Below are 72,089 nucleotides of genomic sequence, written 5' to 3'. Positions count from 1 at the left end.
GGTGACAAGGCATCTTAGAAAGGAAGAGAAAAATCTCCATAAAATAAGCTTACAGACATAGAAATATACAACTTAAATGACAGAGAATTCAGGATGGTACTTCTGAAAATACTCAGTGAGTTCCAGAACAAATCATATCAACAATTTCAGGAATTGAAAAATCAAGGAGCAAGGAGATTGAAACTCTCAAGAATAATAGAATAGATCTTCTGGAGATAAAACACACACACACACACACACACACACACACACACACTCTGCAAGAGTTGGAAAATGAAATAGCAAGGGAAATAGAGTCGACCAAATGGAGGAAAGGATCAGTGATATCAAAGACAGAAATCTAGAAATAGAAGGAAGAAGAGAGAAACCGAAGAATAAAAAATAAAGAGAAATACAAGAACTAGTTGATACCATCAGGAAAGGAAACATAAGAATAATGGGCAGTACTGAAGGTGAGGAAAAGGAGCAGGGACTACAAAACATTTTCAAATAGTGGACGAGAATTTCCCAAATCTAAAGAATGAGCTGGAGCTTGGAATTCAAGAAGTCAACAGAACACCCAGTTATCTCAATCCTAAAAGGCTTTCACCAAGACACATTGTAGTAAAGTTACAAAAATCAACAACAAAGACAGAATTCCCAGGGAAGCCAGGGAGAGGAAAATGGTAACTTATAAAGGAAAACCCATTAGTTTATCATCAAACTTCTTAGCGCAGACCTTACAAGCCAGAAAGGAATGAAATCAAATATTTAAACTATTAAGTGTAAGGAACTGCCAACCTAGAATCATGTATCCAGCTATATTGTCCTTCAGATATGAAGGACAAATTAATACCTTTCCAGACATACAAAAATTGAAGGAATTCTCTACTATGAGGCCTGACTGCAGGAAATACTGAAAGAGGTCAGCTCACCTAAAACAAAATAAAAATAACAACAAAGACACATAATTAGGAGTAAAGTGACAATCAGGCAAATAGAAGCAGAGGAGTACAGCACTTAATAACAGGGCATTATAAGCTTAAATAATAAGAGAATTGCTATAGCAAGATAGTAATGAATGTTCAGGATATATAGTGACAAATTGAGATAACAATGACTGAAAAGGAGAGGATTCAAAGATCCAAATTTACACAGGGGAAAGGAGTTAAGGCACGCGCAGAAGAAAATGGACGAATATATCTATATATCTATATCTATATCTATATATCTATATCTATATCTATATCTAGTCAGGGAGTCCCGAAATGTGTAAAGCAATTACTAACAGAACTAAAAGGAGAAACAGACCAAAACACTATCATAGTAGGGTACCTAAATACCCCACTGTTGGAAATGTACAGAACATCCAAACAGAAAATCAGTGAAGAAATAACATCCTTAAATGGCACATTAGACCAGCTGGACATAATCGACATGTACAGAGCCTTCCATCCCAAAACAGCTGCTTATACATTCTTCTCTAGTGCACATGGAACATTCTCAAGAATCAATCACATACTGAGACACAGAAATAGCCTCAACAAATATAAGAGGGTTGAAATCATACCAACCATATTCTCTGATCATAATGCTTTGAAACTAGAGCTCACCCGCAGAAAGAAAACAGGAAGAACCACAAATACATGGAGATTACATAATATGCCACTGAAGAATAACTGGGTCAGAAATAAGAGAGATCCAGAGAAACATAGAAACGAATGATAATGATAGTACAACATATCAAAACTTTTGGGACATGGCAAAAGCAGTCAAAAGAGGAAAGTTCATATCATTACAGGCCTATCTCCAAAAACAAGAACAAGCCCAAATGAACTAACACTTCATCTTTAAAAAAAAAAAAGAAAAGAAAAAGAAATGAGAAAAGGAATAACAAATGAGGCGTAAATTAAGCAGAAGGAAAGAAATTGTCAAAATAAGAGTAGAAATAAGTGAAATAGAAAACAAACAAGAAAAAAAAAGCAATAGAAAAAATAAATATAACTAAGAGCTCGTTCTTTGCGAAGGTTAATAAAATTGACAAACCCTGGCTAGACTCACTAAAGAAAAAAGAGAAAGGACACACATAAAATCAAGGATGAAAGAGGGGAAATTATTACCTCTCAAAAATACAAAGGATCATGCAAGAATACTATGAAAAACCATATAATAACAAATTTAATAGCCAAGAAGAAATGGACCAGTACATAGAAAAGTACAATCTTCCTAGACGGAATCAAGAAGATCTGGAAAATCTAAATAGACTGATCAGCAGTATGAAAATTGAAGCAATCATCAAAAACCTACCAAAAAGTAAAAGTGCAGCACCAGATGGCTTCACCAGTGAATTCCACCAAACATTCAAAGATACCAAAGAAGAGGCAATACTTCCCAATTCATTTTATGAGGCCAATATTACCCTGACACTAAAATCTCGTAAAGATAACATAAAAAAAGAAAACTACAGACCAATATCTCTCATGAACATGGAAGCAAAAATCCTAAATAAGATACTAGCAAACTGAACAAGCAATATATTAAAAAGATTATACACCACAATCAAGTGGTCCTCATCCTAGGGGCACAGGGATGGTTCAACATATGCAAATCAATTAATGTGATGCACCACATAAACAAATTAAAAAATAAGCATCATATTATCATATCAATAGAGGCAGAAAAAGCCTTCAACAAGATACCCATTTATGATCAAAACACTTAACAAAATTGGTATAGAAGGAAAGTGCCTTAACGTAATAAAGGAACAAGGCAAGTCTGTATATTATCGCCACTGTTATTCAATGTATCCTTGGAGGTCCTAGCAAGTGCAGTCAGGTAAGAGAAAGATATAAAAGGCATCCAAATAGGAAATGAAGAAGTCAAACTGTCACTATTTGCAGATGACATGATTCTCTATATAGAAAACCCTAAAGAATCCACAAGAACACTACTAGAAACAATAAGGAAATACAGTAAAGTCACTGGATACAAAATCAATGTTCAAAAATCCACAGCATTCCTATACTCTAATAATGAAGTGTCAGAAAAAGAAGTGGAAAAAATAATTCTTTTTGCAGTTGCAACAGAGTAAAATACCTAGGAATAAATTTATTGAAACATATGAAGGACCTATATAATGAAAACTACAAGACCATATTAAAAAAAATTGAAGAATATACAAAGAAATAGGAAGATATTCCATGTTCTTGGGTTGGAAGAATCAACATAGTTCAAATGACCACAGTACCTAAAGCATCATACAGATTTAATACAATCTCCAACAAAATCTCATTAGCATTTTTTTAAAGAAATAGAACAAAAGAATCATCAGATTTATATGGAAGCACAAAAATCCCCACATTGCCAAAGCCATCTTGAGAAAAAAGAATGAGGCATCACTGTGCTCGACTACAAAGTGACAGTAATCAAAACGGCATGGTATTGGTAGGAAAACAGACACACAAACCAGTGGAACAGAATCGAGAGTCCAGAAGTAAACCCAGATTTATATGGACACATAATTTTTGACAGAAAAGCCAAAAACATACAGTGGAGAAAGGAAAGCCTCTTCAATAAATTGTGCTGGGAAAATGGGAAAGCCACCTGCAAAAGAATGAAACTAGGCTGTTGTCTATCACCACACACCAAAATTAACTCAAAATGGATTAAGGACCTGAATAGAACACCTGAAACAATAAAGTGCATAGAAGGAAACATAGGAACTAAACTCAAGGACTTTGGGCTTAAAAAGGATTTTATGAATTTGACCTCAAAGGCAAGGGAAGTAAAAGCAATAATAAATGAATGAGACTACATCAAACTAAAAAGCTTCTGCTCAGCAAAAGAAATTGTCAACAAGGTAAAGAGACAACCATCTGAATGGGAAAAAGTATTTATAGGCAATGCCTCCAATAAGGGCCTAATATATAAAATATACAAAGAAATACAACTCATTAGCAACAACAACAACAAAAATGGTCCAATCAAAAAATGGACAGAAGACCTGAATAGACACTTCTCCCTAGAGGACATACAAATTGCCAACAAATATATGAAAAGATGCTCATCATCACTAGCTATTAGGGAAATGCAAATTAAAATCACAATGAGACACCATCTCACACCTGTTAGAAGAGCTATAATCAACAGGACAAGTAATAACGAAAGTTGGCGTGCATGCAGAGAAAAAGGAACCCTCAGAAACTGCTCGTGGGGCTGCAAATTGGTACAGCCACTATGGAAAACAGTATGGAGTTTCCTCAGAAAACTGATAATTGATCTACCATGTGATTCAGAAATCCCTCTACTGGGTATTTACCCCAAAGACTTGAAAACCCATATCTGTAAAGATATTTTCACACCGATGTTCATAGCAGCACTATTCACAGTGGCCAGGACATGGAAACAACCGAAGTGTCCTACCTTAGATTACTAAAGAAGCTGTGGTACATATATACAATGGAATATTACTCAGCAATAAGAAGAGATGAAATACTACCATTTGCAATAACATAGGTAGACCTCGAGATATTCATGCTAAGAGAAATAAGCAAGACAGAAAAAATTGAAAATCACGATATCACTTATTTGTGGGATATAAACCTAAAAGCAACAAATGAATAGGACAAAGAGAAACTCAGGGACATGGACAATGTACTAGTGATTACCAGAGGGTAGGTAGAGAGGGAGAAGGAGGGAGGTAGACAATGTGAAGGGGGTCAAATATAGGGGGGTTGGGAGAGGATGAAGTGGGTAAGGGGGATCAAATATATGGTAACTAAAGGAAACTGGACTCCTGGTGGTAATCACACAATAGACTATATAGATGTCAAATTTTAATGTACTCCTGAAAATTATATAATTATATATATGAACCAATGTTATCTCAGTAAACTTAATTTAAAAATTAAATAAAATAAATACATACATTCATACATACATATAAAAGTATACTAGAATTGTTTTCCATTTGTCAGGAATAGGACAAATGAAGATTGATAAAAAATACATGGTACTTTAAAAAAAGAGATTATATGGGAATGTCAAGTAGGTGTGCCATGTTCTGAATATCTATTTTCAAACAATACCTATAGTGACAGCATTCAGTCATATCAATCAGAATATAGGTTTTGTGCTTTCTAGAATCTCTAATATCTATAATACTCCAAGAAGAAAGAAGTTGAGCTATTTATAGATAATAGATATATCTAAAATGAAAGAATTACCTTAGGAAATGTTTTCAATATTTAGAATGAATGAGAACCTATATTAGTTTCTTACAGCTCTTTGGCAGTTGAGATAATTAAACAGTGAGCAATAAGAAATATATCTTCTCAACATTTCTAAACAGTGAATTATAATAAAGTAATTACTTTTCATTATAATCTCCAGGTATACATCTCAGGCACTGAGGACTCGAAGGCAGAAAACTGGTCCCCCACCCCTTGGGCCCCTGCCTTCATTTCTGGACTTTCTCAAGTGAAGTTGCTTTTTGTTAGCAGTGACTTTGGAGAGAGTTTGTTTATCCCATGTAGATTGGAACATGGGACCAAAAAAGCAAAACTCTTAATAAACCAGTAATTTATTAATAGTTTACCTCTTCTAGGATTCCTTTAAGGTCTATAAATTTATTTATAATAGTATAAATAAGGCAAAAGTTTGAAAGATATATTCTAGGTTGGTATCTGGAAATATGTGAAGGATTCCTACCATCCCAGGTAGGTATTACAGTCAGGGAAAGAGTAGCGTATTGATTTTCTATACTAATTTTTGGACGTGTTGACTACACATAATGATAAATAATATATTTTCAGGAAAAGCATTAAAAATATTTAAAAATCATCCAAAGTCCTAACCTAGTGGTTTTTAACCATTTTAAGAGCAGAGTTCCTTTTTTACTCCTTTCTCTGTCTTCTGCTTATCTATTTTTTGTCTTTTCTTTTTCCTCCTCTTTGTATAATTTCTCCTTTATTCTTTTGTCAACAGTTAAATGGACCCTTTTGTGAAACATTACTATATAAAGCAGGAAAAAAAAAAGAAGAAATAAAAAAAGCTTGCAAGATGGAAACACAGATGGGGCCGGAAACTAAAGCCTACATAACGTTTAATAACCAGTGCTTCTATTCCCATCTATAGGGTATATACCCAGGCAATGGAGAACTGTAGAATTTTGCAGAATTCAGTTTGAAAACTGTATCCTTAACTAAAAGAAAAATTTATAGTAATGGTAGAATTTCACTAACTGCTTTAGAATTTCACTTACTTTAGACATATAGTTATTTTAGCAGTGAAGTTGCCTCCCTACAAATTTAAATAATTCTGCGAATGCAATAATGACTTCTTCCATTTTTATCTCTCTTTACTGTTGAAACTAAATGTTCCATATTAGTTTCTTGGTGAACATAAGATGTAACTTGAATTCCTAAACAGTGTTGTTCAAAATCTTATAGTAATCATATTACCTTCCCCAGTTAATAATAACTTTTTAAAAATCCACAAAGGATTTTCTCATGTTTCAGAAAGCAGATTTATTTCATGGCCTATCAGATAATTTGCTTACTTTTAGAAACAAATACACTGCCTGACCTGATCCAGCAGACATTGAAATGGTGATAATATGTCCATCCATACCTTTTGTTATTCTCCTTGGAAATTAGTGGTCTTGTTCATAGGTGCAGCTGAGTAGATCAGTTCCAAGTTATAAATAATCAGTATAAAATTGATGCCCATGACTCTGGTGGGCATAACCACCTAATATTGAGTGCAACGGAGAGTCTATTTGGAGAAAAGAAAGGGACCCAATGTACACTCCTAGTGATAACATTTCATGTACTGACTTATTCAAAAATAAAAATAAAAAAGAATTCCTGAGCTACCTTCTTTTTTCCTGTAAGAAGCAGTTTATCTTCATCAATTTTTTTTTTTATCAAAACAAGATATTTTTACATACCTTCCTCAAAATTTTTGACTTTCAGAGTGGAGGATTTATCTGACACCCTCCACTACATTTTAACCATCAATGTCATTAGAAAGAGACTTATTAAAAGACATAGTGAAGAAATACTACCTAGAGATGGTTTAGAGCAAACCAATGCATTCCATCCAATGGTGATTTTGATTACCAAATTTTTATTGATTTTAAAAAATATTTGACAATATTGTTGACATCTGGCATCTTGAATAATAAAAATTTAAAATTAATTGAAACAAGTATACATATTCTAATAATACATGTAAATAAATTCATGAAGCTATTACATTCAGAGTAGAAATATAAGAAGCTATGAAAAAGGTAAAAAGCAATAAAAAATCTTAGGTATTATAAAAATTTTATATAATTGCTTTTTTTTTTAATGGGTCTGGAAAGAATGGAAGGAGTCTCTTGGAAAATAATTCAAAAATGCAAAGATAAAATACACCTCACCAAAATAAGATGCATAACCAGTATGAGAGATTAAGTAGCTAATGAATAAAAGTCCTGACAATAGAAGAGTAAAATTGGACCAAGGTAAATCAAAGAAATATTAAAAAGAATTTTCTCAGAGTTGAAGACATCTTCAAAATGAAAGATTATAGCAAAGGCCGCCCAAAATGAGAAAAGATAGTTTTATAGTTAGATTCCTTATTATAAAACTTCAGACTACCATAAATAATGAAATCTGAAAGCTTTCAGTGAGAAACAAAAAGCAACAAAGAAGGTTCATATTCTGTTTAATAGCTGTACAGTGTAGGGACAACAATGCAGTAATTTCACTCAATTTGTGAAAGAAAAACCATTTTCAATCTAGAATTTTATTATTCGTTCCTCATAATTAAATAGATGATAGATGATAGAAAGAGACAGACAGATGATAGAGGTAGATTTATCTGTGTATGGTTCGATAAGTTTAGTTTCTATACCCTATTACTAAATTATGTAAAGAATTGCTCCAACAAAATGAAATACAAGGAAAAGCAAGATTTATCTTTAAGAAGACAGTGGTTTCAGCTCTGACAAACAATGAAGGAAAGTTCCACTATGATTTATGTCGTCTTAAGTATAAAAAAACAGATTCACATGGAGCTAGAGAAATCTAATCTGTGAAAGAGAAATTTTCAAGACTAGATTAGAAAATAGAAAAGTTTTGAGAACAGGGGAAGATATAGGCAAAGGTTGGAGTACTGAGTCTTATGTTACAAAATAGTGGTTTATTATTGAAAAGTTGAGGTAGAAATAAATCTGTGCTCAAGCATATTAAACTCATACAGAGGAAGCAGGAGAAGACCTAAATAAGGGTAATATTAATATGAATATAATTGTCAGGTATTTGGCAGAGACACTATTATCAGTTAGTTAAATATTTGTTTTAGAAAGTCAAAAAGTAACATCTAAGTTTAAAGCACCAATTACCTTTTTACTAAAACATATTTGAAGAGTTACATGTGTGTATATATAGATTAGGTTTCTTTGACTCTATAGTGAATATACGCTGATGCAGATGCAAAGAAAAAATGCTAAAGATACATGGTGAATGCAAAAAGTACTTAGCAAAATAAAATAAACACTATATATATATATAAAATATATATATATTTTATATATATATATATATATATATTTTTAAAGAGGTTATTGACCAAACGAAGAGTCCTAAATGAAGTTTAGTGACAGGAGAAAGAAAATGGAGACTGCAGTTACTGCTGCTGTCTGGTGATATGTGACAGTGAGAAGGGTACATTAACGAATACATTTCTAAGATTTGCTCAGGAGAACATGGTCTTTTGGAAAAACAGCTAAAATACAACGTCTTGACTGTATATGCTCTTACCAAAAATGAACCACTTAAACACTTTTCACTGGCACATTCAAGCCAATTCATTATAGGTTTATATTCACATAGTGAGTTTCGAGTAAAATATTTGTGAATTGTCCTAGTGAATATTAAGATAGTGAGAATTCAAATAACAAGGCATATCTGCATTAATTTAAAAATATATATGAAGTCACATGCATTTTTTTAACTCTAATAGAAAAACTTATTTTCCTCTAGTATGTGAATTATAGGTCTACATTTCATTAATATTAATTATTAAATGTAAAAGTATTTCTGGAACAGATTTTTTTGTGTATTCCATCTAGATGTGGTCTACACCTACCATTTTAATTATTGTTCCTTTAGGTCATAAATATTGTATGATTGGCAGATGTCGATGTTCCTTTCTTCATTTATTACCGTTTTAACTATTATTTAATGTTCTCACTTAAATAGAATTTGAAATCACTTCATCAGATTCTATGAAATGTCTTCTAACGTTTATTTATTTGCATATCAAATATCTCTTCACATTTTAAACACCCAAATAAATCAATAAGCATGCCTTGTATTTCCCCACCCATATTGCTAATGATTGTGTTTCTATTTGTATGAGAAAAGCTATCACCAAAAAAATTGTTTATTTTTTATAAATTACTAGTGTATAAAATATTTATTAGTTTTTATTTCATTTAAAAATAACAAGTAATTTGCATAGGGAAGAAAAAAAATATATAGGGACCAGACAGCCAATGCTGTAAGGATAAATCATTCTAAGAATAGATGATGAAAATGGTGGACCAAGAACAGATCATTACGATTTCAAGGGAAGACAATAATAGAAATTGATTCAACCAAAGATGGTTGGACAGAAGCCATGAGAGGAGGCTACAGGACAAAATTCAATTAGGCAGATGTGTGAACCCAGAGGGACAATTATCATTTAGAACTTAATAATGTTTCTGAAGTTTCTTCAAAATTGTCAACCTAAATAAAGAAGTAAACTGAAGCAAGCTCAAAATTTGTCAAAAAGATGAGTTTATTGGGGAATAGCAGAGAATTGCGATTTGGGAAATGTAAACTTTAGTAAGCTACAGAAAAGTCAGTTGAGAGTTTGGGGTAGGTTGAGCAGGGGATGTAAAGAGAAGTTTAGTTAGATGTTGCAAATATCTTCTTCCATTCAGTTGGTTGCTTCTTTGATTTGTTGTTGGTTTCTTCTGTTGCGCAGAGCTTTTTAGTTTGTCATAGTCCCATCCATTTATTTTTGCTTTTACTTCTCTTGCCTTCAAGGTCAAATCAACAAGGCAAGAAATAAAGTGTTAGAAGGGTTATGGGGAAAAAGGAACCGTTATACACTGCTGGTTAGAATATAAATTTGATACATCCACTATGGAAAATGTGAGGAGGTTCCTCAAAAAATTAAGAATTGAACTATTTTATTACCCAGGAATCCCTCTTCTGGTGTTTACTCCCAAAATTTGAAAAAAAAATCTGTAAATATATATGCACTTGATGTGCATTGCAGCATTATTCATGGTAGCCAGGACATGGAAACAACTGAAGTGCTCTCTGATATATGATTGGATAAACAGGATGTGGTACATATAAACATTAAAATATTAGCCATAAGATGAAATACTACCATTTGCAACAATATGGATGGCTCTTGAGATTATCATACTAAATGAAATAAGTCAGACAGAAAAAAACTTGAGAACCATAGGATTTCACTTATATGTGGTATGTAAAACTAAAAGCAACAAATAAACAAGACAAACAAAAACTCATAGACATAGACATAGTTTAGTGGTTACCAGAGGGAAAGTGGGGAGAAGGGGTAGTAAGGATAAAGGGGGTCAAATATATGGTGACGAAGGGAGATTTGACTTTGGGTGGTGAACCCACAATGCAATATACATATGACATATTATCAAATTGTACATTGGAAACCTATATAATTTTATTAACCAGTGTTCCCACAATAAATTCAATTTTTTAAAAGAGCATTTCACTTTCTTTTTTAACAATAAATGTTTCTTCAGATATTTAACTCTAAGGCAAAAGATTTGAAAACTGAAAAATCACATGATTTAAATGGTGTGCCATATCAGTTCATTCGGAAAGTACAGTTCTCTATCATATGCTGAAAATTCTTCTTAGTGTAGTAAACTGTTTGAACTTTATTAATAATACTTTTTTTAAGTAAACTTGAACAAATGAACAAAGAGAATGATCAGTAGGAGAGCAAAACTTAATTTTATCTCAAGGGCCAATTCTAAAAAGAAGAATCCTCTTAAATAAACCTTCACTGTGGTAGAAGTAAATTTTTAAAAGTTTTTCCAGCATTTGATCACAGAGAAAAGTTGATTTTAAGATTTAATGAATATGATAGAATGGATGAATTAGGTATATGATAAAAACTTAAGTGTCCAATTGTCCTACAGACATATTTGTGACTGTAGGTAAAGATTTCCTTTTAAATATATTGCTGTGCCCTCTTTACTCAAAATGACCATTCCATTCTAGTTTACATTTTGTCTGACTGGTATGTTTGCCATTAGGACATAGTTATCCAGTATATATTTATGTCATAGATTAATTTTTTAATGCTAACTAAATTTTCTCTGTGATTATGAAAGTCTTTTTGATTCCTGGAACCTATTCCAAAGTGTGAGAGAAGGGGATTTCCCCCACACCAACAAGCAATGCTGCTGACACCAGCTGGATGTTCTACAATTCAGCTCAATTCAGGCACTACTCAGAAATAGAATCAGATTTCACAGGTTAAGGGTTAAGTACTACAAGTCTACCCCCAGACACAAGTAAAGATGTAACTTAGGAACAGCCAGATGGAAGAGATGAATAGGGCAAAGTATAGGGAATGGGCGAGGAGCGGTCATGCCCTCTCAGGCACCACTCTCTCAGCACCTCCACATTTCCACTAACCTGGAAGTGCTCTGAACCCCATCTTTTGGGTTCTTATGGAGGCTTCGTTACATAGGAATGAGTGATGACTTCATTGGTCATTGATGATGGATTCAACCTCCAACTCCTCTCTCCTTCTTGAAGTCAGGGGGTGGTAAGGTTGAAAGTTCCAACCCTCTAATTATGAGATTTCTTCCACTGGCTACCAGCACCACATCCTAAAATATTTTCCCAAAGTCACCTTATTATTTAACAAACGATATCTTAATCTCATCACTTAGGAAATTACAAAGATTTTAAGAGCTCTGTGCCAGAATGGGGAGAAAGACCAAATATATATTTCTTATTTTAAATCACAATATCATAAGAAGTATTACTTATGTAAGATGTAGAAAATACTAAAAAGTATACAAAATAAAATTTAAAATTATCATAACCTCCACTACATTGGTGAATATATATATATATATATTTCTAGATAGCCTCGATAAAATTACCCATGAAACTGCTTCATGTTCATAAAATATAAACTATTAGTATGATTAGCCATAATAATTAATATTAAGAAAATTATAATAACTTGATCAAACTTTTAGTGAAAAAATTTCTTTAAACCAAATACTTATAATTTAAAAAGATGCATATACATGGGTGCATATTGTATAAATTATACATTTCAGAAGTACGTCATATTGTTGGTATGATGATTAGTAGAGATCATATATGTCAAATAGCTCAATAGTTGACACAGCAAAAGTTCTAGATATGTTTGTTTTCTATTGCTATATTATTATTATTAGGGCCATGATGGGCTGTTCTTTATTATTATTTATATGTTGCTAAGTAATGTATTTATGTAAATAGGATCTTAGAAGAATCTTCAACAAGCAAATAAAAGATTTTTGGGGGGCGGAGGGAACTATGTTGGCAAAATTCACATTATCCGTAAATGTTTAAGACCTTCCATTAGGCAATATAGTTAGATGGTCTCATTTGAAATACCACAGATTCCTAAAAGTATTATGTATATACTTGTGGCAAAATTCTGTTTTGTTATTTTTGTTTTTCTTTGCTCTAATTGTTTCATATCTGTGAGCTATTATAGCATTTGTAGTTTGTGCATTGCCTTTAATATGCAAATGGTATTGTTAATTAAGATAATTCATTAATTTTCAGGAAGATTAAACATTAATTTGCTGTGCATAAAAATTTTTATAATTTCAAGTATTAATTGTTTTATATATCTTGTAATATATCTCTATCTTAAATTAAGAAAATTGTCCAGTTGAATCACTTTTAATTAATATGGTGTGAATTAATTGTATCTTGAAGCTTCCTTCATCGCCCTGATGACCTAACTTTTAAGTAATATTACTTGCACTTCTTACATGATTATACCTACTCTTTGTACTTCTTTGGTATCTGAAACTGTTTTCTTTATGATCATTTGTTTAACAAATGTTCACCTTCCAGAATAGTTGTTTTTCAGTAGCCTTTTCAACAAACATTCTAAAGAGTTCCCTAATTCAATTGAAATATATGTTTCTAGTTTCCTTTCTTTTCATTGCCAACATCATTTCCCTTCTGATAATTTAAATGGTGTCTATTTATGATTTGGGTTCTCTTTGAAAAAACAATTAATTCCTCCCTAAATTTTTATTTTTTTCTGTTAAAACCTGTTAGCAATGGTCTATACCAGTTTCTTTGACAACGTATGCTTTACTGCATTGATTGTCCATGATTATTCAGGTAGTCACTTTTGAATTCTCTCTGGCATCTCTGATAAGCCTCCTGCTGAACACAATGTTTTCTTTATCCTACTTTGAGACTTATAGTTAGGGCTTATTGTTTATTTGTCTGTTCAAATTAACTTTAAGGTTATTTGAGGAAACATGGAGGTTATCATTTTGGCATATCCTTAAAGTAAAATTTAAAGTACTTGCAAAACACTACCTTTGCTGCTACTGATTTAGGAAAGTCTTGATAATTTTTTCATAGGTGTAATCCTCCTGTAGGCAGGGGCTAAATGATTCCTCTTTTTCATGTATAGTCTTTTCAGGATGTTAAAATATTATTTAGTGTGCTGAGATAGTAGTTTGCTGAATGACACCCTGGTGGCCTAGAAATGTTAATGCAGATTCCAAAAGTGAAATAATATATTTTACTAACATTTTTAATTTTCTTTTTTTCTAAAATTTTATCCAAACCCTAAAGCTCCTTGAAAGCAATTTGGCCAAGTTTGATATGTACATTATAAGATAATACTTAAAATCTTTCAAAATATATATCATTTCTTGTTAAGTCAATTCAAGTTGATTTTGAAGTGAGCTACGTACATAGATAAGTTGAAGGTCTTGGCAAAGAAGGTCATTTATTAATATTAATGAAATATTCCCCAAAATAATCACCATAGGCTCATACCTGGTTCAGTATCTATATTATAAATCTAGAGAGTGAAAACCCATAATGTCATAAGAAGTGATTAAACTTTTGTTGAATCACCAATGAGGTTGAAATCAAAATACTTGAAGAGTCCAAAGAAAAATGATGAAATTTAGAAGCTGATTATTTTTGTGTGCTATAATGTATTAATTGTAGTGGAAGAAGCAGAAAGTCCTAGGTTCAAATGTGAGATAAGCTTCTAATTAGTTACGTTACCTTGGATTATAAATTTTATAATAACGTTCTGTTGCTAATATTAATAATTATAGTAAAAATAATAGTTAACAGTTATTGAGTATTTTCTGCTGGTCAGCATTATATTAATGGTGTCTATGAATTATCCCATAATCATCCAAACAGCTTATTTATAATGTTATCATTATTTATGGAAGAGGAAATCATTTTATTGAAAGTTAAAGTAACTTGCCCAAATCCATTCAGCTACACACTGCTAAAACAAGAATTTTAATTCAGATTGTATGACTCCAGGAACTACACTCTTAACTTCTAGATCATGCTACCTCCTAGTTATATAACTTCTCTAAATAACAATTTCTTCACTTACAAGGAGAAATTATTAATTAAAATTGTAAGACTGTTCTGAGGTTTGGTTTGCTAATTTTTAAATATTTGAAGAATGCCTACTATGTGCGGGTGATATGCTATGTCTGGGGATATCAGTGTTCCTTACTATTATTTCATTTGTGGTATGTGAGCAATAATGATAAGCAGATAATTAAGATATGGTATAATAAGTCATTTTTCATAGAGCTTTCTTCATACCCTTATCCAACTATCAGCAATTTTTATTTGGCTCTACTTCCTAATATACATATTAAGTCTAATCACTTATCACCTCTATTGCTAAAATCCTAGATCAAGACAAAATCAATGAATTCTCTCCAGGAGACAAAAAAAAAGACTGCTCTCCCAGGCTCTTTGGGACAGGACAGATTGATATAGAAATGAGTGGAAGGAGGAAGCTAGTCCAGAGTTGGAGGGTCAAATCCTAAAGAAGGAAGAGTCTATAGTGACATCCTCCACCTGTGTAAGATTTAACTATGCCAAAGAGTTCAGAATAGTGACTCTTTAAGGAAAGGTAAACCTTAAAGAGAGAGAGAAAATGTAGTATCTTAGTAAAACTTAAGAATTTCAGTTTATTGGAAGAAAACATCACAGGAGATATACACAAAATGAGAAAGATTGGGTCAAATCAAATAGAGTCTTATAGGAGATATGAGTTTTTTACAAATTATTCTTAAAGTTATGGAATTTAGGGAATCAAATATATAGTAGTTGAAGGAAACTGGATTCTGGGTTGTAATCACACAATAGAATATATAGATATCAAATTATAATGTGCACTTGAAAATTATATAATTATATTAACCAATATTACCCCAATAAACTTAATTTAAAAAATAAAGCTAAAAAAAGGGGGGAAAAAGCATAATTCAATCTTTAAAAAATAGTTATGGAATTTATTTAAAAGTTTTAAGCAAGAAGGAGTGTGGTAAATGTCAAATATTTTATTGTATTAATTTCATAATATTAGGAGTATTCTAATCATTTGCATTGAAAGTGAGTTTTGATATTGTTAGCTTTACATCTATTCTGTACTATTTGTTTTTTTATTTTTCTAATCCTACCTTTGTTACTGTCAATCTTATCAAGAATTTAGCTACACTACTGTGAAGTATTGCTGCCTCCATATCCATTTAGTTTGACCAAAGGATCTTTGGGGGCCTTAAATTGATTATAACCCCTCATGCAAACATATGACCTAGAGTCACAAGTAAATAAAAATTCTCAATATAACTTCTCCAATAGCCTTGTGATTAACAATCTCCTGTGCCTCTGAGGGCCTTCCCCTTTTTGCATCCCTTTGCTGAGAATCTTCTGCTATTTTTGGTTTTAAGTGACCAATCTGGTCTTAGTCACAGAACTCCAAAGCACTTCACACACACACCCTAATGAAGTCATGCACCCTAGGTCCTGCTCTTCTCTGCCTGCATCTACCTTTACCAGCCCCTCCTTTGGCCTCTCAAGGGATGCTATATATTTACTGTAGGACCTCTAAGTAATAATCTTCTTTATTTCAGTTTTCCTGTGGTCTTTGTTGAACCCAGGATCATCTGACACTCTAAGGCTCTACTTAACAAGTGTTAATTTAACAAACTCTCAACAATACTCTTTTTCTCCCTTCTTGTGGATTAACTCAATTACTTTATGAACTAATTTTACCTCCCTTGTTGACTTTCTAGCTATAACTCATGGTGTTGTCATTTTATGCTTGCTTTAGATTTATAGTACTTATCTTCATATTATCACAATCTACCTTCAAGTGTTACTGTGGCATGTTCTCATCTCTCTTCTCCTGGATTTTTACTATTATTGTCATGCCTTTTACTTGTATATATGTTTTAAATCCCACAATACATTATTATAATTTTTTAAGCATCCATTTATCTTTTAGATAGTAAGAAAAAATATGTATGTTTGCCCATGAAACTACCATTTCTACTACTCACATCATTCCATATTTTTATCTACTTGTCATCTTTTCTTTCGACCTGAAGAGAATGCTGTTGTTGTAATGCCAGCCCACTGGTGGTGTCTGAAAAAAGTCTTTATTTCACATTTTTTGAGAGATATTTTAACCAGGTAAATAATCCTAAGTTGACAGCATTTTCTTTCAGTATTTTAAAGATGTTACTCTGTTGTCTTGCATATTTTTTTATGAGAAAGAAATTATCCTTATCTTTGTTCTTGTATATAACATATATTATGTTAAATATATAATTAAGTAAAAGAAGTGTCTTTTCCACTGGCCATTTTAAAGATATTTTATTACTACCTTTGAGAAATCTGATTATGTTATGCCTTAGAGTACTTTCCTTGATGTCTCTTGTGCTTGACAGTTATTGAGACTTGCGTACTATGGGTTTCTAATTTTCATCAATTTCAGAAAAAATTTAATCATCATTTCTGAAATTTTTTTTCTGTCCTCTCTTCTCCCATCTGATATCTCCTAACTTTTCAAGACTCCAGTTGTATATACATAAGGCCACTTGAGTTGTCTCACAGCTCACTTACACTCTTAACTATTTTATTCTCCTTTGCTCTTTGTTTTATTTTGTATAGTTTCTTTTATTATGTCTCAGAGTTCACTAATCATCTTTTCTGCAATGTCTAATCTGCTGTTAATTACATTCAGTGTATTTTTCATGTCACACTTTGTAGTTTTCATCTTTAGAAGTTAAATTTGGTTCTTTTTTTAAAAATGTATTCCATGTCTCTACATAACTTTTTGAATATATGGAATGTAGTTATAATAACTTTTTGTATGTATTTGACTGCCAATTCTATCATTTATGTCAGTTAAGGGTCACTTTCGATTGACTTTTTTTCCCCCCTCATAATGAGTTATTTTTTTCTTCTTTCATGCATTATCCTTTTTTACTGGATTTGAGAAATCGAGGCTTTCAACTAGCTGTGTGTCAGACCTTTTTTTCTACCTAACATATTTTTTAGCTTTGTTCTGGGATGCAGCTAAATTACTTATGTTGGATGGCTAGATGCTTTTCCAAAACTGTGGATTTATTCAAGAACAGTTTGAGACATGCCACCTAATGGCAAACCACATGCGCTATGCACAAATCCCAAGAAACAAAGGAGAAGAAGCTTTACATGTAGTGTAGAAGAGGAAATTGTGGGAGCTATTATAAACTAAGAGTTTTGGGCACCGTGATTGTTGCAGGGCCTGACAACTTCCCTTTCTGGCTTCCTGAATTCATTTTAGATGAGGTTTCTGTTTATTAATTTTTATACATGAAAACATTTTTATCCCTCGAGATCCGGTTTTTAAGATTTTTAAAGCTGTAATAAATATCATTAATGGCTAAAGAGAGTTAATTATTCTCCATTTCTGAGGCAAGACCCTCTGTATCCATTGCTCTGTGACTCATGAGATTTTCTAGTCCAGCTGGTGGGAGAACACAATTCCTGAGTCCCATGAACACCAGCTGCTTTTACCTTTAATCCTTTAACTTGATTCATTCACCCCTGAGCCATTTATACACATATGCACTAATTACTTGTATGTTAAATACTACAAGGGTTTCTTCTCCAGACCTGTGGAGTTCTCTATTTGTGCCACTCTATATTGTCTGATAGTTTTCCCTACAGGATCTAGCTACCTAGATATTTCTAGTCTGCCATCACACTCAGGTCCATCTTTTCAACTTAGAATGCTTCTGGGTCTGGATAAATTCACCCTCCCTGCACCATGAACTAGAATCTCTTTCAAGGCATTAAGCTAGGAAATTGTCTGTTTTTCACTTGATTTGCATCTCTTAGTTTTACCGAACTCAAGTTTGGCTGCTCGCAGTTCGTGAACCAACAATAATAGGGATACAAGGGTTGGTTAGAGGAAAGCAAGTTTATTCAAGAGCCAGCACCCTGAGAAGATGACAGACTGCTGTTGCAAAGACCGTCTTGCCTCTTTGGTGCAGACAAGCGTTACTATAGGAAGAGGACTGAGAAAGAGACAAGGGAGAAATTCCAGAGCTGCATCCTGGAGGGAAAGGGAATGTCTCTGGGTCAGTTGTCTTGTCTCTTGACCTTGGCTTGTTTCTCATGCCTGAGTCTTCCTTAGGTGCAGAATCATCCTATGCAGCATACTCTGATAAACATCCTTGAGCTAGTCAAGCGAAGGTCTATTTTGCTTCATCTAGGAGGGGGAGGGGATTTTGTGGTCAATATCCTGGCACCAAAAGGTCTGGGAACCAAATCAGTTTCCTTTAAAGTCTGTTTCTAGAGTTCACAAGCAAGCAAGCTGTTTATCTACAATTTATACATTAGTTAACAAGGCATTTTAATGTACATTAAAATGAGGATGAGACTGTAAGGACAAAAGAATAATTACATTATGAGATTACAATCATAAAGCTGAAATAATCACAGCTACAAACTCCACTGTCATTTTGTTATTTCAATTTTTATGGAAGTTTTGCTGATCTACCTGTAATGGACCCTTGGGACAACAATTTATCATGAAATTCTAGAACCTGCAATGAGACATGTTTATTGCTTCTAGTTGAAGGAAGAGTCATAAGGTTCATTTGCATTATACTTGTCGAGGCCTGTCTACATAATTTAATATTACTTACTATGATTATTTTAAAAATTCCATAAAAGGCTAATGTTAACATTAATACAATTAAGGCTAACTTTACAATTCATCATAGGATGGATTTTATTCTGAATGATAATCAGAAATCAGAAAACCAATCTCCCATAACTTGTAATAAGAGAGTAGGCATACAAAGGTGGAAGGGTAAGGGTGGAAAAAAGCAATTCAGTCACATTGCTGTTATACTAGGCAAAGCCTGCCTGAATCAGAGAAAAAGGCTATATCAAAGAAATGAAACCTGTGTGTGGTTAGTTAGATCCTTCTGGTTCACGTTAAACATCTTAAAACTATTGTCTCATATATTTCATCAGTTTGTTATTGTTGCCAATTTAGGCAGGAGGGTAATTTGGGCAATTTACTCCTTCTTATCCAGAGTTAGAAGTTCGTTCCTCTTGGTTTCAGCCAGGTACTTGCTGTCTAGCTAAAGACTACACATCTATCTGCTCTTGTAGGCAATTGTAACCATATTAATAATACATGACAGATGGGATAAAAACAGAAATAATATGTGCACATTCTGACACTCACTGCCCCTTAAAGGGATATACCTAGATTCCCCTCATCCTTCCCTACAGCTGGCTGTTGAGAATGAGAAATAATAATGAGAACAAGAAAAGACGCGAAGAGTAGAGCTTCTCATTCTCAAGACTTAGAGAAAATCTCATATTTTGATAGAAACACTGAAGTAATGAGTCTTATTTCTGCAGCAGAATAGTCTACACTGTAAATAAGAGAAAAGAGATATTTTGAGGGAAAACTATAAATTCAGTCTATGAATTATTCAGTTTAAAGATGGATTTCAGTGTAGAAGCTTTTGAAGCACAAGATAGCTCCAGGTAGAGATGAGGACTTGAGCAAAGTCAGCATGCAACTACAAAATGAAATTATAGTACATATTTATGAAATCACAATGTACGATTGGATGTACTGTGGTAAGAGAATGCCTAGAATAGAAATCTAAGATAATAGTTCTCAAACTTGGCTGCACTTTGGAATCAACTGGAGAGCTTAAGGAAAATTTATTGAACATGGGTCTGTCCTTCAGATATTGTTGTTTAATTATTATAGGGTATGAGTCGGGCATCATGATATCTAAGAATCTAAGAATCTCGTAGATGATTCAAATATGCAGCCAAAATTGGTAACATCTGCTCTAAACATACTGAAATTCAAAGAAAAATAGAAGATATGCAAACAGTGGAGACTGAAAAGGAATGGAAAATGTGACTAGAGGAAATCTAGGAAAGTGTAGCATTTCGAACCAATTTTGCATGTAATATGCCCAAACAAATAAATTCCTGTGCCCAAATTCTGGATTTTATCATATATTATCTAAAAGACTGAGTTTGAGAACATGTTTGAGTAACTTAAAGCAACTCACTAGATCAGAACCTCAATGCAATCATGTATAGAATGTGAATGATGACCCATTTTTTTACCTTATCATCATAAGGATAATAAGATATTTTACGGTCCCTTGCAAATAATATTTTACTATTGCCAAGTGAGATATTTAAAGTCAAATTATTTTTCACTCCTGACTTCCTACATTTCTAACTTTCATAGGAAAATTAGGCATATGTTTAAGGAAAGTGATTCAGGAAGGGGAACTTCCTCTGTGAACATAAATAACAAACAGATAATTGTTCAGGTTTCCTTTCCTCCTAGTGGCACAGCTTCATCACCACTATAATTGCTTTAACAGATCTGTTAATCATATTTCTGATAAAATTGGCAGTCAGTAGCAAAGGAAGGCAATTTGGGCAGAAGCAGTAGGTTTCCTCTCTCATCACTGAACTTGCAACCTGGAACTAAGAAAACTTTACTGACTCATGTCAAAAAGAACCATTACAGTTCATGCCTAGAAGATACTAGATACTGGTAATAATGTATGATTTCCATTCCTTCTGCAGATTCAGCTAGGTTCAGGATTAGAGTAAAAAGCGTTAGGAGACACTCTTATTGAACTTCTTTAAAGTTCAGATTGGAATAAAGAAAGAAAGAAAGAAAAAATATATATGCTAGGGGGAATAACATGCCCAGAGAAAAGATTAAAAGGGTGGCTTAACAGGTTATTTGCATCTCTAATTTCTTTGTCTCCACTGGAATTGAGAGTAGTGAAGTGATCTTGGCTGTTCTGATTAGAACACTTACTGAGAGCAAGCAGTTAAATCCCAAGTGAATCAATAAATGGCTAACAGTTAAAAGTCAGTAAAACAAGGGCTTGCATCACCATCTAAATATTAGATACCGAATGAAGAGAAGGTAATACATCTATAAAGCCATATCTGGAGGATACATATAGATTCCATGTCTTTATCTTCCAAGCGAGGCGAAAAAACAAATCCTGAATGTAAGTTAGAAAAACTCATACCGGGATAAACTAAGGAATTGCATCATGCAAAGACATATAATCAAAGACAGCACTTTTTTGTAGAATAAGAAAAAAGCTTCAATTTAAAGAAAGTCATATTGCATAGAATATAGGAGATCTAAAAGTCAACTATTAAAATAAGATATTTAGTTACTTGGAAAGTATATTATCCTATTTTATATTAATATAACAGTCTTGTGAGGTGGTTTGTTATTGAAATGCTTAATTTAATAGATTTTTTTATTTGTTCACCACACCATCAATAATGTGTTATTAGGTGTCTCTATGCAATAAACACCTTTTGAGAGATATGTATGAGTTATTTAGCTCTGGTTCAACTTGTCAAGAGCTTTCACTCTAATAGGATAGAAACAAAAATATATATTTGATATTAAAATATAAGAAAGTAATGTAGATCGCACAACATATGAATAAAATTATGTAGGCAGAATATACTATTTATAAACTATGTATCTAACAAATATTTCGTTAATATCTAGACTATATAAAGAACTCTCAAACTTGGCAGGAAAAATCACACAATTCAATTATAAACTGGGCAAAAGTCATGAAGAAATATTTCAATGAAGAGGATGTATAGATGGTAAATAAGCACAGGAAATGATGTTCAATATCATCAGCCATTAGAGAATTAGAAATTAAAACTACTATGTGATATCACTACAGACTTACCAGAATGTCTAAAATAGAAATAACAATAACACCAAATGCTAGTGAAGATAGAGAAAAACTAGTTTACTCATACATTGCTGGTTAGAATGGAAAATGTACAGCTCACTGGAAAACAGCTTATCAGTATATTACAAATCTAAATACGCAGTTATCATATGACCCAGCAATCACACTCCTGTGCATCTTTTCCAAAGAAATCAATGTATGATCACACAAAAACTAATTCACAAATGTTCATACCAGCTCATGCAAAAATGATTAAACAAACTATAAAACATCATTGAATATGTCACTAAGCCATAAAAAGGAGTGAACTATTGATGCACACAACTGGGAATGATCTCAAAGGAATTAAACTGAGTGAAAAAAAAAGCCAATGTCAAAAGGTTACATACAATATGTTTTCATCTATGTGTTATTAAGTAACAAAATTATTGAGATGGTGAATAGATTAGTGTTTGTCAGGTGCTAGGATGAGTAGGGTATGTAATATGAAGAGATAATATGAGAGAAACTTATGGTTGGTGATGGAACAATCCTGTATCTTGATTGTGGTTATGGTTGCATAAATCTGCAGCACGTGATAAAATTGTGTTGATGTAAGAAACACCCAAACCTGAAGAGAATTGTTGTAATAGTTTATTTGAGCCAAACCGATGACATAGACCAAAGAGTAAGATCTTAAATGCTTCCTAGAATAACAATTTTGCATCTTCTTTTATGCATTTTAAATTAAGGAGGAACATAAGGAAGATTATATAGATGTGGGAAAAAGTAAACTGGGATTGAATTACAGGATAGTTATCAAAATTATGTGCTCTCTTTAAGATTAATACTCATTTCAATGGAGTATTACTTCTGGTGTTTCTAAGGTATGTTAAGTTAAATTAGTAGTTGATATTTGGCCACAGGAATGGGGAGCACGGCAGAAGGAATGCAGTTAGTATTAATATGATGGCTAAGTAGAGGGCCAGAGTAGGGAGAGAGCAATTGGCGGGGGCGGGGGGAGGATCGTTTTATGAACAGTACAGATGTCTAACCAATGTACTGTATAGTTGAAACTAATTTAAAGAAATAGATTTATTTTTCTAGAAAAAGGGTATGTTAACTTACCCTATGCACAAGAACAATGGACAGGGCTGGCTTGAAACTTTTTATTAAGAACAATGGACAAGGCTGGCTTAAAACTTTTTATTAAGGATGTTATAAGCCTGGGGCATGACTATTCACCATGACCTGCTCAGTTAAAATTTATGAGCGAGTGTGTAAAACTGGTGAAATCTTAAGCTCTGCAAATTATACTGTTGTGGTGCATTCAAATCTAAGACTCACAGAGCCAATTGAGATGAATTATGAGTCTTTATTAGCCAGCCAGCCCCTGACCCTCTACCATGCATGTTTAAAGGAGATCAGCCCTGAGCTCCCAAAAGAGGCAGTTTAAAAAGCCTAGAACCACACCCTGGTTAACATCAAACACACAAGGAGATTACAGAAGCAGAAGTTGGCCATTAGCATATCTTTGCCTAGAACCACACCCTTAACATTCCCCACTAGTTTTTAGGGGAATTCAAATCATTGATTCATCTACCTGAAGCCTTGAGTAGTGAGTTCTGAGAACCATGAGTTTCACTGCCTGCACCCTTTTTTTGAGATACGTAGTTAACAGTAGGTCTAATCCTCTCCTATTCTGTCAGGCTTCACCTAAAGCCATACAAAGACCCCCTTACTTAAGGACAGAGAGAATTAAGATGGTCCAGACTGGACCCTTGATAGTCTTTAGTGGGTCTCCTGTCCGACGTGGGGCCCATTGTTCTGATGTCTGTGGTGGATACGCAGCCTTGATCCTGATATGGTGAATCCAATGACAGCGTCCGGCTACCTTGACCGCGGTGGGTGTTGTGAGGATGACAGGGAAAGGTCCGTCCCAGAGGGGCTCAAGAGAAGCAGGGTGTACCTTTTTCACCCAGATCCAATTGCCTGGAGCTTGGTTGTGTGGCTGGACTGGATGCTGAGCGGTTGTTCTGGTGGCAGAGACTAGTTGGTGGGTCTCCTGCTGTGTGAGATAGAGGGCCTGCAAAGACCAGTTTTCGCCAGTTTCCAGCTTGAACTTAGTTAAGGTTTCTCTCAAGGTTCTATTCATTCTTTCTACTTGCTCTGAACTCTGAGGCCTGCTGAGTGGTCTCCTGCTTGATGGGGAAGGCTTCAGTCCATCCTGAAAAAGTGTCAGTGAACACAAGCAAGTACTTGAATCTGAAGGTTCTCGGGCTGACCTCAGTGAAATCCAACTCCCAATGTTCCCCTGGTGTTCGTCCATGAAGTCTCGCCCCTTCTTGTATTTCCTTGAAGGGCCCTGGATTCACTTGTGTGCAGATGTGGCACCGGGCTGATACCTGCTTGGTCATTCGTTGCAGCCCCGGAATGTAATAGTCTCTTTTCAATAGTTCAGTTAACTTGGTTCCTCCCAAGTGAGTGCTCTGGTGAACTTGGGTTGTAAGGTCTTGCCTCAAGGCCTCAGGTACTACGATATGGCTGTCCAGGAGCCTAACCCACCCAGTAGATTCCTCTTTGCCTCTCCGCTTGTTGCATAGTTCAACTTCCCCTGAAGTCTAGGGAAGGGTGTCCATTAGCACCCTCGGCAGTAGGGCTGGCAGAATGTCAATTGGCCCCACTGGTTTTCTGGCAGCCTCCTTTGCTGTCTGATCAGCGAAGGAGTTGCCTTGTGCCACTCAGAGCCTGAGTTCTGGTGCCCTGGGCAGTGGATGATTGCCACTTTCTTTGACAGCCAAATTGCCTCTAGAAGGGCTAGTGTTTCTTCCTTATTCTTAATTTCTTTTCCTCCCGAGGTTAGTAGCGCTCTTTCCTTATATAACACCCCGTGTACATGTGCCGTGGCAAAGGCTTACCTGCTGTCCGTGTAGATTTTAATAGTCTTGTTTTCACCCCACTGTAGAGCTTGAGTCACTGCTGCTAGTTCAGCCCTCTGAGCTGAAGTTCCATGGCTTAGGGTTTGTGCCCAGATAACAGTTTCAATGGTAACCACTGCAGCCCCGGTATACCTGACTCCTTCTGAGACAAAGCTACTTCCATCCATAAATAGAGTAGCATCTGGATTCAGCCAAGGGCTATCTGTCAGGTCCAGTCTGGTGCAGGTGACGTTCTCTCGGACCTCAAGGCAGTCATGCAGGGGTTGGCGAGGGTCATCATCAGGCAGTAGGGTAGCTGGGTTGAATGTGGCAGTTTTTAGGAACTGTATGTGAGGTGGGTTGAGAAGCAGGACCTGATACTGGGTGATTTGAGCATTGGAAATCCACCGATCTGGTGGGCTGCGAAGCATTGACTCAGCTGCGTGTGGGGTGATGATCTGGAGGATCTGCCCTAGTGTCAGTTTTAAGGCTTCCTCAGTGAGGATTGCAGTGGCAGTGATTGCCCTAACAGTTGGGCCATCCTGCTGCCACATAGTCCAATCTTTTGGAGAGGTATGCAACTGGTTGCTTCCAGGGTCCTAGGGTCTGTGTCAGGACACCTTTCATTGATTCCCCACACCTTGGTAACAAAGAACTGGAATGGCTTTTCCCGGTTGGGCAGGGATAATGCAGGGGCTGTGGTTAGTGCTACCTTTCAGGCCTTCGAATGCCTTCCTTTCTTCTTTTTCCCAGGCTAAGCCCTCTCCTTTCCCTCCGGTACTAGTGTACAGAAGCTTAGCTATTTCTGCGAACCCCGGAATCCAAAGCCTGCAGTAACCTACTGTTCTCAGGAACTCTCAAACCTGTTGCTTCATCTGAGGCTGGGATATCCTCAGGGTGGCTTCAATCCAGCAAGAGGACAGGGTCTTTTTCCCGTTCTGTAGGTTATGCCTAGTTAGGCTGCATTGTTTGGTGTTGGGGTCCTAGGGTGGACGGGTATTTGGGAGGACATGATGAACATGAGTAGGATCAGTGGTGGTCTGCCCATTTGGTTTGAACACAGCTTTGGCAGTTTCTTGGAAAATCCGCTCTTGTTCCTCCAAGGTAAAAAGGACCTGGAGGAGCTGCTGGCAGTCATACTAGGTTGGCTGACGAGTAAAGAAGATAGTCTCCAGGAGAGAGATTAGTCCCTGTGGTTTCTCTGAGAAGGAAGAATTCTGATGTTTCTAGTTATACAGATAACTAGTAGGGAAAGAAACATAGACTATGAAAGGCCTCTGAGGTTCAGTCCCCACAGGGGGGTAGGATGATTCGAGGAAGAAGCCTGACCCATGTTAGTAAAAACAGGCAAGAAAAGAGAGAATCCCCACAAAAGCCAAATAAACCAGGGCTAGGATCAGCCTCTGACCCAGAGTCTAGTCGGACTGGGCCACAGAGGCCAGACCTAAGAAAAGAATCAAAATAAGTAAACTTATGAAGACCAAGGCAATAGGAAGGTAACAGTACGTATGACCAGTCTGGACAGACAGACACAATATACACAGACAAGACAAACTACAGGTAACACAAAACTCTAGCATACCCAAAAACATGAATACCTGAAGTCAAGTCTGACATCTCAGATCTTGACTGAATTAGGGAAGTATTGCTGCATCCAGTCTTCCACTAGTTCCCTTTAGGGCCCACCGACACCGACAGACGAACTCAAGTGCAGTCTTACTCACCAGTGAAGCTGCTCCAGATAACTTGTGCCCAATTGTTACAGAATTGAACTTTTTTGTCCACCTACCCTCCTGGGCGAGCCCACTTGGCGTCCGGCGCTGAGGAACATCTCTCAGCACCCGTCCCCTGGATGGGGCAGGTCCTCGCCCAAGGTGGCTGGGGTTGCGGGTCTTAGGAGGTCTCCCCCTCTGGAGAGATCTTGCTGGGGACTCCAAATGTTGTGGTGTGTTCAAATCTATGACTCACAGAGCAAATTGAGATGAGTTATGAGCCTTCATTAGCCGGCCAGCAACTGACTTTATTTACCACGTAGGGTTAGAGGAGATCAACCCTGAGCTCCCAAAAGAAGCAGTTTATAAAGCCTAGAACCACACCATGGTTACTATCAAACAAGCAAGCAGATTAACCACACCCTGGTTAACATCAAACAAGCAAACAGATTACAGAAGCAGAAGTTGGCTGTTAGCATATCTTTGCCTAGAATCACAACCTTAACAATACCAAATTGCTAGTTTTTATAGTGTACTATAGTTTTGGAAGATGCTACATTGGGGGAAAACTGGATAAAGAGAACATGGGACTTTTTTTTTTTTCCTGCTTCTTGTGAATCTAATAAAAAAGAAATGACATAGTATTCAGATGTAATTTTATTTAAAAATAATGGAAAAGAATTTCAAGAATAAGAAGGATTTGGCTTGTTCAAAGTTAAGAAGGCTCTGTATTTAAGACAGAGGGACCTTAATAAAGAATGTATGTAGGTATAAGTGTTTAAAACACAGAGATTACATGGAGTAGTGATTTAATTGCAAGACATTTCAGATATTTGAAGTACTGAGAGATAACTTTTGGGATCTAGGTCTGACTTAGGTATTACAGATGTTAAGATAAGGAGTCTGATATCAGCTGAAAGCTGATAAGTCATGGAAGGTTTGTGAGATGTTAAGTGAAATAATTAAAGCTGCCCTAAGTGGATTCAGGATAAAATAAATAAGGATAATTGTGTGAAGCCTATCTCAATAGCACAGATGACAGATAATGAGGTTACACTGAATCAGGATAGATTTGGTGAAAAGGAAATCTATTATTTATAAGAATTGATTGGCTATAAAGTGGATGCAAAAAAGGGATTGAGCTTATGATTCTCAACTAGTGTCTGTAAGAAGATGAGGACATTGATGAGCATAAAGGCTTCTTTGTATTGTAAATACAGTTGGTATTTGGTCTCCCGGAAATAATTTCTCAAGGTTTGTATCATTTCACCTTTGGGCTGGGGTGGGAGAGGGGGTGTTGTCATCTACAGAACCAACGTATACAAATACATATCGGTATAACCTTGAATGAAAGTGTCATTATTTTATAAAGGAACAGAAATAGAGAAAAACTACTTTTTTTTATCTTATACTCTGTACATATATCACTGATCATTGACTGTTTCACTCACTTTATAGTCAGCTGTAATCTATTCAAAATTGTGTCATGATACCTTTATTAATGTTATGAATTTTTAATAATATGTATATCTTGTTATATTTAAATACTGATTTGATAGCCTTTTAAATCAGTGTGACAACCATCAGAATGTGTTATTCTAAAATGCCATTTCTGTCCCTTTACTGGGGATAGAGGGAAAGGAATAGCACAGGTTTTGAGAAACAGATAATATCCTATTCATTTTTAGGTTTTTTTAGAACACACTCTATTTTCACAATGCTATGTAAAATAAATGCTAGTAAAGCATTTTGAAGAACGTCATATCTTCCTCCATAGCTCTTAAACAGAGCTTCTCCTTACTGCAAATCAATATTGGATGTGACCATTGTGTTTTACATATTTTTTTACCTTTATTGCATTTAGGATAATTCATTCTTTTTTCCTAAATCTTAAGGTCTCTATGCAGGTTCCTGCAGACCACTGAACATAATCTATATATTCTTTCCAAAAACAACTATTAGAGGAGAAATTGTAAAAATCAAAGCAAAACATAATCCTTAGTCATAATTGAAAGCACAGTTGAAATAAATGAAAATCTTTCATAGAATTAATGCTGCCTAACAAGTATATAAAGGTCTGCTATAAAATTTTTTCATGGATAATCTGCCAGTTCTCAGGCATTCAAACTATAGGTAAACAACTATGGCTCAGAAAGATCATATTCAGTAGTCCCCCCTTATCCATGGGGGATACATTCCAAGACCTCCAGTGATCACCTGAAACCTTGGATAGTACCGAACTGTGTATATACTGTGTTTTTTTTCTTGTACATACGTACATACACATGATAAAGTTTAATTTATAAATTTAGCACAGTAAGAGATTAACAACAATAACTAATAATAAAATAGAACATTTATAAAAATGTACTGTCATAAAAGTTATGCAAATGGCTTTGGGGCCCTTATTAAGTAAATTAATTACTTGATAAAAAGCACTACAGTACTGAGACAATCAATCTGATAACCAAGACAGCTACTAAGTGACTAATGGCAGGTAGCATTTATGATGTGGATATGCTGGATAAAGGGATGATTTACATCCTGGGAAGGACATGACTGGATGGAGTGGGGTGACACAAGATATCTTCATTCTATTCAGAATGGCATAGCAAATGAAAACTTAGGAATTATTTATTTATGGAATTTTCCATTTAATATTTTTGGACCACAGTTGACAACTTGCAACTGAAACCATGGAAAGCAAAACCATGGATAAGGGGTGCTATTGTATACAGTTGTCCAGAACATTGAATAAATCTCACTCCCTGGTTTATGACATATCATCTTAATCAGTCTACATAAGTTCCTCCTCTTACCTTTTAAGTTATTTGTTTTGTTTTCTTTCCATATCTCATTGTCCTTACTTTGTGAACACCATTTTAATATATCTAATGTATATCCTTTGATCTGTGTATGTTCTTATAAAATGTGTATGTTAGTATGTGTAGTTTATATAATAACATTGTAAATTTTGTTCTGTGCATTACTGTGTCCTTTCTTACCACCGTGTTTAAGATCTGCCTTATTTGCTATGACTATCTGGTCTGTTACATCTAATCCCTCTACCTGGCATGGTGTACATGTACACTATCTAGCGTGCTATTTTGATCAGGCCCTAAAATCCCTGTTGGGATATAATTTTAGAGCAAATTTTTAAAAAAACAAATTTTAGTTGTTTATAATACACTTTTTAAAGAACTATAATTTACAAATAGAAAAATATGCATAGATCATAATAATGCACTTTGAATAATAACCACAAAAATGAGCACACACGTAACCTTCACCAGATTAGGAAATAGAATATTAGTAGCACTCAAGAAACTCACATGCTACCAGTCGTTAGATTCTCCAAAAGTAACCATACTTTTGACTTCATCATCTTAATATTGGTTTTATATATTTTTAATTTTTGAATATAATTGTAATATGTGTTCATGTCTGGTTTCTTTTCTTAGCAGAACATCTGTGAAATCCAGCCTTATCATCACATATAAGGTAGCTCATTGGATTTTGTTGCATATCAACATATAATTTTTGTCTTGAGAAAAACACTTATGCAAGTGAATTATTATGAGTATACATTTGATATTACTGAACCCCTGAAAGAGCCTTGAATACCACAAAATGTCTCCAGATCTGATTCCAGTGAGCATGGTCTTACACCAATTCCTAAAGTAAAACAAACCAATAGGTATAGGTAGGGCAAATAACATTTTAAAATTAAATCAACCTCTTGGAAACCAGGAAAAGACAAAAAAAAAAAAGTAAAAAAGTGAGATGATAGGATGATAGGTTAAGCCCAGCATTATCAAAAATTAAATTAATTGTAAATGTGCTAAAAACTCCAAATAAAAGGCAGAGGTGGACAGACTGAGTAGAGAACCAAGAGTAACTTATATATCAACTTCATGAAAGACACTTTAATTATAATAGGTCAAATGTTAAAGGGTTGTTTCACTGCAGTTTAAAAAAGGATAGACAATACTATACCTTAAAATCATTTCTAAAAATTATATAGCTATATAAAGTATATTAAATGAAAAAAGGGGCATTTTTTAATGACAAATAGGTTGACTCTCCACGATATAACAAAAACTGAGAAAGAAGAAAGAGATAAATCCACAATCTGAGATTGAGATTTCAACAAATACCTCTTACCAATTGAGAGAACATTTATAGAGAAAAAAAAAATATGAATATAGAACTTAATATTACATGATTAACCAATTTTTCTAATTGATTTTTACAGAACATATTACCCCCAAACAGAAGAGTACATAGTCTTTTGAAATGCATATGGACTCTTTATCAAGATACAACATATGCTGTATATGGTTTAATTCATTTAAAAAAATAAAATCATCTATAGTATACTCTCTGACTACAATGGAATTAAGATAGAGATCAGTAAATTAGGCATTGCTAAAATCTTCTAATATTTATGAATTCAAAAACATACTTCTAGGAGAGACTTCCACTTTAGTAAAGATGACTTCATACTTTTCCTATTCCTCCCACTACGTACAACTAAAACTGGGAGATTATATACAAAACAAACATAAGAAGGCTATTCAAGGTAAAAAATAAGAAAGTAGACCAGGTGGGGACCTCAGAAACAAAGAATAGCAGGATGAGGAGTATCCTGGATTTTGTTTTTGTCTTATAGATACCAGTCTTGCAACTGAAGAAGTCAGCAAACTGAAAATGTCAAAAAGTACAGACAAAAAAATAAAAAGCTCCAACAGATAATTTTCTCTATCCAAAAGACTAGGAAAGGGACAGCCTCCCCAAAAAGAAAACTTTTATACAATAATCATTCTGCTCCGGCCAAATACCAAAACAGAAAAAAAAACAAACAAAACCATCCAAAAACCACCCAAACAAAACAAACAAAAACACTCCCACATATGCCAGGAAAAAGTGGGAAATTTTGACTTTCATCCTCACAAAGATGTTACAAGAGACACCATAAATCCTAGTCCTGGTAGCACCAGGGAAGGGCAAAACTAGGAAGCAAAGACTTGTATTACCATCAGCTGATAATAAGTCTTCCCATCCAGCAATGTCAGTAAAAACTACACAGACAATATAGACTTCCAACTCATCAGGAGTAATGAGGTACTTCTCTCCCACTCTGCTAAGGTGGAATTAGAGGAGACCTGCTAGAGAATCAGGAATTTCACCATCAGCCAGTGATAACAAAGCAACTTGCACCACAATGTCAGTGGAGTCTATATGGGGAGCCAGAACTGCCAGCCTTGCCTAGTAGTAACAAAGTGTCCACTCTCTTTGGCTAAATGTCAGGTTTTCAATAATACATTACTGATCATACCAAGAACTAGGAAGGTGTCAACTTTAATGGGAAAAAGATTAATGGATGCCAACACTGTTGAGATGACAGAGATAAGCAAATTACATGAAAAATACTTGAAGTCATCATAATAAACATGCTTCAACACACAATGACAAACACACTTGAAATAAATAATAAAAGTAGAATGCCTTAGCAAAGAAAACATCTTGCCAGAGAAATAGAAAATATAAAGAACAATCGAATGGAAATTTTAGAAATAAACCATTTAATTACCAAAATAAAAAGATCGGGGGATGAAAAGGTCAGTGAATGGGCTCAGTAGTAGAATGAAGTGATAAGAAAAATAGATCAGGGTCTTGAGGTTTAACAATAGAAGTTATACAATCATTGTGAGACTACAGTAAATTTTCTATAATTAGATTCCGGAGAACAAGAAAAAAGACTAAGGCAGAAGAATATTTACTTGAAGTTACAATAAAGGAAAACTCAAATTTGGCAAGAGACATAAATATACAGATTTCAGAAGCTGAATAAACATCAAACCTAAAGATTAATGCTGCCAAGACATATCATCATTAAACATCTGAAATGACATTGTAAATGGCACAGAGGAAATCAATTAGAATGAGAGCTTTTTTTCTTCAGAAATAATGGATGCCAGAAGGAATGACACAGTATTTTTTAAGTACTGGAAAAAAAGAATTGTCAACAAGAATCCTGTACCCAGTAAAAATATTCTTCTGGAATGGAAGAAAAATCAAGGCATCCTCATATAATTGAAAACTAAGGGACTTTGTTGCCAGGCTACATGTTAAAAAAAAAAATTCTCTAAAAAGAAATGAAGCAAAAAATGAAGAAAATATGTGGAAGGAAGAAGAAAGAAAAGGGTCAGCAAAAATATCAGCAAATACATTATAACTTTTTTCTCCTGAGTTCTCTAAATTATTGTTGACATTGAATCAAAAACTGTAATACTGATTGATTTTGTTCTAAATGTATGTCAAAAAAAAGTTAAGAAAATTATAAATGGGGAAGGGTAAAGATGTAAACAAACAAAATTTCTGTACTTGAAAATGTAAAATAATGACACCCATACACTGTAATAAGTTATGTACATATGCTGTAATACGTGGAGCAACCAAATAAAAACACAAATACACATGGAAGGATATAAATTTGTGAAAATATAGAGAAATAGAAATTAAGTTCTAAAAAAAGATAAAAGTAGGAAAAAAATAGAAATGTAAAAGAACAGAAAAAATAGTATGAGTGATGACTAAACTTATCAATAATTACATTAAATGTAAATGGTCTAAATTCGCCAAATAAAAGATTAGCAGAGTCTATTAAAAAACAATGTCGACCAAGGATATAAGAACCACTGATCCTGCAGTTTCGAGGTCCCTTTTAACTTTGTGGTATGAAAACACTGTAAGTCACCTACATTTTGAGACTAAGAGGGTTGAGGCACTGTATCCTTCACTAGTAGAGACACTGAAGTGTCATGCAAAAGAGATTGTTTCAATTAGTTGTGATAGGAAGTTGTATTAGTATCCCATAGCTGTTGAAACAACTTACCAAAACTTATTGGTTGAAAACAACACAGTTTTGTTACCTTACAGTTCTGGAGGTCAGAAATTCAACATGAGTCTTACAAGACTAAAATCAAGGCATTGGTGGAACAATGCCTGATGACTACAAGAGAGAATTTTCTCTTGCCTTTTTCAGCTTCTTGAGTCTATCTTTATTTGTTGGCTAATGGCCCCTTCTCCCATCTTAAAAGGCAATAGCATAAAACTCCAAATCTCTCTCTCTCATTTTAACCCTTCTGCCTCCCTTTTATAAGGATCCCTGTGATTTCATTGAGTCCACTAGATAATCCAGGATAATTTCTCCCTGGTAAAACATTTAATAACATATGTGAAGTCCCTTTTGCTATGCAAAGTAACATAATAACAGGTTGTGAGAATTCAGACAGGAGGACATTATAATGCCTACCACAAAAGCCGAAGTCGAAATAAAACATACACACAAAAAAAATAGAATTTATCACATGGACCAATTTAACATTGCTGTTGTTTATTTTCTGTCTTATCAAAAAGGAGACAGATCTTTTAGAGAAACTACATACTTCTCAGCATATTTGAGAATGTAAATTTTTTTCTATTATATATGTACTAAAACACAAAAGAAAAACAAAATAACAGCAACAAAGTGCCACAGTTTCTTTTGTATTTCGCAATGTGCCTGGCTTATAAACCATCATTAAAATGTGAAAATAATGTACACACTCAAACATACACACATACACACCATGAGAAAAAAGATTAGTCTATATGCAGTTTAGTATTGAAATTATGTTTCAGACAAATTCACTAAATATTACAAGTTTACAGAATAATGAAGCCATTGATATTCATCAGATTCATATATTCTGCAAGTAGATGTTAAGAATTTACTTTACTGAAATTGAAAAGATGATAAGGGGATACATGAATACATGTTTGAGATTATAGTGTAGTTAAATGAACAAGAAATCTTCTCAATAAATATATCACCAAATAACAATACTTCAATGCAACAAGGGAAGTTACAAAATTTCAGGCAAAGGAGAGATTATTTTGCTGAAATAGTAATCACCAAAATTGTATAAGAAGATAATATACATAAATATTCTGTGATCACTGCAAGGGGTGTGAGAGATTTATTAAAACCCCAGGCTCTTTTCACGTTTCCTGAAAGTTATTATGTATGCACAGTGTTGTGAAATAAAGACATCACAAAATTTTCTCCTAGTATTGTTTGCTAAAATTTCTTGGAAAAAATACTGTGCAATTGATTTTTTTTTAACAAACTTTTCATTTATGAGGTGGCAGTTTAACAACCATATACTCTAAAGAAACACATAGTTGTTGTCATATTAATTTAAAATAAATAGATAAAGAAGAGAAACCAAGTTTAATAGATGTTCTTTGGTGTGATATTGCAAATATTCAACTGCTCTATAGATAAATTTATGAGTTATTTCTTCAGCAATCACTCTTAATTGTCAATAAATATGTTCTCTTTTTTTCTCACTAAAAAGATCGCAGTTGAAGTAGCTAGATATCCAGCACAAAATACACACTTTTTAAACTTTTTCCAGCAGCAAAGTTTGATTATGTAATAGAGTTGTAGCTGATGATATAGAAGTGGAATTCTATAAAAGGATTAAGGGAGATAAAAAGTTTACCAAAAATTCTCTTATTTTCTTTCTTCTGTCTACTTGGAATTCAAGTTACTAGCTGAGGGAGGATTTTTTGACTGTGAGAAAACAGGACGCCTTTTTTTTTATGTTTATACCACCATATTTGGACTTCTTTGTTATTTACAACAAAGATTTTCTTGATGCAATAACTTTTAGGTTATGTTTTCTGTTGTGAACTTTTTCGTATATTAAAAAAAAAAATCTAGCCTGGTGTATTATTCAATTCTTGAACTAAGTTCAACACTCCTGTTGAGTAGAGTAGATAATCTCCAGCTGTTTTTTAAAAATTATTATTATTATTGATTCTCTATATTTAAAATTATTGATTTTTCTGAACTGCTGCTCTGGTTGCTTTTTAGGCATCTTATTTTTACCTGGGGGCTATCATTCTATCTAGATAATCTTCTGACGGTGCGAAAAGTTCGAGAAAACCATTCTTAAACATATCAGACATTATTTCTTGATTTTTTATTACAATTTAGTACTAATGAAGGAAGACTAATAGAAGAATTACCTTATGGTGTGTGTAATTCTAGGTTTGTTTCTCAGCGAAGTAGAATAATTATCGAGATAATTTATTGACCATTTTACCACCCAGTCTTGATCCCCAAGTTTCTTTTTCATTCTCAGAAATGTCATCTTGCCTTCTTCCACATTCTCCAAGATTTTGCTTGTTACTGTCTCTTCTACTACAAGGTATTTTTGGCTTCTCTTCCTGAATGCTGTTTAACATCTCTTATTAATACAAAAAAAAAAAAAAAAAAAACAAAGCAAACTAAAAAACTACAACGACAACAACAAAACACAGTGGTTTGTTTTAAAAAGATGGCACAAGGATAGAATTCGTAGGTTCTCAGTATGTTTTAAAATTGAAAATGTTGAGTCAAGTCTTATGATTCTAAAGTCCTTATGAAAACAAAGATAGGACTGATGGTATGCAGACGTAAGAACAAAAATAGAGTAATACATCAGTTTTCATAGTTGCACATGTTAGGTAACAAAAAGGTCCATTTACTAATAAAACATACATGACTTTGAGATCTCATTTAATGTCAGATCTTACTAATAATTTCAAAGACATGGGTAGGTTTGAAGCACAGGAGAAGCGTGGAGAAATCTAAGCCTGTCAACACTCCTCATATCCTTTTTATTTTGTAGTGTGTCTGACATAGATTTAAGATATGTATTCTCAGCTATTCTTGAGAGGCATCACTTACACAAAAGGGAGCTATCAGAGTTATGAAATATTTCCACTTATATCCTGAAAATTATCTAGCTTATGTGACAGTTTCTAGAGAGAGATGCTATGTGTTAGCAATTAAGATGAGCTAAAGTGTTCCCCAAAATTCATATGTCGAAATCTTAACCCTTAGTGTCTCAGAATTTGATTATATTTGGAGATAGTGCCTTTAAAGTGCTAATTAAGTCAAAATGAAATTAAGCAAATTAAGTTAAAATTAGAGCCATTGGGGAGGTTTTAATTCATTTGGATGTGTCCTCATAAAGGGAAGAAATTTGGACACACAAAGAGACAACATGCATGCAGGCAACCCAAGAAATGACCATGTGAGGATACAGCAAGAAGGCTGTAAGCTGAGGACACAGGCCTCAGAAGAAACTAGATCTGCAAAACCTCGATCTTAGTCTCCAGAACTGAAAAATAAATTTTTGTTTAGCCACCCAGTTCATGGTATTTTGTTATGGCAGCCCTAGAAAACTGATAAAGCCTTCTAAAATATTCTAAACATAAGGGCTTACCCACTAGAAAATATCCGTATGTATTTTGTAGAGGGCCATACATTAAGATGTATACAAGATGATTTAACTAGAGTATCTTTCTGTGTTAAGACATCCAGATAGATGGAAAAAATAGATCACAGGCCTGTGGTTAACCCTATCCTTCCATAAACCATGACACTGAAATTCTACTTTGTATATATCCAAAGACATCATCATATAGGTACATATGAGGGAATATATTAGAGTAAGTTTTCTGAAGTGAGATTTGTGTAGATCATAAGGCCAGCGTACATTAGCTTTGATGGACATGCACCATGGAACACTAGGCAGCAGTTAAAATAACAGTCTAAATATGGGTAAGGCAACATGTATATTATCTTTAAAACCTAATGTAAAGTGGAAAAAAAATTATTTTGAAATTGATTAAATGTTTCCATTATATAAATTAGAATGCAAGCACTGAATATAAATGCCTGTTTTAAAAGGCCACATATCCAAAAATGGCTTCCATATTCAACATTATAGAATTGCTTTCTAGGCAGTATGTGGGAGAGGGAAACGCAAGTGGGGAATACAGAATAAAGATAACAATAATAAAAAACAACCATGAGAATTTTGTGGCATAGACCAGTGACAATGATGATGATGATGAACTGAGAACTATTATCTATTTAATACACTGCATCTGTTTTCTAACTTTAAAAGCATATTTTAATGATAATAAAATTTAAACAGAAAATAATTAAAAAACATTTTTAGGTAGTCACAAATATAAAGACATACAATACTAAGAGAAGCAGGCTAAAAATAAGAACAGAAGATGTAGCTCATTTAGAAAGTTAATTACATAAAAAAATCCAAGAAAATATTATGAGTAAACATAAAATACAAAATAATATGAATAAAGACTTTATAGCCTATTTTCATTAAAAATATGTATTAAACATGAGTTTTGTGGTTGAAAATCTCAGGAATGGAAAGGAAGGGGGCAATAACAATGAGGAAATTGCCTCAAATTTTATGTATTAAATCTAAAATTTCAGTGACTTACCTGCTAATTATACAAGGATGTAGGAGAATTCAGAGATGACTCTAAGGTAGAAAGAATAAAAGCATTAAAGGTATTACCAGTAAAAAGAAAGAATAAGCAATTTTTTCATTACCTTATTTATATGCTTATCTTGCCCACAAGACTGTATACACTATTGAGGGTGGAGATCTTGTCTGTCTCATTTATCTCAGTACCCAAGCATCTAGCCCAGTGTGGAGTTGTGCCTGAAACAATGGATATGTAATCATTGTAATAATTGAGGCATGTATTTGGGATGGAAAGTAATGAAAGAGGACAGTTTTACAAACGAATGGAAATTTTCTGCAGGCAGGTAGAACTATGGGTTATTAGAGGAGCTAGGGCTCCTTTCTAACCCATTTAGTTAACTTACTCTTTTATTATTATTTTTAATTTTATTAAATTTATTAGGATGCAATTGGTTAATAAAGTTATGTAGGTTTCAGGTGTACAATTCTATAATTATCTGTATCGTGCATTGTGTGTTCACCACTCAAAGTCACTCCCTTTACCTTATCTATCACTTCTCTATCCATTTTACCTCTGGTAACCACCATACTGTTATGTGTCTTTGAGTTTCTGTTTGCCTTGTTCGTTGCTTTCAGTTTTATATCCCACATATGAGTATATCATATGGTTTTGACTTTTTCCATCTAACTTATTTTACTTAGCATGATCTTCTCAAGATTCATCTGTGTTGTCGAAAATAACAGTATTTCAACTTTTTTTATGGCTGAGTAGTATTCCATTGTATGTGTGTACCACAGCATCTTTAACTTACTATTTTAAATGTGAACTAAGGCACCAGAGAAAGAATCTGAAGAACAGATAGACCCTTGTTCCTTATCTTCTCTGATTAATAGGAAGCCTGGTCTTCATTCTTGTGTTCTCCTCATGCCAAAGAATAATATGTATAAAATTAGACATTATTTTATCATTTTAAAATGACCTTAACTGTATAACCTTAACTGGTGGATTCAGATTGCATGCCTTTTTAAATCCTAAATTTTCTGTTGAAATACTTATAATCTGAGTGCTGGTGATACACATACATGTTTGCAATCCTTCCAGTTACTTAGAATTGAAGTTCTTTCACAAGCAGAGTGTTCCTCCCTGTCTGTTAGGACTGACAGTGACATTTATCTTCACTCATGTGGAGATGACTGATAACTCACTTCTGTCACACACTCTACAGTCAGGAAGTTTTAACACAATAGATCATATCTATCTTGGATTTCTTTTCGATTTCCCCTATGATTGCTGCTTGGAGAGAAGAGGGAGAATTGGAGAGTAGGATTAATTCAAAACATAAAATGAATGATAATTATTCTGTTTTAGAATATAAAAAAGCCTCCAAGTTACAGTGACAAATTTAATACACAGTTATAAGCCTCTGGCCATTGCATAGTTTCGTTACCACAACTGTGGTTTTCTCTGGTGTATTCCAGATGCACGCATGCACACGCAGAAGTATTACAAGACAACACATCTATGCTTATAGACTGGGTATTGAGGCCAGAGTTTTTGTATTTGAATCTGAGCACTGTTATTCACCTTTTAACTATAGGTATGATACTTAACTCGTCTATGCCTTATTTTTTTCAGCTTTAAATATTAATAAAACATGTATAGAACCAAGATATATTTGTAAAGATTAATAGATTTTATATATGTAAAGTCCTGAGACAAGTTCTTGGCATAGTGTAAGAACTGAGTAAATTTATGCTAATATCATATGCTTGTGTGTTTTTTTGTGTATACATATATATGTATACTTACATATATACATGTACGTATACAGATAAATATATATATATATACATGATATAATACCACATTGTGCAACTTTGAATTTGGCAAAATTAAGTGGAAGCCTTGAGTTAAATTTCACTGAGGTTATAATGGTAACATTTCCTTCATTCTATTTAACTACACATATCAGCTTCTCTTCAGGAATTTTCTTTGAAGATATGAAAGTGAACAAATACCCATATATCATAAGCAAATAAAATATTTAGGTAAAAGATTGCTTTACCCACTGAAATAAAATGCTTCAGGCTCCATATGCCTTATAACTAGGGTGACCTTATCATCAAACTAGGGCAATTTAAAAGTAAAATGTGTATGCTTTTAATAATCATGCAGGCAAACCAGGAAGAATTATCACCCTACTCAAAACCTAAGAAAACGCAGTCAATGAGAAGCATACTTACTTTTTACATGTTCCAAGGACAAAAGCATTAAAATAAAAGTGGTACCAACTTTTCTTGCTATGTGTACAGCTCACGTTGAATTTGTAACTCGAATTGTCAATTTTTTATTTTCAGATTTTTATTATTATACATAATGCTTTGTATCTCAGAGTTAAAAACAATTGTTCTAAACTTCCAATTGCTGCTACAGTACAGCTGCCAGGATTTAGTGTGGATCACATTGTTTGAGGCATTTGTTCAGCTGTCTGTTGAGTCCCCTGAAACTAATGCTCAGTCTATATTAATGTCTCAGTCCCGTGAAACCTGAGCCTGTTCTCTCCTATAATTAATCTTGCAGGTACTGCCTTGACATTATTGGTTCACCAACAGAGCAGAACTGCCTCAGCCATCAATAATAATTCAACACATTAGGATGAGGCCTACATAGGGGCCACAGAGGTAGCCAGATCTGCACAATCTCCTGCACCTCCTCTCCAGTTGACAGGAAATTCTGCAATTGAAACTAGTTGTTTTGGTGGCTCGATAATTTGTAATAGAGGGGTCTTGGTGTTACTAATTGTTTTGCTTTATGCTTTTCTCCAAATGTAGCCACTGCTTGGCACAATGGGAGTGATTGTCTGTTTACTGAATCTTAATATTGAGGCTGTTACAAATTGTCTTTCACAGATGGTGGGAGCTTTTCAGATGGAGAGAGGCAGGGAATTTATTACTCAATATTTCTGTATTACTGATTGGGACGTGAGGAGCATAGACAATCTGTCCTACTGCAGGGTTTGCCACATGGTTTTTTCCCTCTGCAAAATTATGGCTGGCTCTAGACGTTTTTCTCATTTTATATAGATAGCAGCTGTGTAATTTCAAGCAGAATGTTTGCTTTGATCCCCCTTCCTTTAATTGAAATCCACAATTATGAGATTTGTTTTTTTTTTTTATGTTTGTGAGTTTATTGGTTTAATCTACAAAATGTGCTGTCTTGCTGTCTTATACAGTTAAAGGCTACAGCTCAGTTGGGACTTAAATGACAAACATTGGAAGGAGGGGCTTTTTTTTTTTTTTTTTTTTTTAGGTTGGCTGTGGAAAGAAACCAATATATATTTCTCCCCTCAGATAGCAGGCTATATGACAACCGAATAAACTGTCATTCTGTAGAACGTGATGTTCTTTCTCATTTATACGTGTGTGTGTGTGTATAAAAAATTATTCTTCTAAAAATGTGTTGTGTGTGCATTTAGAATGGAAGGGTAGCCAACTAACGTAGGAGCATCTTTAATTATGGTAACTACAGAAGGTCCCTGACTTATAATGGTTTGACTTATATTTTTTCAACACTATGATAGTGTGAAAGTGGTACATGTTCAATAGAAACCATACTTTGAATTTTGAGTTTTGATCTTTTCTTAGGCTCGCTATATGCATTAAGATGCTCGCTCATGATGCTGTGCAGTGGAAGCAAGATAATTTTGTCCATCTTTAGGCTAATGTAAGTGTTCTGAGCACATTTAAGGTAGGCTAGGCTAAGTTATAATGTTTGGTAGGTTAGGTGTATTCAAGGCATTTTCAACTTATGATATTGTCAACCTAATGGTAGGTTTTATAGGTATGTAACCTATCATAAGTCAGGGAGCATCTGTAGTGTTACTTACATAGGGTCAGCCTTATCAGCACGTTTTAGGGGAAGAGAGTGAAAGGATTATAAAGTAGTAGAACATAAGAACAAGATTGCTTGGCTTCTGAGATAGTTTCAGAACAAATAACTTCAACAGTTGCATGTCAATGTGTTCTTCCAGGGGAATGAGTCACAGTTTTCCTAAATAATAAATTTCCAGATGTTTGGAGTTATTTCTGATTAAAAGAAAGCTTAAATGGAGAAGAATGTGATTTTATTGCCAAGTTTACATTCTCTACTAATAATCTGTCAAACTCTAACTATTTTTTAACAGTTATTGCTAATACTGTATGTGTTTGATTTTTTTCTGGCATGGTAGGTTGAATTTTAATTTGGAACTCTGGGCTATATGTATAGAAATGAAATCCTATATTAACTGGTATTGAGCCAATTAGTTTGTAACTGAATTAAACTTTCTTTGCAATACCCTCATCCTAGTTCAACTGATTGTATTGGTTTCACAACTCTGGTATCATTTGGGCATTTCTCTTAAGTGCTCATGAAAAATTAATTCACTTCAGCTTTATAAAATCATGAATTCTTCACATAATCCTCCCATGTGTTAATTTGGGAAGGAGGAACAAACAAAACAGGTAATTATGTGGATGTTTTAAAATATCTGTGTACATTATCAACTGAGTATGTCTCCAATTTACTGTGTGGTCTCTGATTAATACATGATGAGGTCTAAAATCATGCAACTGTGATATATATCTATGGGTTGTGTATTTTGAATTCAGAAGATATTTGGATATTTTCTTACATCCCAGGGTAATAGATGGATTCTAGGAAGAAAAAATATTCTGAAAATAAGCCATTAAATAGACTATAATAAGCCATTAAATAGTCCCAGTTTCCAAAATTAGAGAAATTTCATTGGTGTTCTCTTTTTCTTAATAGTTGCACTTTAATTTCCACTGTTCCAGAAATTTATTCACAACAAACACCTTGGTAATATTATTTTAAATTTATTGGGGTAACATTGGTTAATACAATTATATAATTTTCAGGTGTACATTATAATTTGACATCTATATATTCTATTGTGTGATTACCACCCTAAGCCCAGTTTCTTTCAGCTACCATATATGTGATCCCCTTTACCTACTTCACCCTCCTACAAACCCCAATATTTGACCCCCATAACCCTGTCTACCTCTTTCCTCCTCCCCCACCCTCTACTCTCTGTAATCACTAATGCATTGTCCATGTCCCTGAGTTTCCCTTTGTCTTGTTTATTTGTTGCTTTTAGGTTTATATCCCACATATAAGCGATATTATGTGGTTTTCAATTTTTTCAGTCTGGGTTATTTAGTTTAGCATGAAAATCTCAAGGTCCATCCAGATTGTCACAAATGATGAGTATTTCCTCTCTTCTTACGGCTGAGCAATATTCTATTATATGTAGGTACCACTGCTTCTTTAGCCAGTAATCTAAGATAGGACACTTTGATTGTTTCCGTGTCCTAGCCACTATGAATAGTACTGCTGTGAACATCGGTGTGCAAATATCTTTACAAATATGGGTTTCCAAGTCTTTGGGGTAAATACCCAGTAGAGGGATTTCTGAATCACATGGTAGATCAATTATCAGTTTTCTGAGGAAACTCCATACTGTTTTCCATAGCAGCTGTACCAATTTGCAGTCCCATGAGCAGTGTATGAGGGTTCCTTTTTCTATGCATGTGCACCAACATTCGTTATTACTTGTCCTGTTGATTATAGCTATTATAACAGGTATGAGATGCTGTCTCATTGCGATTTTTATTTGCATTTCCCTGATAGCTAGTGATGATGAGCATCTTTTCATATATTTGCTGGCAATTTGTATGTCCTCTAGGGAGAAGTGTCTATTCATTTCCTCTGTCCATTTTTTGATTGGACCGTTTGTTTTTTGTTGTTGCTGTTGCTATTGAGTTGTATGAGTTCTTTGTATATTTTATATATTAGGTCCTTATTGGAGGCATTGCCTGTAAGTACTTTTTCCCATTCAGATGGTTGTCTCTTTACCTTGCTGATGATTTCTTTTGCTGAGCAGAAGCTTTTTAGTTTGATGTAGTCTCATTCATTTATTTTAGCTTTCACTTCCCATGCCTTTGAGGTCAAATTCATAAAATCCTTTTTAAATCCAAGGTCCTTGAGTTTAGTTCCTATGTTTTCTTCTATGCACTTTATTGTTTCAGGTGTTCTATTCATGTCCTTAATCCATTCTGAGTTAATTTTGGTGTGTGGTGATAGAAAACAGTCTAGTTTCATTCTTTTGCAAGTGGCCTTCCAATTTTCCCAGCACCATTTATTGAAGAGGCTTTTCTTTCTCTGCTGTATGTTTTTGGCTTTTTTATCAAAAATTATTTGTCCATATAAATATAGATTTACTTCTGGACTCTCAATTCTGTTCCACTGGTCCGTGTGTCTGTTTTTCTGCCAATATCATGCCATTTTGATTACTATCGCTTTGTAGTATAACTTGAAGTTTGGCAGAGTGATGCCTCCAGGCTCGTTCTTTTTTCTCAAGATGGCTTTGGCAATTCAGGGTCTTTCGTGCTTCCATACAAATCTAATGATTTTTTGTTCTATTTCTTTAAAAAATGCTGATGGGATTTTGTTGGAGATTGCATTAAATCTGTGTAATACTTTAGGTAATATGGTCATTTGAATTTTGTTGATTCTTCCAATCTCAGAACATGGAATATCTTTCCAGTTCTTTGTATCTTCTTCAATTTCTTTTAGTAGTGTCTTATACTTTTCATTATATAGGTCCTCTATATGTTTCAATAAATTTATTTCTAGGTATTCTTTTTGTTGCAATTACAAAAGGAGTTATTTTTTTTTCCACTTGTTATTCTGACACTTCATTATTAGAGTATAGGAACACTATGGATTTTTGAACATTGATTTTGTATCCAGTGACTTTACTCTATTTCCTTATTGTTTCTAGTAGTGTTCGTGTGGAGTCTTTAGGGTTTTCTATATAGAGAATCATGTCATCTGCAAATAGTGACAGTTTGACTTCTTCGTTTCCTACTTGGATGCCTTTTATATCTTTCTCTTGCCTGATTGCACTTGCTAGGACCTCCAATGTTATATCAAATAAAACAGTGGTGATAGTGGACAGCCTTGCCTTCTTCCTGATCTTAGAGAGAAGGTTTTTAGTTTTTTCCCATTAAGTATAATGTTGGCTGAGGGCTTGTCATTTATGTCCTTTATTATGTTAAGCCACTTTCCTTCTATACCAATTTTGTTAAGGGTTTTAATCATAAGTGGGTACTGTATCTTATTGAAGGATTTTTCTGCATTTATTTATATGATCATATGATTCTTATTTTTTAATTTCTTTATGTGGTGTATCACATTAACCTATTTCCATATGTTTAACCATCCTTGTGACCCTGGGATGAGGCTCACTTGATCATGGCATATAATCTTTTTAATATGTTGCTGTATTCGGTTTGCTAGTATCTTATTTAGGATTTTTGTTTCTATGTTCATGAGAGTTACTGGTCTATAGTTTTCTTTTTTTATGTTATCTTTAGCAGGTGTCAGGGTAATATTGGCCTTATAAAATGAGTTGGGAAGTATTGCCTCCTCTTTGATATTTTAGAAGAGTTTGAGGAGAATAGGTTTTAAATCTTTTTTGAATGTTTGGTGGAATTCACTGGTGAAACCATCTGGTCCTGGACTTTTACTTTTTGGTAGGTTTTTGATGATTGCTTCAATTTTCATACTGCTGATCGGTCTATTTAGATTTTCCAGATCTTCTTGATTCAGTCTAGGAAGATTGTACTTTTCTATGTACTAATCCATTTCTTCTCGGTTATTAAATTTATTATTATATAGTTTTTCATAGTATTCTTGCATGATCCTTTGTATTTCTGTGATTACAGTCATAATTTCATCTCTTTCATCCCTGGTTTTGTTTATTTGTGTTATTTCTCTTTTTTCTTTAGTAAGTCTAGCCAGGGGTTTTATTAACCTTCTAAAAGAACCAGCTTTTTGTTGTATTTATTTTTTCTATTGTTTTTTTTTTGTTTGTTTGTTTTCAATTTCATTTGTTTCTGCTCGAATTTCGACTATTTCTTTCCTTCTGATGACTCTAAGCCTCATTTGTTCTTCCTTTTCTAATTTTTTTTTTTTTAAGATGAAACTTTAGGTTATTTATTTAGGCTCATTCTTGTTTTTAGAGATAGGCTTGTAATGATATGAACTTATGACCACTTTAGTCAGGTCCCAAAAGATTTGATATGTTGTACTATCATTATCATTTATTTCTATGTATCTTTTGGTCTCTCTTTTTATTTCTTCTCTGACCCAGTTCTTCTTCAGCAGCATGTTGTTTAATCTCCATGTATTTGTGGTTCTTCCTGCTTTCTTTTTGCCATTGATCTCCAGTTTCAAAGTATTATGATCAGAGAATGTGGTTGGTATGATTTCAACCTTCTTAAATTTGTTGAGGCTGTCTCTGTGTCCCAGTATGTGGTCGATTCTTGAGAATGTTCCATGTGCACTAGAGAAGAATGTATAAGCAGCTGTTTTGAGACGGAAGGTTCTGTATATGACAATTATGTCCAGTTGGTTTAATGTGTCATTTAAGGATGTTATTTCCTCATCGATTTTCTGTTTGGATGATCCGTCCAAATCTGACAGTGGGGTATTTAGGTCACCTACTGTTTTGGCCTGTTTCTCCCTTTACTTCTGTTAGTAATTGCTTTATGTATTCCTAATTGGGAGCATAGATATTAAGAAGTGTTGTCTTCTTGGTGCATGACTCCCTTTATCATTATGAAGTGTCCCTCAGTATCTTTCTTTGCCTTTTCGATTTTGAAGTCTGTGTCATCTGATATTAGTACCACTACTCCCACTTTTCTCTGAATGCCATTTGCTTGAAATATCATTTTCCACTTTTTCACTTTGAGCCTATATTTGTTTTTTTAGCTGAGATGTGTCTCTTGGAGGGAGCATATGGTTGCCTTTTGTTTTTTGACCTATTCTGCAACTCTGTGCTTTTTTCTTGGTGAGTTCAGTCCATTTACATGTAGAGTGATTATTGATATATGAACTCTTCTTATAACCATTTTATCTTTTGCTTTCTGGTAGCTCAGTGTTTCTATTGCTTCCTTGTACTTGTGTTTCTGGGCACTTTTATTTTTATTTTTATTTTTATTTTATTTTGTTTGGTGTTTGTGGGTTTTGCCTCTGGTCCTTCTTGTTTTATGTTATATACTTCAGTTCTGAATCTTTGGTGTATGGTTACCATTACAAATATGAAAAGGATATACATATATGTAATCTTCCATTTTCTTCTGTGCATGCCATATCTCCTTTCCCCTGTGCAATTTTGGATCTTTGAATCCTCCCCTTTTCACTCATTGTTATCTCAATTTATCCCTGTGTATGTTGAACATTCATTACTATCTTGTTATAGCAATTCTGTTATTATTTAAGCTTATAATGCCCTGTTCTTCGTAAGGGTTGCACTCCTCTGCTTCTATTTGTTTGATAGTCTTCTTACTCCTAATTATGTTTTTTTTTGTTTTTTGATTTTTGTTTTTTGTCATTTTGTTTTAGGTGAGCTGACCCCTTTCAGTATTTCCTGTAGTGCAGGCCTCATAGTGGAGAATTCCCTCAATTTTTATATGTCTGGAAAGGTCTTAATTTGTCCTTCATATCTATAGAAGAGCTTAGCTGGATACATTATTCTAGGCTGGTAGTTCCTTTCACTTAATAGTTTAAATATTTGATTTTATTCTTTTCTGGTTTATAAGGTCTGCGCTGAGCAGTCTGATGATAATCTAATGGATTTTCCTTTAAAAGTTACCGTTTTCTTCTCCCTGGCTGCCCTGAGAATTCTGTCTTTGTCCTTGATTTTTGATAACTTTAATACAGTATGTCTTGGTGAAAGCCTTTTATTATTATTATTATTATTATTATTATTATTATCATTATTATTATTATTATTTATGCCTACAGTATTTGCTCTTTCTAGATGGTCTCCCATCCAAGTACTAACAAGGCCTAGCCCTGCTTAGCTTCCGAGATCAAACGTCGGCCTTGTTCAGGGTACATGGCCATAGAACATGGACCATGGCTCCACTGGGGCACGAACCCAGGACCTTCTGCATATAAAGCAGACAAGCTAAGTGCTACACTATGGAGCTCCATCCTGAGAAGGCCTTTTTGGGTTGAGATAATTGGGTATTCTGTTGACTTCTTGAATTTCAAGCTCCAGCTCATTCCTTAGATTTGGGAAATTCTCATCAACTATTTGTCTGAAAATGCTTTCTAGTCCCTGCTCCTTTTCCTCACCTTTGATAATGCCCATTATTCTTATATTTCCTCTCCTGATGGTATCAGCTAGTTCTTGTATTTTTCTTTCATTATTTTTCATTCTTTGGTTTCTCTCTTCTTCTAATTTATTTCTAGATTTCTGTCTTTGATATCATTGATCCTTTCCTCCATTTGGTCAATTCTATTTCCCAAGCTTGCTATTTCATTTTCCAACTCTTGCAGTGTGTTCTTCATCTCCAGAAGTTCTGTTTGGTTTCTTTTGAGTGTTTCAGTCTTGCTCATCTAGTTGTTTTTTCCAATTCCCGAAATTCTTGATTTGAGTTGTTTTGGATATCATTGTTTTTTTCAGAAGTACCATCCTGAATTTTCTGTCATTTAGGTCACATATTTCTATGTCTGTAAGCTTATTTTCTGGAGATTTTTCTCTTTCTTTCTGAGATGCCTTGTCACTTTGGTTGTTAATAGTGTTTAACGGACTCTAACTCCACCTGGACATTAATGGAAGTGTATTCTGTTGTTTTTTCAGAAAGAAGATTTATTACATAAAGTTCTGTTTGGCGTGCTACAAAGAAGGCTCTTTGTTTTTTTTTTTTTTTTGTGGTTTCCAGTAGGCAGCTTCTAAGCCTCTTGGATCCCTGCTTTATATAAAGCCTAAATGTCTTTTTTATTTTCTTATAGATATTTAATCATATTTGCTACTCTCAGTTTCAGTCCTTGTCAGTGTTAGCAACAGTTTTGGTAGTGTTCATTTGATTCCCCTACATCTCTACGATATTCAGTCTTGGAGGGTATGGGGTGGGGCGCTCTGGATTGGGGGTTGGGGGATAAAGCTCAGCCCAGGTTTTGCAGCTGGGGCTGGTAAAAATCAACTGTCGTTTCTCTGCTGTCCTGTCCCACTTCTCTGCTTTCTGCCCTGATGACTGAGCCCTGTTGCCGCCTGCTAGAAGTCGTGGTCCTTCCAGGCATGGCTGATCAAGGAAGTTTCTGCACCTTCACTCCTCCCCCTCCTCCTGCAAGGAACTCCAGAGGCTACTAGAGGGAGCTTTTTTATTTCTCCCAGTCCACCGCCCAACACCCAGGGTTCTGACCTGTGGTAGCTTTTATGCACAGATCCCACACTCAGAAATGCTGGTGTGCAGTTTGGGTGTTTTTTGTTGAGTTTTAGATATTCAGCTTATTTTTGTTTCAAGGGAAGAAATCTGAGGATGTCTCTCACTTCGCCATGTTCGAAACTCAACACTGTAGTAATTTTTAATATTTGCATTTTACACATTTATAAAATGAGGCCAATAGATCATAAGTGACTTGCTCAAGATCATCTGGAAAACTAAGAGAAAAAAAAAAACAGAATTCAAATTCCAATCATTTGCTTTCTACAGACTGAGTTTTTTCTAACATGGCCCTGTTTTCCTAGGGCACATAGTTACAAGAAATTAACACCAGGCTTTGCATTAGTCCATGAAACTTAAGGACACTGATTGATAGTCTAAATGTTTTGTGGGGAGGTGGTGAGGAGAAAGAAATAGTGGGATCTGAAATCAGAAAGCAAAAAATAGAAGACTGAAAAGTGAAAGGTAAACTACCTTATTCAAATGTTTTTATAGGCAAATTCAGCCTGTAAGTGAATAAAAAGTATCCTTAAAGTATGCGTTTTTGAGTCATTCTCATTTGTTTATTTCCTACATGCAAGTTGTATTTTATTTATTAGATGTGATATCAACTCTTATGAGAAATAAGCCTTTAATTTTACATAAAGTGTTTTTCAAGGTAACATTGCTCTATACCTGGTTTTATTCACACCATTAAAGGAAATATTTTCTCTCTCTTTGCCTCTAATGTGGCTGATAGAGTAAGAAACTTCCACTTATTCCCCCAGAGAGTATAGTCGGGAAGATAAATTTGTCCTTTCTGCTCCCTCACTTACTTCTCTCTTGGGAAGCAGTGAATTATCAGATTGAAGAGATTGAGACAAAAGGTACAAATATGTCTCAACCACTGCCTCTTTAGGGAGCAGACTGTTCTCTCTTTGTTTTAATTAGATCCCTTAATTTAGTGAGTTTACCAGGGTAGGCTCTGTCCCCTACCATGTAGAGTCCCTTTTTGGGAAATGTATATATTTATTTCTGGGAATAAAGTGGTTAATCTAGTCTGAGATCATGCTGTATTGTTTGAGTCATCTCTGTCGGTAATAAAGCTGTTCATGTTTATGACATTTACATGTATTTTTTAGAAGTATGACTCTTAACTTTTATTACCCCAAAACATACAAAAATATATTGATATATCTCTGTTTTTAAGCAGTTGCATGATATTTTTCCAGGTCACTAGTTTCAGACATCCTGGTTATTTGCAATGTAAATTTTTGTAAATTGGAAATTTGATGCTAAACATGTAAAGTTACAATAAAACTTCTTTTTAAATAACTTGGCATGCTTTTAAAATATTTTAGATTAAAATTAGAGATTAATGGTTGAGTCAAACCATATGTACACTTTAAATTTTGCTCTGTATTACCACATTCCCTTTCAAAAGTTAGACCAATTTATGCCACAAATAAAAGTAAAAGAGTACTTATTTGCTCACGCTCTCACCAACCCTTCATTTTATAAAATATTTTCAAATTTGTATTCTATTAGACTCTAATCTCTTCGATTCTTTGCTGCTTCTGGTTTTCTTATTATATTTAATAGTGTTGTTTTGGCTACAGATATATTTCTTTGTTTTTGGAATTTCTCACTTAATTTTAATCTTTGTCTTCTTCATGGATTCTTATTTCGCTGAATTATTGTTTGCATTGCATTTTCTATAGAATTATTCTTGGGGCATTTTGTCATTTTGTTTGATTATATTATAGAATGAATTCTTAATCTTCTGCTTGCATGTTCTTTTATTGCTTTGTCCTCTTTCTGTAAAATGATTTTATATTTAGCCATAATTTCATGCTTCCCAATTTAAGGGAGGCAACTCTTTCACTCTTATGTATTGTGGGTGAGTTTGTCTCCACTATTTCGCATCGAGATACAGTTTGAGGATTGGGTTTTAAAATATGTCCACTTTTTCTCTAGTCTGAATGTGTAGGAAACAGGCAGATGAACTCAGTGTGCAGCCTTGGTAAAAGAGCCTGGGCTCTTGTTCTCACATCTGAAATTTTATTAAAGTCCCAATTTAAGGACTTGCTCCATCTTTCTAGGAGGAAGTTTTATTTCCCTAAGGGAAGAGCCTTGATTTTGAATCACTTCCTTAATTTAGCATGGAGCCACAAATCTTTATATTAACAAGCTGGTTATCTCACGTGGTTTCATCTCACCATTTTGCAAGTCACTTCTCAACATTTTCTCCCTTTATTTCCCACTCCAAGCCTTAGTGGAAAATAAAGATTTGGTTAAAAAGGAGTGTCATGTCTTATCTTGTGTGCCAGGACAACCTATTTATTCAAAGTTTTATATATTTTATTTTTTCTCTTCATTGTGCTATAAATATAAATTCTGAGAGTGTTTATGATGGTGCCTTATTTCTTCTCTACTTTCTTTCCATCTTGGAGATATCAAAATATAAGCTGTAATGACTTTTCTGTTTGTAATTAGAAATGAAAGTTAATTTTTCATGGAAATTATCAGGTGTCCCTCAAACTACTCATGTAAACTCATATTTCACCTGTCTTTAAATAGAGCCATTCATGAGATGTTTTCTGGTTTGTCTTACAAAACAAAGATAAATGTCATATGCTCTTTCAAAAGCATATCACATATCACTATTTCTCATACAGAGTGTTTGAGAATTAAAGCCCTCCTTAGACACTGGTTTGATTGGAGTCATGTTTCTTTATATTCCTTAATACTCTATTGTTATACATCACCTAGTAGTCATTAAGGTGAACTCAAAACTGCCTGCCATTGCCTCCTTTCCCTGCTTCCCAGTAAAGCCCATCCTCTAATAGAACTGTACATACCGTCATGTACGTACACTGATGATAATAAAAAAAAAAAAAACACAAAAGACAGTTATCAAAATTAGAACTTTTCTTCAAATCCTGCTTTGTCATCTGCTTAGTATCTGACATGGAGCATATTATTTAACAATGCTAAGAATGTTTTCTTAAAAGTTAAGCATAATGATATGTACATCACAGAAATTTTGTAACGTGATGCATTAATGGAATATTTTATCAAGGTAGTGGTAAACAATTAAACAACAAACACACTTTTCCATATTTTCCATTTCCCTATGCCAATTAATTTTTCTGTCCTGTTTCATTTTATATAAATACTGCTTTCATTTTATATAAACATTTGTATGCACACTGTGCATTCTGAATATGCAATGGCCTTTGATATTCATGACTTCACCTTTAAGAATTTAGAGAGATTCATTCTTTACTTTTATTCTCATAATTTGTTGATATGATTAAAAATTTTAGATAGATAGAAATGAATTTCTCTCTAATCCACTTGTGAAAAAACATCTACAATTTAGTAAAAGGCAAATCTTAAGAAGGGTGAACTGCTCCGCCAAGCATTTACAAGAATAGATACTTGAATTGCAGACACTGACAGAACACTGACATTATTTGACACCTCAAGCATTTGCTGTCCAAGCAAATGTCACTTTAAATTATGCTTCCTAATGTCTCTGAGAATATTGCCAGGAGGGGCTAACATTTTAGAGTTGATGTTAAAACTTTATTATTTCATTATACCAAGCTGATTTGATTGCTATATATTTAAAGTTAATTCATACTTCAGTTACCAATTTGCTTCCATCAAGGAGGGAACATTAGAAAATAGAATTTTCATTATAATTTTTCTCTTTACTATTCGAATATTGTTTTATTGTCCAGAAATTACTTTAGAAAACAAATTTTAACTTTTTGCATTTTATCCTGTACTTATTGTTGGCTATGCTTGTTCTACCTTCCAAAAATTCTCTAAATACTTTAAGAGTAGTGCCTTAAGATTTAAGATGAGAAATAATAATGGGTTTCTTATAATCTTTAAAAAATATTTTGAAACTGAGTTGGTAGGTTTCTGCAGTTATACTTTAATCCCAAGAAAAAACAATAAACTTGTTATTCAGCCAATAGATTCACTTTTACTATAAAAAAATGAAACTATATCTTATAAAGTTCCAAGGAATATTTATAAAAAATCTGGTGATAAGTAATATTTAATCATTTTATATTTTTAGTTTTAGTTTTCCCCATCTTAGTAGGATATAGTTACTTCAAACATATGCATTCAAAATTCTGCATGTCATTTGCTTTTAATATGAAAATTGAGACCATTTACAATAGTGTCATGAGGACAAGTTTGGTTTTGGTTTTCTTACTTTTTTAAATGTTCTTTCTGTATTCTTCCTTTTGTTGTATACATTTTGTTATGTATGCTTTTATGTTCTCTACTCATTTTACTATTTCTTTTATTTTTGTTAATCCTTAAAAAAATATGACTTTTGGCACAGAATTTAGTACTATTTCCCTCTTATTTCTCAATGCTAAGTTATGTTTTAGAGTTTTTAATCAGATATTTTAATTATTTTTATATAATATGGTTTCTATTTTTGTGTTCTATACATTGTATAATATTTTTTACATTATTTTTACCATTTAAAGAGAGCATTCATATCCTACTGCCTCATCTATTTACCCAGAACCAAGTTATTTTGTATTTACTTAAGCACTGGAGTATTTCTGGTAGAACCACTATTAAATTTATTTCACATTTCTAATTCTGATCTCTCTGAAAGAATTATAAATTTTAATTCTCTTGCGAGATTTATTATATTTTTTGAAATTATTTTTGATACCATTCACACCTCTTTCCAATTCCTTCTGCTATTCATTTTCCTTTCCTTATTATTTTCTTGTATTTCTGCTTCAAGTTTGTTGAGGCCAAATATTTAATTATTAACATTTTTCTCACTGATTCATAAAAATATGTGTAATTAATTTCATTAATACTTCCCATTTTGTGTATGTGCTTATTTTTGTAGCTAATATATTTTTATTTGCATTTCCTGAAATTACAAATACTTATACCACAGTGGATGTATTTTATAAGAGACAGAGTGTTCAGATGGCTTATGTTATGAAGATCCAGAAGTGAGAAAGTTTTACTCATTTAAATATTTGTTATAGTTTCTTTCCTGCTCTTGCATGGTACTAAGTGCAAAAGAGATGGCCAATAAATAATTTTAAATAAATGATCTAATGACCTTAGAGAAGTCGTTCAGTGGGAGTATGAAGGTACAAAAGTCATGATGGACAAAGATAGACAAGTAAGTCAAATCATAAAAGACATGGTAAGATAAATTAAAGACAGTAGAATTCATTTTAGGACTAAGGTGTAAGGGAGTGACAATTATATTTGTATTTTACGCTAATAACCGCAAATTGACAATTCTAGAGAATGGTGATAGTTAGGATTTGTGCATAATTCATTTGAGATTTGATGAGGGGCCAGACATGAATGATTTAAAAACTATTTAGAGTATAGAATTGTTAGCACTTGATTTTGTGTGTGCATTTGTGTGTATGTGCAGGGGATAAAGGAGAGAAGGAGTCAAAGATAATATTCAAGATTCATATTATGGCTATTCACTAAGATATGGAATTTAGAAAGCATCTTCTCATATTTTCATAAATACTTTCCTGACAGTCTGAATGTATAACTAGAATCTCCAAGGCATAATATCACTAAGATTTTCCAGGACTTTAGTCTTGCTTGCATTAATACATTATTTGCAAGCCAAGACAAATTGTGCAACAAGGCACCTATGTGTTGAATCTATATTCAACTCATCGTTGCTTTCTGGGATTTGTGCTCTTCAGATAAATATTGGCACCCTGTAGAAAAATAAAGTATAATAAAATAAATTAATCTACCTAATTATTAAAATCTCAAAGTTATTGGCAAAAAGTGGATTTTTAATTCTCTATTAAAAATTGAAGATCTTACCTATTCAAGTCTTTTTTAAATATTATTTTTGGTAACATTGGTTGACAAAACCCAGTAAGTTTCAGGTGTACAATTTCATAATAAGACATATATATTGAATTCTGTGTTCCGCTGCCATATTTAGATTTCTTTCTATCACCACATATTTGACTCATTGATTCATTTTATCCTATCTACCTTTCTTCTCCTTCCTTCCTGGTAACCACTAGTCTCTTGTCCATGTCCATGGTCTCTGTGTGTTTATCCTGTCCGTTTGTTGCTTTTAGGTTTATATGACACATATAAGTGATATCATGTGTTTTTCAGCTTTTTCTGTCTGGCTTATTTCATTTAGCATAATTATCTCAAGGTCCATCCAGGTTGTCACAAATGGCAATATTTCATCTCTTCTTATGGCTGAGTAATATTCCATTTATGTACCACTGCTTCTTTAGCCAATCATTTATCATAGACACTTCAGTTGCTTCCATGTTCTGGCCACTGTGAATAGTGCTGCTTTGAACATCGGTGTGCAAATATCTTTACAAATATGGGTTTTCAAGTCTTTGGAGTAAATGCCCAGTAGAGGGATTGGTGGATCATATGGTAGGTTACTTCTTAGTTTTTTGAGGAACCTCAAAACTGTTTTCCATAGTTGCTGTATCAATTTGCAGTCCCACCAGCAGTGTATGAGGCTTCCTTTTCCTCACCAACATTTGTTATTACTTGTTCTGTTGGTTATAGCTATTCTAACAGGTGTGAGATGGTATCTCATTTTGGTTTTTATTTGCATTTCCCTAATAGCTAGCGATAATGAGCATCTTTTCTTATGTCTGTTGGCCATTTGTATGTCTCTAGGCCTCATTTTTTGATGGGATTGTTTTTCGAAGTTATTGAGTTGTATGAGTTCTTTGTATATTTTGGATATTAGGCCCTTATCAGAGGTGTTGCTTACAAATATATTTTCCCATTCAGATAGTTGTCTCTTTACTTTGTTGACAGTTTCTTTTGCTGAGCAGAAGCCTTTTAGTTTGAGGTAGTCCCATTTATTTATTTTAGCTTTCATTTCCCATGCCTTTGAGGTCAAATTCATAAAATCCTTTTTAAATCCAAGGTCCTTGAGTTTAGTTCCTCTGTTTTCTTTTATGCTCTTTATTGTTTCAGGTGTTCTATTCAAGTCTTTAATCCATTTTAATTTCGGTATGCGGTGATAGACAATAGGCTAGTTTAATTCTTTTGCAAGTGGCCTTCCACTTTTCCTAGCACCATTTATTGAAGAGGCTTTCGTTTCTCGACTGTATGTTTTTGGCTTTTTTGTCGAAAATTATTTGCCCATATAAATATGGGTTTATTTCTGACTCTTGATTCTGTTCCACTGGTCCGTGTGTCTGTTTTTCTGCCAATCCCATGCCATTTTGATTATTGCCACTTTGTAGTATAATTTGAAATCAGGCAGAGTGATGCCTCTAGTCTCATTCTTTTTTCTCAGGATGGCTTTGGCAATTCAGGGTCTTTTGTGCTTCCATACAAATATGATGATTTTTTTGTTCTAGTCTTTAAAAAACGCCAATGGGATTTTGATGGGGATTGTGTCAAATCTGTATAGGGCTTTAGGGAATAAAGCCCTATACAGATTTCTTTTAATAGAATTTTATAGTTTTCATTATATAGGTCTTTCACATGTTTTGTTACGTTTATTCCTAGGTATTCTTTTTGTTGCTATTAGAAAAGGAAATATTTTTTCCACTTCTTTTTCTGACACTTTATTATTAGAATATAGGAATATTATGGATTTTCGAACATTGATTTTTATGCAGAGACTTTACTGTATTTGCTTTATGCTTTAGTAGTGTTCTTGTGGAGTCTTTAGGGTTTTCTATATAGAGAATCATGTCATCTGCAAATACTGACTGTTTGAAGTTTTCCTTTCCTATTTGGATGCCTTTTATATCTTTCTCTTGCCTGATTGTATGTGCTAGGACCTCCAATGTTATATTGAATAACAGTGGTGATAGTGGACAGCCCTGCCTTGTTCCTAATCTTAGAAGGAAGGTTTTTAGTTTTTCACCATTAAGTATAATGTTGGCTGAGGGCTTATCATATATGGCCTTTATTATGTTAAAGTACTTTCCTTCTATACCAATTTTATTAAATGTTTTGATCATAAATAGATGCTATATCTTGTAAAAGGCTTTTTCTGCATCTATTGATATGATCATATGATGCTTTTTTTAAATTTGTTTATGTAGTATATCACATTAATTGATTTGTGTATATTGAACCCTTTGCCCCTGGGATGAAGTGATGTATAATCTTTTTAATATTTTGCTGTATTCAGTTTGCTAGTATTGTATCTATTTGAGTCTTTAAAAACAGTTTGTTGGAAGCTTGAAGTTGTCTTAGGAAACATTAGCCATAAATTGAACTCCTTTGTCATTAAACATTTCTAGTAAGACAGTTGGGTGATATTGTTCCCTTTATTCAAGTCATTTGAAAACCAACTTGATTCATTCCTCTGATGTTTTCTACTTTATTTGCACTGAATAATTATTTTATTTAGGTACATAAGCATAATGTAGCTCTCTTGCACAGCATCCTTATCTTATTAGGTTTAGAATTACAGGTATAATTATTTCTCAGATGCACCTTTACAAAAGGGAATGGAAATGCATTTCTGTTTGGGAGTTTTTATTATTTTCTAATTGGGTCACTTTGGACAAGACTTTCAATTTATGAACTTCATTCTTCTCATAAAAAAGGCTAAAGTATTAATAATCTCTGAAGCTAAGATTCAAAAATCTTAATATGCTATGAACTCATTTTTCTTATGAATATAAAAAGTAGTGTCAAATTTCCACACTTTGTCATTTTCCAGGAAATATTAAGTGAAATTATACTGAGTTAATTGGCATTATAAATTATTCTGTATGTTTAAACTGGAAATAGGTAAAAAAAAAAAAATAAGTGCATTTATTGTCCTATGAATATATGAATGATTACAATAGGAATTTATGACAATGCTTATTTAACCTATTCCAAGCTTTCAACTGGTTATATGTGAAATATCTGAGCTCTATTATCTATGAAAAGTGTCTCTTTATCTTGTCTCTTTTGACTATTTTATTTAATATCTTTTTATCATAGAGTTTTAGAAATATTGCAGGATACTTAAGAAATAAAGCAATCATATTTAAAGTCAAATATAGTAGCTTGCTTTAGTGCATACCCACATTATCAGAAACTCAGAGAATTTTTATATTTTTAAATAGTTTTTTTCTAGTAGTTAAAATTTCTAAGTTAATTTTTACCTAATGATATTACCATTTGTAAAAATTTAAGTCTTTTTTCTCACACAATGCATTTTACTGGCTCAAAGTTCCTTTGAGAAAAATATTTAAATGTATGAATTACATATCCTAAAATATCTTCTGAGAAGCTGTTTCTGTTATCAGCCAGAGTAAGGTTTGCATAACATAATAAAGTATAACAAAAGGTATACAAGGTTTCATCAAATAAATTAAATGAACGTATTAAGTGGCTACTATTTTACAGACATTGAGATTGAAAAACAGACTAACATAATATTAATATTAAGTAACTGGTCAACTAATCAAGAATACATACTAATCTAAATTTACATCTACAAAATATATAAAGAAAAAAATAAGAGAATTAAAAGAAGAAATAGATACAGCCACAATTATAGCAGGAGATTTTGACACATGTGTCTTAGTGGTTGAGAGAATAAACAGACAATAAATAGCAGTTTAAAAATTCTGAACAGAATTTGAAAATTAAACTATCGATGTTAAGTACAACACTGCAGAATCTACATTTTTTTCTTAGTACATAGAGTATTACACAGTTGACTATATACTGTGCTATAAAGAAAACTACAATGAAAATTAAACTATTAGGATTCTGAGAATTTTCTGACTACAATCAAATGAAATTAGAATACAATTTTTTTTAAAAAAGAAAAAAAATCTACCAAATAATTGGGAAGTAAACAATAGCATTTGATATAACCCATAGATCAGAGAAAAAAAAATCTTAATAGAAACTATAAAACATTCAATTAAATAATAAGAATAAAACATAACAAAAAGTATGATATGCAGCTGAAGTCATGCAGGAGAGAAATATATAGTATTAAAACTATATATATCAAGAATGATAAATCGCTGACATTTAATTACAAAATTTTTACATGTTAGGAATTGCAGAATTAGAACATAAATGGGTAAAATTGTCAAATAGTTATCAAAAGTGTTATTAAAACATGTAGAATAGAGAAAGCAGTAAAGCCAGAAGTTATATATTGAAATATTAATAGTCTCTAGAAAGACTGATCAATAGAAAGAGAAAAAAGAGAGAAGATTCAAAATAAAACTTCAAAAATGCAAAAAAAAATCATTGCAGATTTTAGAGATAATGAACAAATATTAATATTTTTATACATTAGTATGCATGCCATTATGTATTTGATACATTATATTTGATAACCTATATTTATTAACATATTTTTTATGGAGTTCAGTTGAGCTGGGAGAGTGAGAGATGTACTGCCTGGTGTTGGAGTAGCCAATTAAAGTTGTAGTCAAAAAATGAATAAAAGAGACCAGAGTGGGCATCCCAGTCTTATTCCTAATCTTAGATGAAAAGCTTTCAGTGTATCACCATTGAGTATGATGTTAGCTGTGGACTTGTCATGTATACCGTCTACTATGTTGAGTATTTTCCCTCTATATTCAGTCTATTGAGAGGTTTTATAATGAAAAGCTGTTGAATTTTGTCCAATCCTTTTCCACATCTATTGAGATGACCATATGATTTTTATCTTTCATTTTGTTAATGTAGTATATAGAATTGATTGACTTGTGGATGTAGAATCATCCTTGCATTGCTGGAATAAATTCCACTTGATGATGGTCTATGAGTATTTTAATATATTGTTAAATTCAGTTTGCTAATATTTTATTGAAGATTTTTTAAAATCTATGTTCCTTGTGGATATTGGTCTAAAAATTTTTTTCTTGTAATGTCCTTCACTGACTTTTGTATTAGCACAATGCTGGCCTTGTAAAATGAGTTTTAAAGTATTTCCTTCTGTTTTTTAGAAGCGTTTCGAAAGATTTGGTATTCTTTTTTAAATACTTGCCAGAATTCATCAGTGAAGCCAAGCTTCTGTTTATGGACTTTTCTTTGTTGGAAAATTTTTCTGATTCTGATTCAATGTCCCTATTAATAATCAATCTGACCAAATTTTTTATTTATTCATGATCTAGTCTTATTAGGTTGTATGTTTCTAGGAATTTCGTTCTTCTATAAGTGTCCAGTTTGTTGGTATATAATTGTTCACAGTAGTCTCATAAATTTTTGTATTATTATGGAATCTGTTGCGATATCTCACTTTCTATTTATATTTTATTTATTTGAGTAATCTCTCTGTTTTTCTTGGTAAGCCTACTGATGCTTTGACTATATTGTTTATTGTTTCAAAGTCAAATTTTATTTTCATTAATCTTTTCCACATTTCTATGCTGATTTTTATTTCCTTCCTTCTGCTAACTTTGGATTTAGTTTGTTCTTTTTGAGATCTTTTTTTGGTTATCAAATGATAACCAAATATTTTACTTAGTAGTTCTTTAGCTTGGCATTCCCCTGAACCATGTTGATGTTGTCTATGATGAGACTTTCTTTTTTTTAAATATAAGTGTTTGTATGTAAACTTCCTTGTTAGAACTGCTCTCGATACATTTTATAAGTTTTGGTATGTTGTCTTTTCATTTTCATTTGTCTAAATATACAGTCTGATTTCTTTTTTTAAGTTGTGGGTTGTTCAGGAACATGTTGCTTAACTGCCATGTATTTGTGAATTTTCCAATTTTCCTCTAGTAATTAATTTCTGGTTTTATAGAATTATTTTAGGAATGATGTGTGTGATATGGTTTCTTTTTCTAAAATATTATTTTATTTTTAATTACAGTTGATATTCAATATTACATTAGCTTCAGGTATACAGAAGTTTGACATATAGCTTATAAACTGATAACCATGATAAATCAAGTACCCATCTGACACTATACATAGTTATTACAATATTATTGACTATATTCTTTATGCTATACTTTACATTCCCCATGACTATTTTGTTATTACTAATTTGTACTTCATAATACTTTACCCTTTTTTACCCATGCCTCAACCCCATGACTCCCTCCCATTTGGCAACCATCATAATGTTCTCTGAGTCTATGAGTTTATTTTCTGTTTTGTTGGCATCTTTATTGTGTTCTTTAGATTCACATGTAAGTGAAATGATAAGGCATTTGTTTTTCTCTGTCTGAATTACTCCACTCCGCACAATACCCTCTAGGTCTATCCTTGTTATTGCAGGTGGCAAGATTTCATCCTTTTTTTGGTTGAGTAATATTTCGTTGTGTATATGTGCCACCTCCTCATTATCCATTCATCCATTGATGGACATCCAGGTTGTCTCTGTAACGGCTATATAAATAATGCTGCAATGAATATATAGATGCATATGTCTTTTTGAATTAGTGTTCTGGGTTTCTCACATAAATATTCAGAAGTGGGATTACTGGATCCTTTTTTGTCTCTTGTTATAGCCTCTGTTTTAAAGTCTATTTTGTCTGGTATAAGTATTGCTATGTCAGCTTTTTTTTTTTATTTCCATTTTTATGAAATATTTTTTTGATCCTTTTAATATTAGTCTTTCTGTATCTTTTGATCTAAAATGATTCTCTTGTAGGTAGCATATGTAAAGGCCTTGATATCTTATCTATTCAACAACCCTATGTCTTTTGAGCATTTAATCCATTTACATTTAAAGTAATTGTTGATAGATATGTAGTTATTGCCATTTTAGTATTCAGATTTTTTATATCTTCTTTCTCCCCCTCCTCTTCCTCCTTATTCTCAATCTCCTTCTCCTCCATTTAACAGTTCTGGTAATACTGGTTTAGTAGCAATGAATTCTAGCATTGTTTTGTCTGAGAGGTTCTTTATCTGTCCTTGGATTCTAAACGAAAGCTTTGCTGGTTAGTGTTGTCTTGGTTGTACTTACTTACTTTTAATTACTTTGAATATTTCTTGTCAGTCCTTTCTGGGCTGCACAGTTTCTGTGGAGAAATCACTTGACAATCTAATGGGAGCTCCCTTGTAGGTAACTAACTACTTTTTTCTATTTTTAGGATTCTCTCTTCATCTTTAACATTTGGCATTTTAATTATGATATGCCTTGGTGTGGGCCTCTTTTGGTTCATCTTGTTTGGGACTATACTTTCTGGGTTTTTATGTCTATTTCCTTCATCAGTTTAGGGAAATTTTCAGTCATTATTTCTTCAAATGGGTTTTTCCATTACTTACTCTCTCTGTTCTCCTGCCATTACTCTATAAGACAATTGTTTTGTTATGCTTGATGTTGTCCCAGAGGTCCCTTAAACTATCAGTTTTTTTTACTCTATTTTCTTTTCCAATCGGGTGTTTTTTGGTACCTTGTTTTCCAGATCACTGATTCAAGCCTCTGCTTTATTGAATCTGCTATTGATTCCTTCTAGTGTATACTTCATTTCAGTTATTGTACTTTTTATTTCCGACTGGTTCTCTTTTATGGTTTCTCTCTCTTTGTGTAAGTTTTTACTGAGTTCATCTATTTTTCCCATAAGTTCATTGAACATTCTTATAACCTATGTTTTGAACTTTGTATCTGGTAGATTGCTTACCTCCATTTTTTTTTTTTTTAGTTTCTTTCGTTCTTTCATTTGAAACATGTTTCTTTGTTTCTTCAGTTTGGCTGCTTCCCTGTTTTTGTTTTTATATATTAGACAGATCTGCTACATCTCCCAGTTTTGGCAGAGTGGCCTTATGTAGTAGGTGCACAGTGGCACAGTATCCCTAGTCACCTTATTTGGGTGCTTTGGGGGTGTCCCTTGTGTGACTTGTGTGTGCCTTCCTCTTGGAGTTGAGCCTTGATTAACATTGGCACATCACAAGGTGGGATTGACCCTCAGGCTGATTGGCTGTGAGCACTGGCTATGACTACAGTGGATGAGTTGTTGTACGGGGACTGACCCCAGGGATCAGGATTCATTTTAGAGGGGCTCTGGTGTCTTCCAAGTCCACTCTTTATGTGTGTCGTCATTTGTGGAGCTAATTAGGTGGTGCTCTGATGTGTTCTGAAGCTGGCCACCAGGTATGCTAGTTCTTGTGCAGGCCCAGTTCAGTTGCTGCCTGTGCCTACCCAGGACCACCTGGTAGGACCTATAAAGTAGTCTCTGATTAGTAGCTGCCTGTGTTGGAGTTAGAGATATCTGGGAGAGGCTATGCTGCAAACTGAGGCCAACTGCCACTAGTGATAGGGACCACTTAGCAAGAAGAGGTACAGGGCACACTGAGGCTGATTGTTTGGCATTTGTGGATCTTTCAGAGATTTTTAGGAAAGTCCACATCATGAGTGGTCCACAGCCCCTTGTGAGTAATGAACCCTGAAAGAAGTTTGGGTTATACGTGAGTTGGTTGGGGTAGAGTCTATGGGAATCACCAGAATGGGGCAGGCAGAGTGGGGCAATCATGCTGATGGAGACTTAAATTTGGTGTCCACCTGTATCTGCCATCTGTGTAGGGGAAGGCTCTGCAGAGGAACAATGATGCCCATCTGACAGCTGTGTGGCACTTTGGTCTGAAAGAGAGCTGCCCCTCCAGCCCTTGCCCTGCTGCCAAACAACTCCTTGGTTCCTGATGCTTTTCAAGTTGCTTTCCCTTCACTGGAGCAATTAAGTCCATGTACAGGCCCTTTAAGAGGACACCTGGGTCTCGAGGAGCCCTCCATCTCACCCAGATAAAATCTCAGCTGATTTTCATAGACAGATATTGTGCAGATTCCTTGGCACTGGCACAATCAGCTGAGGAGACTGGTTTGGTGCTGGGATCTGGAGCTCCTCAGATATCCCTCCCAATTCTTGAGCACTACACATGGGTATGGGATAAGCCCATTTCATGTCTCTTCCACAAGTCTCAACATGGTTTTATCTTTGGTTACAGGAGTTCTGTTCAGTTGATTTCAGGTGGTTCTCAAGAGTGGTCGTTCTATAATTTAGTTGTCATTTTGATGGGGTTATGGAAGGAGGTGAGCACAGTATTTACCTACTCTGCCATCTTTACTGGAAATCTTGATATGATTTCAGCTTTCTCAAATTTATTAAGATTTTTTTGTAGTCCAACATACGATCTATCCTGGGGCATATTAAGGCGGAAAAAGAAATGAAAGAGATCCAAATCAGAAAAGTGAAATTGTGCCTATTTGCAGATGACATGGCATTATAAATAGTCAACCTTAAAGACTCCATCAAAAAACTGTTTACGCTAATAAACAATTTTAATAAAATTTTAAGATACAAAAGCAATGTACAAAAATCAGTAGTGTTTCTATATAAAAACAATGAACTATCAGGAAGAGGAATTATGAAAATAATCTCATTTACAATAGCACAAAAAAGAATAAAATACTTAGGGATAAATTAACCAAGGAGGTGAAAGATCTATACACTGAAAATGATGACTTTGATTTTAAAAATTAAGAAACAACTAATAAAGGGTAAGACCACACCAATCTCATAGATTGGAAGAATTAATATTGTTAAAATGTTCATACTACACAAAGTAATCTGCAGATTCAATGCAATCTTTATCAAAACTTTAATGTAATTTTTCACAGAAATAGAAAGAACAATTTAAAAATGTTTACAGAACCACAAAAGACACTGAAAAGTTAAGTAAACTTAAGGAGGAAGAACAAAGCTGAAGGCATCAAAATTTCTGATTCAAACTATATTACACAACTGTAATAATTAAAACAACATGGTATTCACATAAAAAAATTGACACGTAGATCAGTGGAACAGAATAGACAGCCTAGAAAACTCAACTAATTTTTGGCAAAGGAGTCAAGAATATGAAATGGAGAAAGGATAATTTCTTTTCAATGGTGCTAGGGAAACTGGATATCCATATGGACCCCTAATAAAATACTACTCACAAAAATCAACTCAAAATTGAATAAAGACTTGAATATAAGACCTGAAATCATAAAACTTCTAAATGAAAATATAAAAGGTAAGCTCTTTGACATTGTTTTTGGCAATAATTTTTTTTTTAATTTAACACCAAAAACAACAAAAGAAAAAAATAAACAAACGGGACTACATGAAACTAAAGAGCTTCTGCACAACAAAAGAAGCTGTGAACAAAATAAAAGTTCTACCTATGGATTGAGAGAAAATATTTACAAACCACATATCTAATAAGGGGTTAATATCCAAAATATATAAGGAACCTACAACTCAATAGCAAAAACAACAAATAACTATTTTAAAAAATGGGTAGAGAATCTGAATAGTTTTCCAAAGAAAACATACAAATGACTAAAGGTACAGGAAAAGGTGCTCTACATTACTAATCACCAGAGAAATGCAAATTAAAACCTTATGAGATATCCTCTAGTACCTGTTAGGATAACTCTTATCAAAATGATAAGAGATAACAAATGCTGTAAAGGATGTAGAAAAAAGGGAATCCTGTACACTGTCAGTGGTAAAGTAGACTGGTATAGCCAGTATGGAAAACAGTTTTTCCTGTGAAATCTGAAAGAGAAATACCCTATGATCCAGGAATCCCACTGTAAGTATATATCCAAAGGAAACAAGGCATTATGTCAAAGAAATATATGCGCGTCCATGTTCACAGCATCATTATTCATAATAGCAAAGGTATGAAAGCAACTCGTTTCAGCCACAGATAAATGAATAAAAAAATTCGAGAGCTAGATATATATATATATATATATATATTATATATATATATACACACTCACACTGACACATATGCATACACAGGCATACACATGCACACAACAAAATATGTAGCCTTTAAAAAGGAAGAAATTATGCCATTTGTGGTAACATAGGTGAAATTGGAAGATATTATACTAAGTGGAAAAAGTCAGACAAATAAAGAAAACATTGCATGGGATCACTGCAACCTAAAAAAAAAAAAAAAAAAAAAAATTCATAGAAAAAGAAAGTAGAAAAGTGATTGCCAGAGTCTAGGGGATGGAGGAAATAGGGACAGACTGGTAAAAACTTTTAGTTATAAGATGAATAATGTCTGAGGATCGAATGTATGACACAGTGACCATAGCTGATAAAACTATTTTGTATAATGGAGAAGAAGATCTGATTCATAGTATAGTGAATATAGACAACAATATTGTATTATAATTATCAAACTTACTAAGAAACTAGATTTTAATTATTCCAGTCATAGAAATATATGATAGTTAATGTGATATGTTCTATCACTACAATGGCTATCTTCTACAATATGTAAATGTATCAAATGAATATTATGTATGTTTTAAAATACATCAAATATATTTCAATTAAAAATAAAATTAAAAAAAAGTAATAGATACCTTCTCTCCAAAGATCGAATCTTTAAGAATTAAATGACTTGTTAAAAATAAATTTGCAAAAGATTAAAAAAAAAAAAAGAGTTAAGCCTTTACTCATTACTGAGGTGGTATAAGCAAGAATCTAAGAGCTGAGAAAAATCTGACTTCCCTTGTTCCTTTGCTCCCCATGGAAAGGCATATGCTTGAAGGTCAGGTGAAGCAGCAGAAGACTTGGGGGTCATATCACTGTTGAGGGAGTTGTGAACAAAATGTCCCAGCAGTTTTATGGACCTTGGCTTGAGGGGATAGGGGAACATTGGGGAAACAGTGCATAGGAGGGATAGGAGGGCTAGGAGTACAAAATACGGTGTAGTAGGTCAGAGTGGGGAAAAATGTCTTCAAGGTTTCCCTTTGCTCCCTATTATGGAGGTTTCAGCAGAAATACCTGATGAAGACTTCTGCTCTAAACCTCAGATAAAGAGACATAGAAATAAAGGGACTGGGGCTAGCACTGTAATATGTGAAAGAGCATGACCGGCCTGGAGGGCTGAGATTTTAAGTGTAACTTTTTTTAGGTTCTGTTTATTGAATAACAAAGTTTTCTTTTACTTCTGGTTAGTAGTTTCTATAATGAATAGGTATAGATCTTTTGAATTTTTTTTTATTTGTGATATAAATTTCTTATTATTTTTAAATATATTGAGTTACAAAAGTCTACAAAAATTTTATATTTAAAGTGTTGAGAGCTTTTCCCTGAGTTTTGGAATGAGGAAAAGATGCCTTTTATTACCATTTATATTGCATTTGGTGTCTAAACTACCCATGAAATAAAGAGGATGGCTACATAGGTAAATAGATGAAAGGATGGATTGGTGTTGGGAAGAGGAAATAAAACTGTCATATTCACATTATGCAGTTGTCCTTGACAAAAAGTTTTAAGACTGATGCGAACACTTGTAGTAAATAAAGTGAGTGACCAGATGATTATTTTATGAGATAGACAAAAAGAGAGATTAAATATAGTTAATCCAGAAATGACAATATCAAAGAATGAGTATTTTCATGAAAGTTGGAAATACTTTGAAGGCATCATTGAGGAGCCCTAAGCAAATCCGAGATGTGTGTTATACATAAAAATCGTCAAATCTAGGTAAATATTTTGGATAATCCTAGGAAGTTTAGGTAAAGAAATGTGGCATATAAAACAAATCATGGTAGTTGGTATTTATGTGAGTCCTCTCTGTTTCACAGAATCAATATCTAAAAGGAGTAAGGAGTGGCTTTGTTGTTTTAAACATCAAACTTTTAATCATTCTGAATGTCAGTTTTTCTTAATTGGCTACATACTACATGGCATTTTTGAAAAGTATACCATATAAATTTCAATTCTTCATAACTAATTATATATACTTACATTTTTATACAGTTATATACATGTATGTATATATATTAAACAGTCTACATCTCTAGAATGCAGAGGTAGCCTCTAATTTTTAGCTATTTTTATCCAGATATGCTATAGTTTAGAGTTATTGTGTTCATTTCTTATATGCTTATTCTGTAGTAGAATCCTATATTGAGTTTATTTTTCAAAGGATAAATTGAGACATTAAAATTTTCAAGAGGTTGAGAATACATTGATTCAAATTGAGCAGAGCCAGACCAAAAGTGGTTAAGAACACTCCCTGGTGGAAGCTAGGGGAGAGCTTTTTATAGCAAAAACTCAAAGTAAAGCAAGGAAATTATTTGATTGGCTATAACTTAAGCATTACCTTATTTAAGAAAGCCTAGTTGGGTGCTTGTAATTGGTTGTTCTTAAGTTTCATTCTTTCAGAGTGCATAGACTTTGGCCTATGTTTAGGTTTGTTTACAGAGGCATTAGAGCCACCCCAGTCTAGTGGCCTTCTCTTGTAATTACTTTACCAACCTCAGTGTAATTTGACCCCACTCCCCAAATAATAACCTTAAGTGGAAAATCCATTCCAAGTGGATTATTCATATATATATATATATATATATATAAAATCCCTAATGCTTCTAGAAAATGCTAAGAGAATACATTCCTTAATTGTGGTACAGAAAGTTTTGCTAAAATAGATGCATAAAACACTATCCATGAAGGAAAGGAATTAATACGTTGAATTGCATTTAAGTTAAACACTTCTCCAAAGACAGCATTAAAAAAAAAAAAAAAGCATGCATGAAATCTGCAAGTTGGGAAAACGTATTGGCAAAGTGTGCAAGCAAAAAAAAAAAATAACTTAAATCAACAAAACTATCTTAGTTTAGATCTCAAACATATTTATACCTGAGGTCAAATTTTACACATTTTCAAAGTTTTAAAAGAACTCTTATTTTAACTTAAGTACTTCAGCTCTCCTAAAAATAGAAGAGTGCAGATTAAACTGTATAATGAGCAGTTAACTCAATAACTTTTAATGACCATAAAAAACGGATATGTCCAGGACTGAAGCATAATCTCATCCAGGGTCATAAAAGTCTATTTTATGTGCTGTAAATCTCATGAGAGCTATAAAGTATGTGTCCCCTCTTCCAGGCTAAAACCTTGTGGCTTGTCTGACTGCCCTTTATGATGAGAGAGGTTAATATATCTTGCCTGTAAATCTCTGCCTATTTTATAAGAAATGCAGATAAAGATTTCGAACTAAATACATTTGCTAACATACATATATTTACTCAATCCCCTTTATTTAAAAATTAGTCAATAAAAAATGATCTTATCACAAATTCTTTCTGTTCTTAAAGAACAATGTACCTTATATTTCATGGTACATTTAAAGTCAAAAATTGAACTTGAAGCCCATGGTGGTGTTTGTGTAATCAAATATGACTCATTCTCATTAACAATGTAGGGAATGATAAATTCACATATTTAGACTTTTTAAAATATTATGAACACTTGTGTACATAAACAATCTAGTCAATTAAGGGCAAAAAAATAGGATTTGTTTTACTCTATGCAATGTCTTTTGCTATTTCATTTTGCATGTGTCAGCACTGCTTGTGAAAACTAAGCTAGAAAAAAACATATGAACGTGTGACACACAAAAATTATACTGACAATTCTTTATCAACTTTTATACTCTGTTGGTTAAATGCAAACATTCCATTAACTATACGAGAATGATAACTCTCTAACAGTTTTAACAGTACACTCACACACACACACACACATACACACACACACACACACGATGGTGAGAGAAAGCTTTTTTTTTGTTTTTGGCTGTTATTTCCCATAAAAAAACAAAATTAACTTGTTTAGTGCAGCTACTACATATGATAATTCAATTGTATGCATTATTTCAATCCTGTATTTTCATTAAAATGTTCAATAAATGTATTTTTAAAAAGCCTTCTTTTCTAACTGCTTCAGATAAAATGTTGCTGTCATTTTATTAAACTGCACAAGCACATAAACATAGCAATAATAAATATTTTAAAGCTTTTAAAGCACTTAATGATAGGAAATTAATCTGCATCATCACAATCTCTTTCATGACATTTTTTTTTAATAAGTGAAGTCCATCTACTCCATCTTGATAACAAAAAGTGAGTAATTTCTTGAAGAGATATATCAGTGTAAAGAGCAATATAAATTTTCTCTGTACTTTAGAGGTCTGAAAATAGGGAATAAAACTTTTCAATTTAGTACAGAATATAACTCTTTATCTACCTTGGTTTCTTCCAAGATCACAGATTCATCATTTAACCTAGAACTAGATGTTCTAAATCCGAAAGGGAAGCATCCTAAAATTAACGTTCCAAGGTGGTATTTGTTCCAGTGAATTTAAAACAATTCCCTTAATCAGCATATGTCCTGATTTTGCTGCCATAAAGTTGAAATAGAACAAGTGAGATCCTAAAAAATAATACTATTTATCACATTACACAGAGATTTCAGGACAAGAAATATTGTTGTGACTAAACTCTTCAGGTATACTTCAAATATAGTCACATTTTATAAGTTCTACATAGTATTTTTAGTACTTTGCCTATTTGGAAATATTCCTAATTATATAGCATTTAAAACCTGAAGCGATTTGTCTCAGTGGCTAAAGCCATCATTTTAATGAACACTTTATTTACTTATGATATACGGGTACTCAATACATATAATAATTATATATTGAAAACAAAATTCATGTAGTATAGCTATGGGATGTGAAGTTAAAGAAAGAGCAGGTATATCCTGTACAGAAGTGAAGTTCAGCTTAGGCATTTTATTTATTTCTGAAAAATTCAGAGTTTTCATATATAACATTTATTGAGCTACATTATATGTCAAGAAATAGTTTGCATTTTAAGTGCTGAGTGATTTAATTCTAATAACAAATTTGCTGCATATTACTTTTATCCACATTTTACACCCAGGAGAAATGAGTTACAGATAAATTAAGTAATATGCCCAGGGTTACAGAGAAGTAAATAGCAGAGCTAGTATTGAAACTCAGTGTCAGAATCCATACTCTTAACCACTCTGCTATACAGCCTTGTAATATATTTGTGTGTCTCTCTCTGTTTATGTAGGAATTACAAGGTTCTAGGTATAGTTCTTATTACTAAAAAATATATATACACTAGTAAAAACAAGTCATGGTAACAAATATATGTGATGGGCAAAGGCATATAATGGTACGCTGTTAAATGTACCTATGAAAATAGGAGATATTTCAAATATATACAGAATAATTAACAAAACATGACTAATTTTTTTATTGTGAGCTAATGCTATGATCTACATATCCTTAACCTACCACCAGGAGATCAAAGAGGAAATACAAAAGAAACCTAAGGTAGATCGACCTATTATGTTAAATCTTCCTGACTATGAAGAGTGTAATATATAGATATACTTGAGTTATCAAGCTTGTTCTCATGAGTAAAGATAAAGATTATTTCAGCCTTAAACAGATCAATGAAAAATCTGCTTGTGAAGAGCACTTATTTCCAAGTAACTAAAGAGATTGAAGTCATATATATGTAGAGATCACACTACACCAGCACTCCTGTTGAGTATGTATCAGTAGAAAGAATGCTAGTGGTTTGAATTGCCTTGTGCAAAATAATATGTTGAGAGATTGTTTTGCTCTACTTATGTACTTTTTT

Source organism: Rousettus aegyptiacus, unplaced genomic scaffold (genome assembly GCF_014176215.1).
Source record: "Rousettus aegyptiacus isolate mRouAeg1 unplaced genomic scaffold, mRouAeg1.p scaffold_m13_p_3, whole genome shotgun sequence".
In the NCBI taxonomy this organism is placed as follows: Eukaryota; Metazoa; Chordata; class Mammalia; order Chiroptera; family Pteropodidae; genus Rousettus; species Rousettus aegyptiacus.
The sequence above is the reverse complement of the archived record's forward strand: the minus strand, read 5'-3'. Positions refer to the sequence as shown.